Below are 72,089 nucleotides of genomic sequence, written 5' to 3'. Positions count from 1 at the left end.
ATTATTTTAAAAGATAAGGAAGATAGAGCCAAATATGGTAGTATACACCTGTAATCCCAGCTATACAGGAGGTGGAGACAGGAGGATCACAGACTGAGGCTGGCCCCAATAGGGAGAAAAAGCATGAGATATGGAAATAAACTAAAGCAACAAAGGGCAGAGGTGTGACTCAAGCGGTAGAGTGACTGTCTGGCAAACACAAAGCCCTGAGTTCAAACCTCAGTACAACCAAATAAATAAACAAGCAACAAAGATGGGAGAGCTTTTCAAAGCCATGCAATGACTAACCCAAGGCAATCCAAAAATGAGACATTAGTGGGAAGGTAGGAGGTAACTAAGGGATATAGATAATATTGTTGTATTTTAGCAAATTCAAGTCAGAAAAATACATACAACCCTTAAAATCCCAGCCAAAGCACCAAATATTTTATTAGAAATTTAGAGCAACTAAGTTCACCTTGGTCCTTGTCTCTGGCAAGAGAAGAATTCAGACAAATATGAAGACAAAACTTAAATCCAGGGCTGAGAAGTTGGCTCAGTGGTAGAGTGCTTGCCTTGCATGCCTGAGGCCCTGGGTTCAATTCCTCAGCACCACATAAGCAGAAAAAGCCAGAAGTGGTGCTATGGCCCAAGTGGTAGAGTGCTAGCTTTGAGCTGAAGAGCTAAGGGACAGTGTCCAGGCCCAGAGTTCAGGCCCACAACTGGCAAAAAACAAACAAGCAAACAAACAAAAACCCTTAAATCCATCACAGCCATCTTTCACCATCTTTGAGGTTGGTCTTGGGTTAAACAGGGAGAATTGGGTGTGTGGAGGTACGCGTAGTTAAAACATTCTGAGTACTGGAGTGCTTCAGAGGTGGAAGCAGGTAGTCTGACAGCCCACTGTCTCAGGACTGATCAAGTGGGGCCTGGTGACAATTAAAGTCTATGTGGCTTGGCCCTTCTTGATGATTGCAAAGTGACTGTAGGAGAGAATGTCTCAGGAGCATTAATTTCCTCCCCAGGACCCGCCAATGGGGCAGTCACTATGCCAAGGATCACTGGGGTATACTGACTTATACTTGACATCTAGGCCATAGTTTTGCTGGCCTAGGTAGGTAAGTTAAACATCTTTAGTTTTAAAATTTCTTGTTTATCCATTTTAGGCTGGGATGAAGTCTATCATAAATCTTTAAGTGGATGCAGCACTCAAGCAACTGACTTTATGATATCTGATGACCTCTCTGGCCACTTAGGCTGGTATTTTACTCTTATCTTAATGTAACAAGCATGGTATATTACGTTATTCCTGACTTGATCACAAGACTGGTTAGGAAATACAAACTGAAGAGGAAGGAGAATTTGTCTGGGTACAGAGTATTCAGGAACTTTTTGTATAATATTTTTGCCCTGGTTTTAGAAGCCTTGACTTATTTCTAGATAAAAAGCTTTACTAAAGAAAATGAATATGAAGCCTAGAGTGGAAAGAAGAAAGTTGTATGTGTGTGTGGGGTGTGTGCTTAAGAAAGAAAATGCCATACCCTGCAGAACAGCTAGGGGGAAAAGAAAAGGAACAAAAGCAGAGCCACTGGTCTGCTCTTGGAGCTGTCAGCCCCCAGACACAAAGCTCAGCCTGTCCCAGCCATGCTGAAAGATAAGTGAGATAAGACCTGCAGGTCATCTCCCTCCCCTGGGCCCCCCAGCTAGCTGGGTGGGGGCCACACTCCCCACAGTTCAGTCAGACATAAGCCAGAGCAGCTTGTGTTTCTTTTCAGTAGAAAACCACAGCTGGTGTGCCCACCCTGGTATGAGCTGCTCCCTGGGCTGGATGCCCACCACAGTAGGGCACTGCCAGTGTCCCTTCTCACAGAGACCAGGAGGTCACAGCCAAAGCCTCTTGTTCTTTTGAGATCACTAAGGGAATGGAATGAAATAGTCACATCACTCTCGGTGAAAAGAGAAGCTACAAAAACAAGTCGCAGCTCATATTCAGAGATTCTCATCTACTTTAGAGCAGAGTGGACCTTAGAAAGCATGCCCTTTATTGGCATTGGGGCAGTGCCCACAAAGTTACGGTAAGCCTTTGATGCCAGTTTCTTATAAGGCAAAGGATTAATTCCCCAGAGACCACCAAATTCCACGAGTCACCATGAGAGTTTTTCTGACCAAATTGTCCAATTGTCATCAGGAGGCACAGTCTTCCTTCATATCTGTGGTTCCAGCCCAGAATCAAAAAAGTACTTGGAGCTAGGTGCTGCAATCCTAGCTTCTCAGGAACTGCAAAGAAAGCTCAAGCAAGAAAGTCAGAGAGACCCTTAGTTCCAATTAAGCAGCAAAAGGCTGAAAGTGGAGATATGGCTTCAGTGGTAGAGTGCCAGCTCTGAGTGGGAAAAACGTTGAGTGAGACTGAAGACCTTGAGTTCAAGCCCCAGTAGCAGCACACATGCGCACGCATGCGCACACACTCACACCCACCCACACGCACCCCCACACCCCCCCACACCTACACAGAAAGACTTAAATGTGGGCTGGGAAGATGGCTCAGTGGTAGAGCGCTTGCCTTGCATGCCTGAGGCCCTGGGTTCGATTCCTCAGCACCACATAAGCAAAAAGAAAAAAGCCGGAAGTGGCGCTGTGGCTCAAGTGGTAGAGTGCTAGCCTTGAGCTGAAGAACTGAGGGACAGCGCCCAGGCCCAGAGTTCAGGCCCCACGACCGGACCCAAAAAAAAAAAAAAAAAGGAAGACTTAAATGTGGCTTAGTAGTAGAGGACTTGACCAGCATATGTGAAGTCCTGAGTTCCATCCCCAGCTCCATAAACAAGCAAAGAACCACAGGTATAGACTTACAGTATAGGTTATTTAAATAGCATTTACACTGTACTAGCTATAAGTAATCTAGACCCAATATAAAATACAGAGGATAATGGAAGAGTTTACTTGCAAATAGGGCACCATTTTTTATAAGGCGTTTGAGCATCCTCCAATTTTGGCTGGGAGTGGAGGTCCTAGAACCAATCCTTCAGGGACATTGAAAGACAATTATATTACATAGAAATCTGTCCAATCAAGACCTGTGTCAAGTGCCTTTTTAAGCAGTAGCAGGAGTTGGTGATCTCTAAAGACACTGGACAGCCTGCCTTAACTGGCTCAGTAAGATCCAATGCATGGGAGATGCAGCTCTCTTCTCCCACTATAATTTTGAGGAGAGCCCTTCTTATGTGATGTACATACCCCCACCCCCAAACTAATGCACGTGTAGTGTCTCAACTGCTTTGATCATGAAGGCTGAAGCCGAAGAGTTCTTGCTGGACAGGGCCTTGCTGAGCTCCAACGGAAGGCCGCACTGGCACGGAGACGCACTGCCCTCTAGTGATAGTTGCAAGGCACAACTGGCTCTCTAGGACGACTTCCCACCAGGACCACTGGCATGGCTGCCTCCACTCCAGAAGAGATGTGGAGATTAAACTATAATTACTGTTTCTCTGAATTACGACTAGATTTTGGTTTGTAGGCATCTGGTCCATCTGTAATTGGGAAGGAGGGAGAACAAGTGTTCCAGATGTGGAGTTAGAAGCCCCAGAATTTAAAGTTTTGCTAGGGGATTCAGGGGATGTTGCTGACATGGTCTTTGCTCAGTTGCAAAGCAGCAAACCAATGAAAGCCTGTGCTGCATCTATCACAGGGTTATTGTGAAGGCTTCTTGATGATGAATGTGACAGAAGGTTTACTGACTTAGCACAAATGCACACATACGAGGCGGGGGGGGGGGGAGGGCAAGGTCATGGTCAGTCAACTTCAAAGGGATTTTTTTTTCAAAATACTGTCCCTTCTAATGTTCTTCAATACAGCCCAGTGCATCTCAGTATGTTTGGTTGTAAGAAACAGACACTCCCTGGCCCACCCCATTTCCATAAAGCTGGAAACCAGGGATGCCCCCTCCCTCCAGCTCCTAGTCTGGGCCTCACAGGCTCTCCACCAAGTAGCCCTCCAGCCTTTGCTGTGCTGGGCTTCCCACTTGAAGAGCCTGTCCCTTCTCTACATTCACTCACACTGCCACCAAGGGGACTTTCCTTTTCCCATCCTTACATTCTGAAAGAGATCTGATAGGTCCTGCTGATGTTTAAGTAACAGGCCACTGGCCACTAAGAAGCCACACCTGTGACCAGGAAACCAGCACTACTGCATATACCCTATACCTGTGTCCTTCTGCATAATTTACTGTGAGCCAAATAGTGACCCCTGGTTGAAAGCAGGTAGGAAGCACCTACACACCTCTTCGATCCTAACTTTGAAAGGTTTTTCCTTTAAGACACATACTCCTACATTTTCTTGAACACAGAATCCACAAAGATAGCTGGAATTAGCAAAACTTTGTGCCTGTGAAAGGTGTTTCTTGGCGCAGGAAAAGTTCATGAGAGTCATCTATATTTAACCACAGCAGAAGTGGAGGTGTGCCTCAAGTGGTCAAGTGACACCCTTCAGTGGAAAAGCTAAGAGCAACAACCAGATCCTGAGTTCAAGTCTTAGTATTGCCACACACACACACACACACACACACACACACACACACACACACAAGTCCTCGTCTCCAAAATGGAATTACATTCTGAGGTTATTCTGAGAGACACACAATGCAGTCCATGATATTGGGAAAACTTTGCAGGAAAGCTGTTGCAAGAGAAGAGCGTACATTTTGCACATGAAGTGGGCTCCAAGGCCCAAGCTACCTATGGGAGACTTAGTGCAGACTTGCATTGCAGGAGATGGTCTCCAAGCCCAGTATTGCTTATGAGAAAACACTAGCACAACCAGGTCAGCACAGACAGATACCCACTATTTAAGCATCAGAAGGGATTCAGTTGTCAACAGTTTATTAGCGTTATCAATGAAAAGTCCACAAGGACAGATCTTGAGATGCCACAGCCGCTCCAGCTATAGGAACAGAGAAACCAATGGTGGATGAGAGATTGAAATGAACACAATGCCCCCATCTGAGAGTGGCAGGATCTCTGAGAGTTCAATGTCTAGGCAAAACAACAGAGTCCCTGATCTGTGTCAAGTAGCAAAGGAAAGCCATGGGGATGATAGTACTATGTCTAACCTTGAGTGAGAACCCTTGTGTTTAAAGGAAGGGCCAGAGTTCTGTGGAACTTTCCTTTGTGTTGTTTTCCACAAGAGACTTCATAAATAGGGTACAGTATTTAAATAGTAATAATAAAGACTGACATTTGTGGAATGCGAATAAAATGCTTGACACTACCTTAAGCTCTTTGCAGACAAAGAGCCTAAGAGACTGCACTGCTCTTGGGGAAAGTGGTGTTCTCCTTTCTGCTTCCACCAGGGGGCAAGATGCTTAAGCTCTGGACACTCCCAAGTCAACCTTCTGCACGTTGGCAGCAACTTGAAGGAAATGAGGACACATGGCGGGGAGTAAGAGCCAACATTTCCTTGCCTACGGAAGCCAAGGACTATGGCTGTTGGCACACAGAGCAAGCCGATTCTTCTCTGCTTCTTCCAGGAGGTTGGAGATCTGTGGCGATTGTCCTCAATTAACCACCCAACACCCTATTGAACACTTTCAATGATGACACTTCCAAACCATCCTGGCAAATTCTGTCTTGGGTGCCTCCCAACTCATTGCCCATTTTCCCCAGAACTTTGCAAGTTCAGCATCTGTGATTTGAGTCATGATTTGAGCTTACATGAGTATTTGTTCCTGTACATTTGTATTTTTTTCAAAGAAGAAGTTCAATTGTACATTACTTGTCCAAACATATTTGCAGCCTCAATATTTTTTTAAGCTGGGATTTAGATGCTCATTTGAGATTCCCTGATGATTGAGGCAAATTTTACTGCTGAAAGCTGAGTTCCTTCAGACTTTCTGTTATGGACCTTAATCCCACATTTGTGGACAGAGTCCTTGATAAACATTTCACACATTCTCATTCCCAGGACAAAACATCATTCTCTAGGCCTCACTGAAAGAAAATAAATTGCAATGAAAAGAATAGGCCCCATAAAATGTAAACTACAACTAAGCCAGTAGTTCATATTTTAAGTCACTGTCCAACAAGCAAGACGGAATTAAGCAAAATAAAAAGAGAAAAATGTCCAGCCAATAGCTATAGAGTATGATGATTGCTTTAACTAAGTATCAACTCTAAAAAAAAATATACTGGCCCATGCAATTTTAAAGGCAAGTTCATTTAAATCCTCAAAGAATTTAAAACATCTTTGCTATTCAAGCAGTGCTATAAGAGTACGCAATACTAACCAGGTACTGGTGGCTCATGCCTGTAATCCTAGCTACTGTGGAGTCTGAGATCTGAGAATTATGATTTGAAGCCAGTCCAGGCAGTAAAGTTCATGAGACTCTTATTTACAATCAACTACCAAAAAAAGCCAAAAGTAGAGCTGTGGCTCAAGTGATAGAACATTAGCCTTCAGCAAAAAAGCTCAGAGTCAGCACCCAGGCTCTGAGTTTAAGTCTCATGACTGGTTAAAAAAAAAGGAGTATAAAATGCTGTTTGAGTGCTAGTGGTTCATACCTGTAATCCTAACTAATCAAGAGGCTGAGATCTGTGGATCATAGTTAAAAGTTTGTCTGGGAAGGAAAGTCTGTGACTCTTATCTCCAATTAATCCTCAAAAAGCCTGATGTGGAGGAATGGCTCAAATGGTTGAACACTAGCCTTTAGTGAAAAAGCTAAGGGACAGTGCCTAAGTCCCAAGTTCAAACCCCAGTACTGGCACGCGCGCGCGCACACACACACACACACACAAAAGGGTACAGAATGATGAAGTCATGATGTAAGTCTAAATGAGTAGCTGTGTTCTGGAGCTCTAGTGTAGTGTGGTGTTGTGCAGTTGCCTGAAGAAAGGATTCCAAGAAGAGTCAATAGACAGAAACTAAAGCAAGAACCAAGATAGACAGCATAGGAACTATTGCTGAACTTGACAAGCATAGTCTCCAGGTGACTTGAGTGGACTGAGGACACAAGATAAAGTAAGGAAGTGGACAGTAGAAACTCAGATGGGAAAACTGTTTCCAGAACTTCCATGAAAGGGAACTGAGTGGAAGCAATAGCTGCTACACAGACAAGAAATAATTTTTGTGCATATGCCAGTCCTAGGGTTTGAACTCAGGGCCTGGACACTCTCTCAGAGCTGCTTCTGCTCAAGGCTGTCTCTCTACCACTTGAGCCACAGCTCCACTTCTGCTTTTTAGTGGTTAATTGAAAGTAAGAGTCTCATGGACTTTCCTGCCTAGGCTGGCTTTAAACTGTGATCCCCAGATCTCAGCCTCTTGAGTAGCTAGGATTACAGGTGTGCACCCCTGTTACCCAATAAGGAAGCAATTTTTTCAAATGATGCATAAGGTGTGATGAGATTGATCATGAGACTGATGAGAATAATCAAGAAGTGGGAGAGACACTGATGGTGAAGATTAAGGATATGCATGAAGATTTTGTGGTTTGTGGTCAAGACATTTAGTGGAGCATTATTAGAAGAGAGAGAGAGAAAGAGAAAGAGAGAGAGAGAGAGATATCTCAATGCCTAAGAGGAGTATTGTTATAGCTTATGTGAGAACATGTATTGAAGACTTGGTTTCCAGCTGTGCATGGAGGACTGTGCCTTCATACAAATTTTAATATGATGGGTAATTTGCAGCTGGGGCCTGGTTGGAGAAAATGGGCAACTGTGAGCCCTCCTTTGAAGGGTAGTTTGGCATTTTTGTTTCTGGTCATTATGCATGAGCAGCCTCTACCAGAAAGTTCCTGTTGTCATATTAAGCTCAGAGCAATGGAAATAGGTGACTATGGACTTTTGAAGCCATGAGGCAAAATGATTCTTTCTACCTTTATGTTGTTTAGGCCAGATATTTTGCTACTACAACAAAGAGTGAACTCAGGCCAGAATATTATGTTGCCATTAAAAGTGATATCACGTGCCTAATTAAGGACTCATTGCTTACACTAAGGTTGGAAGCAAGGCTAGGATTTCTGCTCTCATTGCTCCTATTTAACACACCAGTAGATTAATCCAGTGTAATAGTAAGACAAAGAAAGGAAATAAAAGGCATGTTGTGTAGAAAAGAAGAAATTGAACTGTCTTTATTTCAGACGCCATGACTGCCCATGTAAAATATCCCAAGAGATCTACCCTCCCCCCGAAAAAAGTTCTCTTAAGATATAGCTTTAGCAAAGTCAGGTCTTCATGAAAAAAACAAGTTGTATTCTATAAATACACAAATGAATAATTGGAAACTAAAATTTAAGAAATAATACTACTTTTATTTCTGGGAAAAGAAAGGAAGGTGGAAGGAAGAAAGAAATTTGGCATAAATATACTAAAACATTCATAAGATCTCTATGATAAAAACTATGAAACTTGGAAGAAATCAAAGAAAATAGAGAGACATGCCATCTACATTGATTGTTAACCTAGTAAAGATGTCAGGTGTCACATCATCTACAAATGTAAAAAGAACTCCTACCAAAATCCTAGTGGTATTTTTTTAGACACATAGACAAACTAAAGCTAAAATTTTGATAGAAAAGTACAATACTTAAATTATAAAACAATTTGAGCACAAATCAAGTTGGAAGAATTGTATCACTTAATTTTAAGACTTGTATAATATGGCTTTGGGAGGGCCATAGCCACATAAATCAATGAAACAGAACAGAAAGCTCAGAAATAGATCTTGACAGCATGGCTTTTTTTTAAAACAAAGATACAATACAACTCACTGGAAAAGAAATCAGTCTTCAACAAATAGTGTTTAAACAATTAGCATGAACTTCAATATATACTTTACATATCAGACAAAATAGCTAATGGTGGATGATAGACCTAAATGTAAAACATAAAGCTATAAAACTTTTAGAGGTAAACATAAAGAGTTTGTGCCCAACAGTTAAGCATGAATTTCATAGATATGACACAAAAGGCACAAATCTAGAAGAAAATATTGACCAGTTGACCTTCAAATTTTTAAATGTTGGCTCTGCAAAAGATTCTGTTAAAAGGATGAGAAGACACGTAACAGATTATATATATATATATATATATATATATATAGTATTTTATTATAATATTATATATATTTAAAAATGCTATAAATGACAAAGAATTTGTGGCATGTGCAGAATGCACAATAAACTTTCTAAATTCTATGCTAAGAGAACAAAACACAAACAAAAGAAACAAATAAAAAAAAACCTTAATAAGGAAATGAGCAAAAGACTTGATTAGGTACATCATCAAAGAAAATACATGGATGAGATAGCTTGGGCAGAAAAATTCATGAGACTCTATCTCCAAAATAAGCATAATAAAACGAGGCTGTACATCGAGCAGCAATCAAACAAGCCAGCAAAGCAAGTGTGAGGCTTTGAGTTCAAACCTTGGCACTTAAAAAAGTAGAAAGAAGAAAAACAGAATTTATAGATGGTAAAAAAAAATAAAGCTCATGAAAGGTTGTTAATAATCATGTTTGTAACCAATTAAAGTAACTCTACACTAAGTCCAGAAAAGACAGTGCAGTTACTCCTTATTTACTGGAATGTTCCCTGTCAAAACCGTGAGTTACCATATAAGAAGATCTCTATACTGCGAAGAAACCCAAGATTTTTGAAGAGGCTGTATTCACAGGCCCAGTGTAGGCCCGTCAGCAGTTCGCCTTGATCATAGGGGGTGTAAACAAAGACATCCGTCATTGATCCTAGTACCCAGCTAATGTCAGCCCCCCAGCTCCCAGCGAAGATACCAAATTTGTAACTTGCAGAGTCCACGAGCCTAATGAAATAATTGCTTTCAGATGCTAAGCGTGAGAATAATTTCTCATCCAGCAATAGTAATGAGAACAAATGGACATGGTACTCTTTGTCCCCTCTGAAAAATATTCTGACCTCTACCACCAAATATAAAGCTAGCTTGCAGCATCCTATTTCCTCCTTCCAATTGAGTTGTGTGCTTATGAAGAGACATGTCTCTCCCAAACCTGTCAGTGTCAATTTCGTTTATTATAATTGCATAATTGATATCTTATATAGAAACCAATGAAGTGTGGGCATACAAAGAAAGAGAAATATTAGTAGAATGAAAACATTGGGCAAGCATCCACAAGAGTAGCTTAGTCTAAACAGGTCAGTTATAAAGCATGTACACTTACTTATTACCGTCCTAGGCTGAGAGTCCTAACAATGTGGTTCTGACATCAATGCGGCATCTGGTAAGGGTCTTCCAGCTACATCATAACATGGAGGGTGCATTGCTAGATAGAACAGTTGTTTCTCGTACAATAGAGCCACTCACGGGATAGCCTACTAATCCATTAATCCATGAACTCGTTTATCCAGTCGTGAAGGAGACGCCTCAGGGCCCAGCCAAATGAGATCTCCTCAAGCTCTCATTTCCAGATACCCTGACTTCAAGGATTAACTTTTCCTACACATCCAAACAGGAGCACAAGAAAATAACTAAAAGCTATTATTTAGAAGCATGAGTGGCCAAGACAACTGTGATTGTCGAGGGTATTTTTGAATATGTAAATGCACTGTGATTTTCTGATGACGTTTAAATGACATTAAATTCTTTTCCACATTGAGGAATTAGAAGCTCCCTACCGTAGTGGGTACATTATATGGGTTTGATTCTGGTTAAGAGGATAAACCACAATTGCAGTCTGTGGACCCAGACTTAAAGGAAGGGACTTGGCCTAACATCAAAAGATTGGCAAAAGAATATACTTTTGTATGTTTTAAGTTAAAATAAAATGTTGAATACACCAACCCTTTGACCCAGTAAATCCAATCCCAAGCATAAACTTAGAAAATGAAAACATATGTTCACAAAACTACTTCAGCTAACATGTCCACAGTAGTAGTCATATTGCCCCATACTGGAAAGCCAAATGTCCACCAACTAGAGAACAGATAATCACATTGTGATATATTCTCATGTGAAATAAACTCAACAATAAAAGGGTACATCTGTAATCTCAGCACTCAGGAGGCTGAGGCAGGTAGATGGAAAGTTTGAAGCTAGTTTAAGCTATAGAGCAAGTTCAAGGTTTGCCTGGGCCACCTAGCAAGACTGTCTCAAAGGGGGCAGAATAAGGGATAGGAATGAACACATCCATGAAAGAGAATGAAGGAAGCCAGACACAAAAGAGCCCACATGGAATTATTTCATCTCTATACAGATCTTGTTCAGGAAACATTGCTCAGAAACTTTCTAGGGTAAAGCAAATGTTTGGCATCTTGACAGAGTCACGGATCACATACCTGTGTCTGTTTGTCAAAACTATACCGTCGAAGAGTTGGGCACTGATGGCTCATGCCTATAATCCTAGCTACTCTGGAGGCTGAAATCTGAGGATCATAGTTTGAAGCCTGCCTGGACAGCAAAGAGCCAGATATGGAGGAATGGCACAAGTAGTAGAGTGCCAACCTTAAGAGGAAAAGCTAGTTAATTAAGAGGAGAGCATGAGGCCCAGTTCAAGGACCATACCAATACGCGTGCGCGCGCGCGCACACACACACACACACACACACACACACACACAGAAACTATACCACTGGGATTTTTATATTTTCATTTCATCTGAAGGAAATGGAATTTTAAAACTCCATTGGGGAAGGGGGAGGCAAAAGAACTATTGATAAACAAAGACGTAAAAGAATGTTTGTCATTGCTGAAACAGTGATTGGAATATGATACTTTTTCTGATGAACTTGTGGACACTCTATTATCATTTTTTCCCATGAAAATGTTTAAGGAATGTGTTCTCTGATTTCCAACTCTAACTAGTCTTTCTGATGTGCTGACTGCCCCTGCACTGCTGCACAGATTCCCATGGACTGTCTATGGAGGGCCTGGGATTGGCTTAAGCATACCTTGAAAAATATTCCTAGGACCAGGGGACTATTGACTTATTTATTTATTTACTTAGTGTGTCTGTGTGTGCACACGTGTGCAAGCACACACACACACACACACACACACACACACACACACACACACACACACACTGGGGCTTGAACTCATGGACTGGGTATTGTCCCTTCGCTTTTTCCACTCCAGGCTAACACTCTACCACTTGAGTTACAGCTCCACTTCCAGCTGAAAAACAAATATGAATTCTGTGATCAGAAAGAGCTGGGGTCAAATCTGAGGTGGCATGTTTAATCTCTCTGAGACAATTCAATCCCCATATCTGTACCAGGAGAGTAAAGACTGTGCGGGAGCTGCTGCTGCCTCCCAAGAGATGCTTTCCTTTTGTTACAGATGCTCTGAGATGTTTGAGGGCTGTGTCAGAATACCTGCCCTTCTTGCAGCCAGGTTTGTCTGCAGAATTAAGTTCTACCAGTGTGACAGCTTCTAGGAATCTCCCTTAAAACACATCTGGCATAAACTGTTTTCTTTTTTTTCATCATTTTCTTTTCCCATCCTAAGACCAGAATGTAGGTGTGATAGCTGGAGACAGACCTGCCTTTTTGGACACTACAGGAACAGAGTAGTAATAAGCTTACAGGGACATGATTTATTAAAAGTTCACAAAATATAGCTGCCATTCCCACATTGGGCTACCTGCCTATGAACTTTTATATGAGAAAAAAAACAAATGTCTTCTCTTTTTAAGATACTGTTAGAGTTTCTATTTCACAATTGTAATTGAACAACTGAGCTTCAACTAAATGCAATACTAATCTCATTGTGTGCAGTGATAAGGGAAAATGTGCATGTCTACAGCACATTTTTAATATAAAAATTAGTAGTAACTAATTTTATCAGTACATCATCGAGTCACTGTTTTTTTTTCTAACCTGCTCTAGGTCTATTAATAGGTAACATGTAGTAAACTTTGACAAATATATATGTGAGTAAATTGAGTATATTTCATTCTAGATTTTAAGGACAAAAGACATATGGCCCAAAGGTACTTTAAAATACAATGCTTAAGGCCAGGTGCAGTAGATCACACCTGTAATCCCAGCCACATGGGAGGATCCTGGTTTGAGATGAGCTAGGGCCAAAAGTTAGCAAAATTCTACCTTAGTCAATAATCTGTCCAGATTGTTGTGTTTCTATCATTCCAGCTACACTGGAGGTTGCAGATAAGAGGACTGCAGTCTGAGACTGACCTTAGACCCAAACACATGACACTTCCTGAAAAATAATTGAAGATAAAAAATACTAGCAGTGTGGTTCAGGTTGTAGAGCTCCTGCCCAGCAAAGGCAAAGCCTCAAATTTAATCCCCAGTTCTACCAAAGGAGTACAATGGTTAATCATTTTAACTAGTCAAGATTTAGTATAGTGCTAAAACCAAGAATGGATGGAGAAAACAATGACAAATGAGATGAGTGCCCTCATTTCAAACTTTATATTAACATGGTTGATATTTGGGCCCAGGTAATTGTCTGTGGAGTGTAACACATAGTAGAGTATTTAAGAGCATTTCTGATTGCTACCTCTGAGAGATGCCAAGCTGTGAGAACCAAAAATTCTACAGACATTGCAAAAGCCTACTGAGTTCAAATGTCTCCCTAAAACAGAGCACAGAAGTTAACCTGGAAGGAAGCAGGGTAAGCTGTCTATCAAATGACCAGTTTCTCATTCTCCATGATCCCAAAGGCTCTACAGACATCAAAGAACCCAGTTGAGAACCACTGTTAAGCACTGTTAGACACTGGTGGCTCACACCTGTAATCCTAGCTACTCAGGAGGCTGAGCTCTGAGGATTGTAGTTCAAAACCAGCCCAGGAAGGAAAGTCTATGAGACTCTTAACTCCAATTAACCACCAGAAAACCAGAAGTGGTGCTATGGTAGAGCGCTAGCCTTGAGCTGAAGAGCTCAGGCACAGTGCCAAGGCCCAGAGTTCAAGCCCCAAGACCAAAAAAAAAAAAACAAAAAAAACCCAAAAAACAAAAAACAAAAAAAAACCCACCTCAAAACAAACACACAGAAAAACCACTGTTAAAGATGGAAGTATACATTTATAGAGCTTTTCTTGAGGCAACTTGGTAATAAGTATAAAGAACTTTAGAAATATTTAGATATTTTCATGTATAACTCCTTATTCTGAGAACATAATCACTAATATAAAGGCAATCTCTCTCCTCCCTCTCTCTGTCTCTTTCTCTCTGTCTGTCTGTCTGTCTGTCTCTCTCTCTCTCTCCCTCTCTTTCTCTCTCTCTTTTGGGGCTTGAATTCAGGGCCTGGGCACTGTCCCTGAGCTTCTTTGATCAAGGTTAGCACTCTACCATTTTGAATTACAGCACTACCTTTGCCTATTATTGGTTAATTGGAGACAAGAGTCTCATAGACTTTACAGCCTAGGCTTACTTCAAACCACCATCCTCAGATTTCAGCCTCTTGAGTAGCTAGGATTACAGCTGAGAGCCACCAGTGTCTGGCCAACAATCTCATTTTTTAAATGTGTGAAGGATCTGAGTATGCATTACATTTCAGTAAGAAAGATACAAAAGTAGCTAAGGAGCAATTTTTTTCAAAAGATGCTTAAAGTCAAAGCCATCAGGGAAACCAAAATCAAAATTAAAATGAAATGCTACTTTATACCACCTAGTATAGCCATAATAAAAAAAATAGATAAATAACAAATGCTGGTTAAAATTGTGGAGAAATTGGAACTGTCAGACCCTAGGAATATAAAATATAAAATAGCAATCTCTCAGAAAGTCAAACATAGAATTAACACATAACCTAACAATTTTACTTCTAGAGATATACCTAAGGAAAATGAAAACACAGGCCTACACAAAAACAAAACATAAATACCCATAGCCACCTTATTTATGACAGCCAAAAAATGAGAACAATCTAATGACCATCAACTAATGAACTAATAAATAAAATTAAAAAGTATATAAGCATACCAGAAAATATTATTCAACAATAAAATAGAATAAAACACAATTGTATGACAAACAGGTGACTTTAGAAAACATGATAATTTAAAGAACCAAAAAACAAAAGGCCACATCTTACATAACTGGAATAATCCTGGTTGTATTACTCTTACAGTTACATTAAAAGCCTAGAATAGGCAAATCTTTAGTGAAATGAAACTCAGTAGTGGTTTCCTGGTAGAAGGCCAGTGGAAAACAGGGATGTGGAATGGAGAATGACTGTTACTGGCCATATAGGGCCACGAAAATGCTCTAAAGTTGTTTGATGATGGTACACAGCTCTGTAAACATACTTAAAACATTGACTTGTATCTTCAAATGGTTGAAACACAGCATTTGAAGTATAAAATGTCAAAACATCAGCAGAGCACCAGTAGTTCATACCTGTTAATTCTCACTTCTCAGAAGGCTGAGATCTGAGGATCATGTTTCCAAGCTAGTCCAGGCAGGAAAAACCGTGAGACTTGTCCCTCCACATATTCACCAAAAATCCAGAAGTGAAGGTGTGGTTCAATGGTAGAGCTCTAGTATTGAGAAAATAATGCTAGGAGAGAGAGCCTAAGTCCTAGATTCAAGCCCTAGGACTGGCATACACACACACACACACACACACATACACGCACACTGGTCAAAACTTCATCAATAAATTATTTCAATCACAAAATAACTAAATGCTCAAAAGAAAGTGGTAGCAAAACAAATTATGTTCTATCATATAAACAAATATAAATACCTACCATAAATCATGTTTTGTTTTATTTTTTGTTTTTTGTCAGTCGTGGGACTTGAACTCTGGTCCTGAGTGCTGTCCCTGAGCTCTTCAGTTCAAGGCTAGCACTCTAACACTTGAGCCACAGCGTCACTTCCGTTTTCTTGTCATTAATTGGAAATCAGAGTTTCATGGACTTTCCTGCCTGGGCTGGCTTTGAATCGTGATCCTCAGAGCTCAGCCTCCTAAGTAGCTAGGATTACAGGCGTGAGCCACCAACACCCGGCCACAAATCAAGTTTTGATTAGTAATTAAGACACAGAAATCTTATGCTGTAATATACATATATTTCTTTTTAGACAAGTTCTTGCTATTTAGCTAAGACTGTTATGATCCTCCTGCCTCCATCTTCTAAGTGCTGACATTATAGGTATGAACTACCGTACGTACCTGACTGCTTATACTGTAATCTTAAGAGAAAAGCAGGAAGATAAAATCTACACTTAGACTTGCATGCACAATACAAACAAAAAATGTTATAAAAGGAAACCTGAAGTCAGTGGAAATGTTTCTTTCCTTCTCTTTTTCTATCATTCCTATATTTTATACACTGCATTCTTATTAGTTATCAAAAAAATTTTAAAATCTGTTTTCAAAACTTATTGAGATTTATACTCTAAGATCTGGTTTGAGAAGGGTAGGACACAAAGTCAAATGTCAATAGCCACATAACACACACATGCATACACACACACACACACACACACACACACACACACACACACACACACACATACACACACACTCAAAAGACTGTTCAAAAATCAAATAAAGGTTCAGCATGGTGGAATATCCCCGAATCCCAGCTACAGGGCAGATAGATATACAAGGGTTGCAGTTTGAAGCCAACCTGGATTAAAAAAAATGTTAGTAAGACACTATCTCAAAAGCAAACCAAGTGTGGTGATTCTTCGCTATAACCCCAGCTATGTGGGGAGCACAGGCAGGAGGAAGGTCCAAGGCCAATATGAACCAAAGATCCTATCCACCCAAAATAACTAAAACAAAAATGGAGATGTGGCTCAAATAGTAGAGTGCTTGACTGTGAGGTCCTGAATACAAAACCTCAGTACCACTGAAAAAAAAAAAAAAAACTGAGGAATTTATTTCACAACTTGGTTTCTGTTCTATAACTTGTAGAGGATTGGAGCTTCTCTCCATACCCCTAGAGCAGTCATCAGCCTGGCCCAACTCACCCAGGGTGAATGAACTACAGTGAGGATAGTCTTTGGCCTCAGAAACAGAGGAGCCTGATTAAAATCATGCTGGCCCCAGCATGACCATCTTTGGCTTTCTCTGGCAAGTGCTGGCTTCAGAAGTTTTTGAAGTGGGACCCTCTGGTTTCTGGGGATCACACCCCAGGGAGCTCTCCCAGTAATAGCTCCTAGTGTTTTTCTGAGCAGCAGTCCATAATCACCTCATTTCCCTGCTCCTTGTGTTGTCCAAAGGACTCTCCAGCCTTTGGCATCCTGAGAGGGAGCACAGATGGAAAGCTGGAAAGATGCAGGCTGAACTGCTGATCACAATGGTAAGCTTCTGATTTTGTTCACCACAATCCCAAGGGCTCTGAAGATAACAGAGTCGGGTGAGAAACAAAAAGCCCAATACTCTTCCACAGAAATAAAGGTCAGCACAATTTGGCAGACCTCCCTGTTCTGAATGATTCCCAGACCGTGACAAATTTGGAAAGTCATTAGTATTGAAATCCAGACATGTGGGCCTGGCTATAAAAGCCTGACCTCTCCTTTTGTCCATGATCTGTCAAAGTAAAGAAGATAGAGTTCATTGTGTTAGTCATCTGTCACCGCGACAAAATACTCGAATCAACTTATAAAGAGGGAAGGTTGATGTTGGCTCACCATTTTAGAGGTAAGGTTGATTGGCCCACTGATTTTAGCCTGTGGTGAACCATCATGGCCAGAGGATTGAGGAAGCTGCTCACCCCATGACCAATGACATGCAAAGACAGAGAGGAGAAGAAGCCAGTTTCCCACAATCCTCTTCAAAGTCATGTCCCCAGTGACCTAACTCCCTCCATTCAAGTACCAATTTATCATGTACCTATTTATCATGTACTAATTCCAAATACTGCCACAGGCTGGAGATTAAACTTTTAGAAGACAAGCTTGGGGGACACTTACCAAACCATAGCAGGAGTACAGTGTTCATTTCTTACCATTACTGTCAATGAAATACCCATAGCTCCAGTAGTGACCTACTCTTATGTTGTAGCCTAAGTACATGTAAAGAAGATAATCCAGATCTAAACCCCAGCATTGCTCACACTGGCCAGGTGAAGCTTCACAAGTTACTAATCTTTCTGTCATTATCCTCTCATCTGTAAAATGAAGGAAGTATAATATACTTCTTCAATTATCATGAGGTTTGGAATAGTCCCTGACTATGACTAATGTTCAACAAATGTTAGCTATTACATGCCAAGGATGATGGGGATAAAGATTTTTAAGTGAAGCCAGGCACTAGTAGCTCACAAAGGTAATCCTAGCTACTCAGGGGGCTGAGATCTGAGGCTTGCAATTCGATGCCAGCACAGGCAGGAAGTCTGTGAGACTCATCTCCAATAAACTATGCAGAAAAAAAAAGCAGCAATGGTGATGTGGCTCAAGTGCTAGAATGCTTGTCTTGAGCAAAAGAACCTCAGGGACAGCGCACAGGCCCAGAGTTCAAGCCCCAAGACCAGCCCAAAAAAAAAAAATTAAGCCAAACCAACACCTTGGGGACCTCCACTAGTGTGTCACACAGCTGTCTATTGTATGACAAATGCTCAAAATCAGTAACTCAAAGGGAGAAAAGGTTTAGTTTGTGTCATGTTTTCAGTGGGTTCAATCCATGGTCAACTGGCAAATTGTTCTTGGGTCTGTGCCAGTGAGGGAAACCTGTAGTGAATCAAAGATAGTAGTCAGGGAGCAAAGTGCGGGGGGTGGGGGGGCAGGAAAGGACTTCTCCCTAATGAAGTACTTCCTCCAACTAAGTCCCACCTCCTAAAGTTTCTCTTAAAGTCTCTCATCTCCAAAAGATTTCCTTCCCTTCCAACCAAATTATCAGCTGAGGACAAAGACTTCATCATATAAGCTTGGAGGGACATTGAAGACCTACACCAGGACTATGAAGAAATTCCTTCATACTTTAGACACTCTCAAGAAGCAAGTTGGACCAGCACTCAAATCAGCTGAGGAATAAAAGACTCCTGTGTCACATAAGTAGAAATCCATTCCAGCTACACATTCTTTTTCTTCTCTAAGCTGTTGAGAGTGGAAGTTCTTTCTCAAAAGCAACTTTATCAGGTTTGTTATGCTCTCCAGCATAACAAAACTCAATTATGCAGAAAGGCCACATAATTCATCATAACTGACATATACTAGGACAACTATTTATACTTAGATTAGTGTAGGATACTGTATATTCCAAAGAGAGCCAGGACAATCTCATTACATATATATATATATATATAATTTTTTTGATTGGTCATGGGGCTTGAACTCTGGGTTTGGGTGCTGTCCCTGAGCTCTTCAACTCAAGGTGAGCACTCTACCACTTGAGCCACAGCAGCACTTCCAGTTTTCTGGTAGTTAATTGGAGATAAAAGTTTCATGGATTTTCCTTCCCGGGCTGGCTTTGAACCATGGTCCTCAGATCTCAGCCTCCTAAGTAGCTAGGATTACAGGTGTGAGCCACCAGTGTCCGGCTCTTATTATATTTTTGATACTCCTTAGCAGTCAGCTTTGCATCTCATTGAGTGTGAGAGGGCTTGGACAAGATGTAATGGGACTCTCAAGGCTGTCATAGTCTCTGATTTTCTTTGCAATGCTTATGCATGGAACCCATCCACCATGCTGTGAGGAAGTCCAAGCAGCCACAGAGAGAGGCAACATTCAGGTGCTCCATCTGGCAGCCACAATGGGTGTCCCAGCCAACAATTCCCTCAAAAGTGGGACATACAACTACCTAGCCTTCAGAAGATTCTAGCCCTAGGACTGGACACACCATCCCATGTGTCCCAACAACCCAAGACTTACAGACTTGCAAAATCTCATTTCTATAGTTATCAACTCTTGCCACAGATTCTTCTATATCTTTACAATCTTACAAAAAACCATAAATATAACAAAAATAGATAAATCTGATGCTACATTTATGGAGATAAAGAGAAGGAGGCACATAGCTGTTGTCTTATGCTTTCCCCTATCCAGTTTCCTGGGTCTCTGAGGAACCCAGTTTGAGACACTGTGTATGCTTTAGAACTACTGAAGCCTCGGCAAACTCACATAGTCATTTCACTTGTGACTTTTACCCACAGGTATAAAAGTAACCGACCACATATGAATATTCTCAATATTCTAAGAATCAGAGGTTTCTTCTCAGCACATTTATTTAACAAGCGTACAACTACAGAAATTCTTCATATGTCAACCATAGATACCCTCTTCCCCTCCTGCACGAAGCCTTTAAAAGCGTTTGCATAGCACCTATTTTTACACAACAGCTTTTCAAAAAAATCTCTAGACGAGTATGGTGGGAAACAATGTGTATTTGAAATGCTGTGTTCATGACACAGGCCTTCTCCAGCTTTGGGCAGATGAAGGTGTAGGCCTGCTCCTCTGGTCCAGGTAGTCACTAGGATCTTGGTAAAGAAGAGGATGGGTTCCAGGCCAGCTGGCGTTGCACTAGCTGCTGCTGGTGTTTTTCTTCAAGTAGTGTGTGTAGTGCGTCAGAAGCATCCTCTGGAAGGTGCCACTATAGAAGGCCCAGGATGGAATCAGGTTCAGGAGGCCCGCCTTCAGCAGACAAAAGCACAAGTGTGGATGAGAAAAGCCTCACAAAGAAACTACAACTGAAACAAATCAGTGTATATTCATTGTTTTTAGGAACTGTCTTTTGTGAAAAATGGATAGAGCTGGAGATAATGTTGAGTGAGAGAAGACAAGTTCAAGAAGCCAAATATCACATTTTCACTCATTTGTGAAATCTAAATCTAAAAGATATATATGATGAAGATAGATAGATAGATAGATAATATATGCATACATACATAGAATGTGATTATAACTTGAGCCTGTGGACAAGGAAGAGGGAAAGAGAATGATGACAAATGATTAAGGCAGAAATACAATGTGCGACGTGTGAATATTGCATAAAGAAACACAGAAAGCTGGTGAATAATAGGGAAAGAGAGAGCAATAAAGGGGGGATGTACGCGTGCATTGCATGGTGCACATGTACTGGTCCTAGGGCTTGAACTTAGGGCCTAGGTGTGCCCTGAGCTTTTTACTTAAGCCTAAAGCCATAGCTCCATTTCCAGCTTTGTGGTGGTTAATTGGAGATAAGGGTCTTAGAGACTTTCTTGCCTCTGCTGGCTTTCAACTGCAATCCTCAGATCTTAGTCTCCTGTCTACCAAGGATTACAGGTATAAGCTAGAGGGATCATTTTATCTGATTAAAACATTATATGTGTAGGTATGAAATACTGTAGTCAAAACTTTGTGCAATTAATATACACTAAAAAATGAATGACAGGAAAGTAAAACAGAATCTGTTTTTGAGGCAGTTACCAGTGGGAAGGTACCAATGCAGAGGGTGAATGAGGATAAATGTGATGAAGCAGGAGACAATTTCTTTCTCCTAGCCTGTTCTTGGTATCTATTTACTTGAAGAGGTCAGAATTTGTTATTAAAAAATCAAAAGAGAAGAAAAATGTCAGCCAGGCATTGGTGGCTCACGCCTGTAATCCTAACTACTCAGGAGGCTGAGATCTGAGGATCACAGTTCAAAGCCAGCCTGGGCAGGAAAGTCCATGAGACTCTTATCTCCAATTAACCACCAGAAAACCGGAAGTGGCACTGTGGCTCAAGTGGTAGAGAGCTCATGTTGAGCTGAAAAGCTCAGCGACAGTGCCTAGGCCCAGAGTCCAAGTCCCATGACTGACAGGGAAAAAAAAAATCAAGAAAGTGCTCAACTTTGGACATATGAAGTTGGATCATGCAGCAAATAATGCAGGAACAGTCTTCCAAGCTACTTCTGTCTCAAGAACACATTTTAGAGATGTGACACATTCCATTTAAAATGTCAGCATCATAGAAGACCACAGTAACAGAACTGTTGGGAAGGTAAAGGGGATGTTACACCTACTGGATAGCTAATCCTGGAGATGGACAGGCTATGACACCAGGTCCATATAAGGAAATCTATGTGTTTTTTGCCCTGGAGATGGTGAGGCCCTGAGTTCAGTAGCACCAATACCATTAGTCAAGTTCATAATAAAGCTATTGCTGTATGGGGGGAAAAAAAGGAAGGAAGGAACAAGAAAAGGAGGGAGGGAGGGAGAGAAAGAAGAAGGAAGGGAGGAAGGAAGGGAGTAAAGAAAAACAAGTTTAAATGGTTCAAGCTGCTTGAGGCTCTGAGTTCAACCCCAATATCCTCCCTCACACACAAAAAACTTCATATATCATATGTTCTTGACCTTATTTCCATATTTAATAGAGTTTAAGAAGTGCTAGATCTATCTGGTTGGTGCTTGCTCACAAAAACTGGCTATAAGCTCCTCTCCAATTTATAGGCAGTGACATCATCTTGGTGGCTAAAATTAAGCTTTCGTGGGTATGTTTGCACCAAGAAACAACTCAAAGTGGTCTTGTTCTTTTTTTCCTATGTGCTATGGTTGAGAGTGGACTGTCTACCCCAAAGCCTCATGGGCTGGAGACTTGGTTCTGGGGTGATTAGATCATGAGGATTAATGAATTCATTGCTGAATGGGCTGCTAGGAGACTGGGTCTAGTTAGAGGAAATGGGTCATGAGGTACATCTTGGAAGGGGTATGTCTTTCCCCAGACCCATCCTCATTCTTGGCTTTCTGGCTACCAGGAGCTAAGCAGCTGTACTCCAAAATATATGTTCCCTGCCATGATGCTCTGCCTCACCTTTGGCCCCAAAACAATGAAGCCAACCCACTATGGACTGAAACCTTTGAAAGATTAAGACAAAATAAATCTTTCTTCCATTAAATTGTTTATCTCAGGTATTTTGTTGCAGCAATAGAAAAACTGACTCACATACCCTGGATGGCCAATACTTAAATGTTTACTAGAAGGAACAGCCAAGCAAGACAGCACCCAGATGTATTGGTCTTTCCTACCCAAGAGATTCTGGGAACCACTTTCTGTTCTAAGGGAGAAGTGAGGCCATCAGGAAGTTTTAGGGTTATCTCCAGGCTGGTACACAGGCCTAATGCTTCCCCTCTAAATTCACTGGGTCTTCCACTCGCAAGAAGAGCCATGCCCTTCAGGGGCTGTCTGCCCATCTCGCAGTCATTCTTTAAGAAAAGAAGAAGTTACTGATTACCAAAATCTCATGCACAAGGCAGCCACAGATTTCATCTCCAATCGTGACATAATTCAGTGATTCTTTAACGAAGTCATCAGCACTCTTGGTTATCATGTTGGTATTGAGATACTTTGTCATTGGGGTTGAAACAGCATATGGAGTCAGCACCTATAATTCAAAATAAAGACTAAAAAGCTGGGCATTGGTGGCTTGCACCGGCTTCTATCTAAGGATATCAATTTGAACCCAGCCTTGTTTTTTAAAAAAAGTTTGTGAGACTCATATCTCCAATTAACTAACAAAATGCCAGAAGTACAGATGTGGCTCAAGTGGTATTGTGCCAGACTTGAGAGAAAAAGCCAACAGATCACGAGGCCCTGATTTCAAGTCCCATTACTGGCACAAAGAAGGGAAAAAATAAATTAAATAAAGACTCCATCCCAAGAAGGCTGAGAATTAACATTTGTTTTCCCAACCATCATCTTCAAACTTCTTGCTTTCTGTAAAAAGCTTTGAGAGCCCAGTTGATACAAGGCACTGAACTGATTTGCTTTCTCAAGACAAGGCCTGAACCATATACCAGGTTGCTCAAATATTCTTCCAAGCACTCCAAAGGACTGAGAGAGTTGGTAAATAAAAATACAAAATGCCAGTTACAATCCAAGTTCAGACAAAAAATTATGCCATAATTATGTCTCAAGTATAACACAGAATGGACTTGTGCTAAAAATATTATCCAGCTGGGTAATAGTGGCACATGCCTGTAATCTTATCACTCAGAAGCAGATACAGGAGGATCATGAGTTCTAGGCTAACCTGCACTACATGACACAACTCTATCTCAAAGACAGAAATTATTTGTATTAATCTAAAAATATAACTTGGCTGGTGCCAGTGGCTCATACCTATAATCCTAGCTACTCAGGAGGATGAGATCTGAGGATCACAGTTCAAAGCTATCTCAGGCAGGAAAGTCTGCGAGTCTCTTATCTCCAATAAACTACTCAGAAAAAAATGGAAGTGGTGCTGTGGCTCAAGTGGTAGAGTGCTAGCCTTGAGCCAAAGAAGCTCAGCAACAGCTCTCAGGTCCAGGGTTCAAGCCCAGGCCTGGCAAATAAAGAAACAAATATATACACACTCATATATGATTAATCTGGCAATCCCATAACTTTGTTTCTAAACCTCATAAACAAAGAATAACTTAAAGCACTCTGGCCTTTCACGTTCATACCCTGTCTGGTGCACATATATCACTTTTCCTGCTCTGAGAAGAAAAATAAACAACTACACACTGTGTTCTGCCAACACTGGCACTGGAATGTGGCTCAAGTGATAGCAGCCTTGCCTAGAGAACATGAGTCCTTCAACTCCCCAGGACCATAGAGAGAAAGAGAGAGAAAGTAACAAAACTGGGAGGTGTAGCTCAGAGGAAGAGCAACTTCCTGGTACGCAAAATTCCTCACAAATAAAATAAAATTTAAATCTAAAATGATATAAACCATAATAACAACAAAATAAAGTAAAACATGATTGGGGGCTACAGGTATAGTTCAAGTGCTATAGAACACCAGCCATGAACAAGAAAGCTAAGTGACTAAGCAAGCAAGCTAAGCAAGTATGAGACCCTGACTTCAAATCCCAGTACTGCCCTTGCCCAAAGAAACAAAAAGAGCAAAACAAAACAAACAACAAAAATAAACCACGTTGCTCCTATTTGTGGCTAACCATACACAATGGTTGAGCCCAAGGACTCTAATGTTCTTTCATTCTGCTTTAACTTGGGTGGCGCTGGGGTCTGAGCTCAGTCCTTTGCTCTTGGCAGGTACTCTACCACTTGAGCCATGCACTGAGCCCCCCTAATGGGATTTTATTAATTTATTCTCAGATACAGAGACTTTAGTATCTTTAGGAAGAAAATTATCTGTGCTAGTTTTCTTACTTTCATTTTTCTCCACATCATATTGGAAATACCACTGTTTTACAGTGAAATCCAATTTTGACTTATGACTCATAAGTCAGTCAATTGATGGAATTGGACTGGTCATTATGGAAACTAATACTATGATTGATTTGCCTAATACTTTCTCCTCCTTGCCCCAAAGCATCTTCAAGTGTTACTCTTGGACAGAATTCTCAACTCAGTTTCAAAGAAGGAAATATAGGACATATTTAGATACCTATCTATGAATTTTAACAAAACATGTTTCTGTATAAAATAAGAGCTCAATAAATATGGTTTAAACTTGTATATTTAGTCATGATGATCTTCATGATCATATGTTCTTCATGATCATCCTAAGATGAAGGGAGGCATAATGAACTCACTTTATGGATGGGGAAACTGAGGCTCAGGGAGTTTAAGCAAGTTGTCATCCAAATCACTAAGGTGGCAAGTGATGGAACTGAGATGAAATTCAAATCCAAGCCTGTGACCTACACATCCTTATTCATCTTTCAGATATTTGTTGATCACTATGCACATGTTTAGAGGAGATAATTAGGTTTTGAAAGGTCAAGGCCATTCTAATTTTCATAGTTATTTGAACCATTCCAAGACCTCTGTACCAGGAAAGGACCCTTTATTCTCTTTCATCCCCACCTCCATCCTGTGGCCTCCTAGTATCCACTGCCTAGGCAGCCACCGTATTTCTTGCCCACCATGATGAAGATGAAGATGGACCAGGGTATCACATAGTCAGGATGTGGTGACTAAGGTAGCCATTCATATTTAAAAATCACCAAGTCATTCTGGTTCTTTCTTTTTCCAGCACATAATAGGATTGCATTTCTCCAAAACCTCTGTGAGGAGTGGGACCATGTGACTAGATCTAGCCAATGAGTTATGAGCAGAACCATGTGTCATTCTTGGCCAGAAATTCATTGGCAAAGTATAATCCTGTCAAACTCCAGCTATTTCTTAAAATCAAATATCTCCACTGACAGTGTTCAAGATGAGGTCTCTAATCACTATAATGAGGTCTTTTTTTCTTTTTTCGTTTTTGTCAGAGACAGGGGCTCCAACTGGGTACCTGATGCTCTCAAACTCAGTACCTGATTTCCTAGCACTCTACTAATGCCTCCAACCCAAGCTCATGTCTTTTGTCAGTTCATCATAAGCATGCAAAATTATATTTTGCTTTTTTTACGCTCCAGAGATTGTTTGTTTTTTGTTCCTTTGCTTTAAAAAAAAACTGTGGCAATCTTAGCATGAGCTGAGTAGCAGTTACAAAAGGGAAGTCCCAATTTCTTCTGGGAGCTGGAGAATAGACAGCCCTCATGGAAGGAGAAAAAGATCTCTGATGGTGAGATGTGTTCAATAGGGTATTAAAAGGGACTGTGGTGAGACAGCTGAGGCAGGAAATAGTGACTCACTGCCAGATGTTGGTGGCTCATACCTGTAATCCTTCCTACTCAGGAGGCTGAAATCTGAGGACCCCCAGATGGAAGCCAGTGTGGGAAAAAACCCTTAAGACTGTATCCTCCAAGTAGCTAGCAAAATGCCAGATTGGAAGTGTGGCTTGAATGATTCAGCATACCAGACATGAATGAAAAAGCCAGACAAGAGTAGAAGGCCAAGCCGGGCGCCAGGTGCTCATGCCTGGTGCAATCCTAGCTACTCAGGAGGCTGAGATCTGAGGATTGTGATTCAAAACCAGCCTGGGCAGGAAAGTCCATGAGACTCCAATCGTCAATAAACCACTCAGCAAATTGGAAGAGGAGCAGTGGCTCAAGTGGTAGAGCACTAGCCTTGAGCTGAAGAGCTGAGGGACAGTGCCCAGGCCCAGAGTTCAAGCCCCATGACTGACAAAAAAAAAAAAAAAAGAGTAGGGGCTGGGAAGGTGGCTCAGCTCAGTGGTAGAGCGCTTGCCTTGCATGCATGAGGCCCTGGGTTCAATTCCTCAGCACCACATAAACAGAAAAAAAAAAGCCGTAAGTGTTGTTGTGGCTCAAGTGGTAGAGCACTAGCCTTGAGCTGAAGAGCTGAGGGACAGTGCCCAGGCCCAGAGTTCAGGCCCCAGGACTGGACCAAAAAAAAAGAAAGCCATCAGACCCGGAGTTCAAACTCTGCTACCAATACCAGAAGAAGGAGGAGAAGGAAGAGAAGAAGGAGAAAAATATAGAGGAGAAAGAAGTTACTCACTAAAACAATGTTTTGGGCCAAATTCCTAACATCAGGTCACATCTTCCTATTTAATGAGCTTTAACCTGTAGCTGATTAGTTTGTAGTAACAGTCATCTAAGATATTCTCACCTGGCTTTTTTTTCATGCTGGTACTGGGGCTTGAACTCAGGCCCTGAGTGCTGTTCCTGAGCTTTTTCATGCATGGCTAGTGCTCTACCACTTGAGCCACAGCCTCCACTTCCAGCTTCTTAATAGTTAACTGGAGATAAAGGTCTCACAGACATTCCTGCCTATGCTGGCTTTGAACCTTGATCCTCAGATCTCAGCCTCTTGAGTAGCTAGAATTAAAGGCATGAACCAGCTCAGCTTCACCTGACATTTTAATTGAAAAGCAATAATGTTTAAGATAAAATTTTGGTGTACTGTCACTTCTAATGTCATAAAACTTCTTTCTAGCCCAAAACAAAATAAAACCACTTCTGTGGGTTTCAGAAATCATTGAAATTTCTGGGCACTGGTGGTTCATGCCTGTAATCCTAACTACTCAAGAGGATTGCAATTCAAAGCCAACCCTGGGCAGGAAGGTCTGTGAGACTCTTATCTCCAATTAACCACCAGAAAACCAGAAGTGGCTCAAGTGGTAGAGTGCTTGCCTTGAGCTGAAGAGCTGAGGGACAGTGTCTAGGCCCAGAGTTCAAGCCCTACAACCGACACACACAAAAAAAGAAAGAAATCACTGAAATCTATTGGTGAACCAAAAGTTTGTAAACCACTGACACTGCAGGCTGTGACACTAGTCAGCCCACAAAAGGCAATTGACTCCATGATGGTTCTTCCCCTTTCCCATCAAACCAAATACTGGACTGAGGGGGGGGGGGTCTACATTAGCCCACAACAGACCAACAGTCCCCTAAGGAAAGCTCTTCCCCTACTTTCCCTTAGTTCCAATATGACACGTTTTCTTTATTTCCTCTCCACAGTTCCTACCATATATGCCCATCTCTTGTACCTAGGTCAGAAAGGAAAAGACAGTTAGACAAGTCCCAAACTTCTGCTGCATTCTATTTGGTCCAAAGCATTTTTTTTTATCAGCCATATCCTTGCCCAACTCTAGTCCCCAGGGTACAGAGAAACTAGAGCAGTAGAAGTGGTACAGATATAGGAAGCCACAGAGTTCTTCCAGCCTACCTCTCCTCCAGCTGTACATGCATGGCCAATCCTGCAGGGGGCAGTGGTTCCCTGTTCCTAGAGGTCCAGAGTTCCCATCCCCAAGGAATCCTAATTGTCCACCTCACCTGGATAATGATTCCCTTTTCTTTATATTCCACCTGCAGAGCCTTGGAAAATGTGCACACAAAAGCCTGCAATGAGAAGCAGACACATCTAAAGTACTAGACTATGCAATCTCCCTTCATTCAAGGGCACTGAGGAGGTGCTGCTACTAGCTGCTTGGAGATGTACTCAAAGAAAACAAAGTTTCAGTTATGTGGGATGAAAATGTTCTGGAGATTTATTGTGCATGCCTTAGTGATTATAGTTATTGATAATATATTGCATACTTTAGAGTTAAGAGAGTAGATCTTAATGTTCTCACCATACCAAAAATAATTTATAAGTCTAAGGATATGATAACTACCTTGATTTAAGCATTCCACAATATATACTATATCAAAATATCATGCTATAAATTGTAAATTATTTCCCATTTTATTTGTTAATCATACCTTAAAACTGAGGACAAACAAAGAGGCAGTAGGGGGTGGAGGGAAATGTAGGTGACATCACTCACCTTGGAAGCTGAGTAGAGAGAGTAGAGAGGCCAAGGGCAAAGGCCTACCCCTGAAGAAATGTTCAAGATGAGACCTTTCTGCCTAAAAAGCAAAGAAGCAAAGTTCCCATTGCTTCATGCTTCACTGCTTGATCCCACCTTGAGTTGAAAGAGACTGAAGGTCGGTATGAATGCTGTCAAATGCCATCCTCTCCAGAATCTATGGCCGCTAACTGTTCTGCTTCCAATAACTGTTAATATAATTTCACTTAAGTTCAGGAGGATACTAGGCAGGGATGTCACTCAACAATTACATGACATTAAGGCTTTGTTACTGGAAACAGAGTCTCTACTATGAAAAAAAATCTCCCTGCCCAAATACAGGGGGCCACATCACTTAGGATTCAAAGATGAAGGGATGCACCCATCTTAAGGGTGACCACATGAGATCCAGGCCCCTTTGGACTCACAAAGATGACCCACAGCAGGAAAGATGTCATGGTGGAATACCATCCTGGGTAAATTTGACAGCCTACCATTTGCTAACTTAGATACCCTTCACAAGTCTCTAAAGGCATTAATTAGCAGCCTTTTTAAAATTCAGTAACTTTAATTCTTCCTAGTTAGTTGCATGAGGGGTTGTGGTAAGGAACTTCAATTAGAACACAACACCAAGTCCCTTCTTACTCCAGGGAACATGAAACTATCAAGCATTTTTTTCTAATATATACCACCTGGGAAAAACCAGTTCCTAAATGAGTGTCATAATAGGGTGATACAAGCATGGAATAATGAGGAAAGTGATAAAGATTGTTTTCAACCAGTAAATTGGAGTATTCATTCTGAAAACAAAAGCTGAAATTTATAATCACAAAGCCATGGGCTTGGACTCAGACCAATTTGCTTCTTTTATGCTCAACATGAGTTTTTTTTTTTTTAATCCAATGTATACTTAAATAACAGATCTCTTCCTCTCTCTATGTTGTGTTATACTTGACCTTCAAATATGCATGCATGTTTGAGGGGCTGGCCTGGCTCAGATGTTAGTTTGTTCCATTCCACCCCACCCCCAATCTCCAAGTCCTTTCATAATAGCTTATATCACTGGTGAAAGCAAGACCTTACCTTGATTCCATGTGTTTCAGAACTATCTGTGTCATCTATGAGAGAAGGGAAACATTAAATCCTGAGTAAGAAACTAAGTAGCAATGAGCAAGGACCTCGGGGGAAGTGGTGACTAGAGAAGCTTAATCTTCTCAGGTGACCTTGAGAATTGCTGGCACCCATTAGCAGTCATTCTGAAAACATGAGAATCTGATAGGATCTCCACAGGAAATAACCTAGACAAATGGCGTACTATTGGGAGGTCTCTGGTTGTTTCCCATAAACATCCTCTTGTGAAATGAGGTTACTTTGAAAATATGGGAATTGATGGATTGATAGCTACAGCATCAATAAATAGCAAGGTACTCTATTCTGGGTGACAGCAAAAGCAGGCCTGCCACCACACACCTCACTCATGAGCTGGAACTGGGGTCAGCAGACCTAATCAGAGTCTATGAGAATTTTGTACACATCTCTCCATTCAGCAGTGTCAGTATGTACAACCTGGTAGTGTGTGACATAGTTCATGGACACAGCATCCATTAGGATTACATGGTAGAGAATCACTTTCTCCATCCCAAGCTACCACCCCTCCCTATAGAAGTTCACCCAGCCAGTTTTGCAGGCCCAAACCTATACTCAAAGGGGTTTTTTGGTTGGGTTTTTTGTTTTTGGTTTGTTTTTTGTCTGTCATGGGGCCTGAACTCTGGGCCTGGGCACTGTCCCTCAGCTCTTCAGCTCAAGGCTAGCGCTCTACCACTTGAGCCATAGCAGCACTTCCGGCTTTTTCTGCTTATGTGGTGCTGAGGAATCAAACCCAGGGCCTCATGTATGCAAGGCAAGCACTCTACCATTGAACCACCTTCCCAGCCTCAAAGAGTTTTTAATTGATTACTAAGGTCACATTTTAAGAATTAAACAATGCATGGACTAAGATGTTCTATAAAGTATAACTGACCAGAGTCAAAGTTGTCCTGGAATCAGGTTTGAGATGGAGAAGATCCAAATCGAGAAGAGGAGCAGAGGAAGCAGAGAGACCAGGACACAGCTCTGTCCACGTCTCCACATTGTCTAGGGTAGTGCAGCAGCTTTTCTATAGAGCCTATTACTGTTCTCAGCAGATCGGCCATGCCCTGGCACCTGTGTCAGGGAGCCTCCAGACAATGTTTCCATTGCTAGGGGTTAGAGGAAGAGGAGTAGCAGAACTCTCTAGAAACTGCCTCTGAAACATCAGCTTTTGAGAGAGGTGAGAGAAGGATGAGATTCACTTCTCACACTTCCCTGGCTCCACCCTTATTAGGAATCTCCTCCAGGTCCTGTGGTCTGTCCTCTGCCATTGGTCCTCAAAGCCTCCCATGCAAACTCACTAGCCCTCTATGATGAATGATCCCAAGTAGAGAGTCAACACTGGATATGGGTGGGCCCTTGTTCAAATTTCTCTACATTTTAATTCCTATCCCACCTTCTCCTGGCTCTCATCTTCCATCTCTGCCCTTGACATGAGAGGATGTGACTATTTCCAGATGGCATCTTTGAAGTAATTAAGCTATATTAGTCATGCTTCCAATCAGCAAGACTAATTAGAACACAGCATATTCAGAAATAAACCTTTAATGTCTTTTCTTTGTTACTTAGGGAATTTAGTGTCCATCAATAAATAAAACTTAAAAAATCAAAGCATTTCTCTGCTGAAGGAATTAGAGTGTTGTCAAATCCATTTGGAGAAACCCATCTGATCAAACAGCCTAAGACTGGAAACTCAATGTGTAAAATAATATGAAAGATTTTTAGTGGTAAGGCTGCAGGCAATAGTTGGACACATAAAACTTAGAACTACATTAGCTGGGAGTTTTAAAAAGCCATTGATTACTCAGCATAAAAAGAATGTGTATACTCAATAATAGCTAAGCAGGATACTATAAAACACCAGTATGCTTACAGAAAAACAACCCAAAGTAAAATAGTTGTCAGCCCAATTTAAGTACATGAAAATAATTTGGGGGGAAGCTGATCAGCTCCTCTCTGTGTCTCCCCCACCACTTATGTTGGAAAATCAGTCATCTACTATGTTTAGTCCCTGAGAGACTGAATGTGCCCCTTCTCTACCACTCCTTGGAGTCCTTATTCGCTGCTGTAGTTAAACTGACTTTCCATAGTGACCACCAGCACAGTGGTGAATTTTGTGAATTCAGTATGGTTCCTAGCTATGGAATAAGCACAGGCTGAAAATCCCGAGCTCAGTCTCTAGTGTTGTACCATGGTAGAGCTAGAGGGCCCTACCAATCAGAGGACATGGAAACATTTTGTTCACACAAAGCATCTAGCTGGGTGCTGGAGGCTCAAGCCTGTAATCCTAGCTACTCAGGAGACTGAGATTTGAGGATTGCAGTTTTGGAGCCAGGCCAGGCCAGGTTAATTGAGATTCTTGTCTCCAATTAACCACCAAAAAACTGGACATGGAGTTGTGGCTCAAATGGTAAAGTGTTAGCCTTAAACATAAAAGCTCAAGGACAGTGCACAGGCCCTGAGTTTAAGACCCAGGACTGGCACATGTGCACACACACACACACACACACACACACACACACACTTTAAAAAAAGTCAACTCATGTGGCATCATGCCATGTCCATTTTCTTAAATTACCTATCCAATGCAAATAAGACAAGATAGCTTTGAGGAAGTCATGCTGTCCATGACTAGGTACCTGAACTGAATCAGAGGACCTGAGAACTTAAGATGCCACTACCAAGTCCAACATTCTTTTAATAATGGGTGCAGAATCAACACCCATTAGTTTAGATAAGTTTATCCTGTGTTGTCCAACTAATTAGTAACTGTGTTGAGATCAGAATTCAGCAATCTCTACTGATCTGTGGCCTCACCACATGCCTAAAACCAAAGACAATCCTAACCACTAAATATACTGGTTGTATTTCTTATATGTACATGCCTATGGTCAAAGTCTAATTTATCAATTAGGTATAGTAAGAGATTAATCATGAACAATAAAGCAATTATAGTAATGTGCTGTAATAAAGTTGATTTGAACATGTTCTCTTTTTGTCTCTGTCTCAGAATATAGAATTCCTTTTTTAAGTTTTCCAGACTTTGGGGCTGGGAAGGTGGCTCAGTGGTAGAGTGCTTGCCTTGCATGCATGAGGCCCTGGGTTCAATTCCTCAGCCACACAAGCAGAAAAAGCGGAAGTGGTGCTGTGGCTCAAGTAGTAGAGCACTAGCCTTGAGCTGAAAAGCTGAGGGACAGTGCCCAGACCCAGAGTCCAGGACCCACAACCAACAAAAAAAAAAATCCAGACGATGGTGGGCCACAGGACTAAAGGAGTAGAAAGAAATAGCACAAATAAAGAGGGAGGAATAAATAAATAACCTTTAACTTCAGCTCAACAAATATTTATTGAAGAGTAAAAGTCCAGAAAGCCCAAGTCATGCCCTCTTGTCATTTTTTCCCTCCCCAGGGAAGTTTCTTCTCTTTACAAAGAGAATTAAAATAAAAGAAAGGTATTAATTAAAAAAATATCCTAGGGATCCCAAATAATTTCAGCATCAGGCCTATTGTGTTCTGACATGTAACAAAACTGAATGTGAAAACTGAATGTGAAACAGGATTTATGTAAAAGCGAGAATGAACACATCCCTGTCTTGGGGAAAACAGAAGCAATATGGCCAGGACATTTCAGTCAGGAATAGTTCAGTGTATATGAAAGAATTCTCTTTCTCCAGCAGAAAAGACTGATGCTTCCCAGAAATTACTACATTTCATGCATTTCACATATATTGAGCACATACCTTGACTACTGAAGTGATGTTACAATGGATGAGATTCTGCAATAAATAACACATGAATCAGCTCAGTCCTCGAGAAATTGTCTTGGGAAGAGGTCAGGGTTGAACCATGAAATGAGAGAAGTTCCATCATTTACCCAGCATGCAAATTAGATTCCCAACTGATGTTCAGCAAGCTTGGGCTAAAACTGGGAAAGATCTGATATTCATTGAATGATCCTATGTGTATGCCATCTTGAATATAAGCCATTTAAGTTTTTTTTTGAAGATTTAGGAAGGAATACAGTCATAATTTTTAAAGGAAGATATAGATGTCCCCAAAGTATGATGATTCAACTTTACAATAGTACAAAAACAATGTGTATACAGTAGAAGTCATACTTCAAGTTCTGAAATTTGAGTCTTTTTCAGTTAGTGACAGGCTGTATAATAGTCTTTTGCAATGCTGGATAGTAAAAACATCTCAGTCAGTCATATCATCCTAAGCGAAACCACCAGTTCTCTATAGTATGCTACAGTGTTCTGGAGCTCATGTGTAGTACACCCATTTCTTTTCCACTTAAGATGAACTTATTGGTAGGAGCCCATCATGTCAAGGAGCATCTGTATTCACTTTCCAGGAAGAGGAAGAAGGGTTAGCTCATGTGTGTGTAGGAAACCACAGCATAAGGAATAGAAGAGGTGGATGGTTGACTAATACAAGATATAGGTCTTGGTTTAGAAACAAGTATGAAGAAATGACTAGAATCATCCAAATAAAGAGAGAGGAAAAGAGGGTCACCCAGAGATAAACACAAACACAGGAATAAAGAGAAACAATAACATCATTTGCTGAAAGAGAGACACAAACTTGCTTCAGAAGCAGGGTAGAAAATAAAGACCACAGGGATAGACATATATTAAAAGAAGAGTCTGGGGAGGTTGTGCAGTAATGTCCCAGCCATCTGGCAGCAGATTCAGGGTTTAAGTAGAACCATAGGAATATATGCAGCATTGAGGATCACCAGCCTGTTTAGATTGGTATAACCATGACTTCAAAAATCAGGACCCTGGGGAGAGTCCATAAATAGTGTCTTCAAGAACTGTAAAATGAATTAAAATGTAATCTATTCTAGCTTACTAGACCTCCAAAACTTCTAACCACAGAATCTGTGTTGTATGTAATTTCAGCATATTCTGCATTCTCAGACTCAATGAACTGTGGACCAAAAATGTTCACAAAGGAGCTAGAAGCATGGCTGAAGTGGTTACAGCACCAGTCTGAGGAAGCAAGCCTCTTGAATATGAGGTTCTGAGTTCAAACCCCAGTATCATAAAAAAATGTTCAAAAATTGTATATTATACTGATTATACACATAGACTTGTTTTTTATGTCATTTTTCCCTAAACTATATAACAGCTATTTATGAGGTCTTTACATTGTGTTAGGAACTGTAGGTCATCTAGAGAGGGTTTTAATTATCCAGGTGCCATGTATAGGATCTATATAAGTATTATGCCATTTGTATAAGGGATTTGAGCATCTGTGGATTTAGGTATCTAAGGAGGTTAGTACCTCTGGAACACTGAGAGATAGCTGTATATCCCTCACACTGAAAGTTAAATAAAATTTATTACATGGGAGCACAGACAAGCAAAAGGGTTGGCTTGCTTCTGTATTCACTGTAGCTATGAATCTGTTTGGGTAGAATTACCCTCTTATAAAGCAGAATGCATTCAGAGTTTCAAAATAGCAGGACAATGAGAAAATTAATGTTGAAGTGCAGAGAAGGGAAAATATGTCTTTTTCCAAGTGATGATCATGAAAAGATGTACCCTTAATTGTGTATCAAGAACTAAGTTGAACAAGTTTACATTGTTGGTGGGAGTGTAAACTTGTTCAACCACTTTGGAAAGTAGTATGGAGGTTCCTCAAAAGACTCCACATAGAACTCCCCTATGACCCAGCAATCCCACTATTGGGCATTTACCCAAATGTTCACAAACAAGACCACACTAAAGCTACCAGCACGACTATGTTTATTGCAGCCTTATATTACCATAGCTAAGATATGGAACCAACCCAGATGCCCCTCAGTAGATGAATGGATCAAGAAGAAAATGTGGTATATATACACAATGGAATTCTATGCCTCCATCAGAAAGAATGACATTGCCCCATTTGTTAGGAAATGGAAAGACTTGGAAAAAAATGATATTAAGTGAAGTAATCCAGACCCAAAGAAACATAGGCCCCATGGTTTCCCTTATTTGCAATAACTAGTATATGTCTGAGTCAGAAGAAAAGTTCAGATAAGTTGATGGTAGGGAAATGAACCCTAAGATATGTATTTTTTCTTTCATGCAATTGTTTCTAACATATTTATAAGATGATTTCTAAGATGATTTCTATGTTGATTTGTGTGTCCCTCCCCCACGGTATAACCCCTGCTTTCACTGTATTTGATGTTGTTATAATTTGTGGAGGGGAAGGGAAAAAACAAATCGTTTAAATAGGGATACAGGTGGACCCATTGCAACAATGAGATGTACAAGTCATTACGTTGAAAACAAACTTTACAACTTTGGTGGCGGGGTGGGGGGGGGGAGGGCGGAGAGGAGAGCTGGGTGGGGGGGCTGGGGAAGGATGGGATGGGAAGGGGAAACAAAGGAGGAGGCTACAATGCTTGATAAGAAATGTACTCATTATCTTGCCCATGTAATTGTAACCCCTCTGTACAGTATTTTCACAATAAAAAAAAATCTTGAAAAAAAAAAAGAACTAAGGTGAAAACCAAGGGAGTTTTCAAGATATAATCAACACACAATGTAGAAATTTGGCCACATGGACTTCCCATTCCTCGTTCCCCAGTCCTGGAGCCCAGTACCTGAGTGAAAGGAAATCAGACCCAAAAGAGCACAGGCCCACCTGGATTTCATCTGAGGTGCTAAGGAAATGGCTTGGGAGAAGGTTTGGAAGCATCCCGACGTTGTTGACTGACAGAAAGAGACAAAAAAAATTTATCAGAATGGCAGGTTGGAAATTTTCCCAAAGAAGCATACACCAAAAGATTTATAAGCAAAGTTGTTCACTGCAACATGGTTTAATTATAGTGAGGAAATTGGATGGAAAAAAATCATGTCCATTGGGGGTGAGGTTTGTTTTGGCTTTTGTTTTTGTTTCTCTTTTTAGGAGGGAAAAGGGGGAGGCACAGAAAGGGAAGGAGGAAGAGTAATCAAATATAGTCATGGCATTCACCATACATTATGGAAGGAGTGACATTGTCCCAAAAAGGAAATGAATTCATTACCTGATTTATGTAATAGTAACCCCTCTGTACAACATCTTAATAACAATAGAATTATATTTTAAAAACATGTCCCATAATCAGAGGTTCATTACACCAATCATAGAATATTGGTGTGACTCTATTTTGAATGATTAAAAATACTGGCTGCTGAAAGACATAGGAAAATACTTGTGATATTAGGTTTTCTAATGTTACAAAATAGTATGCAGATATAATCTACATGTTTTGAAAAACTACTTGTATGTAACTGGAAGAATGTGCTTCAAAATGTTCTCTTAGATTTGGAAGATTTAAGAAGTTTATCTGGTGTTGGGGACTAACACCTGTAATCTTAGCTACTCAGAAAACTGATCTGAGGGTCATAGCTTGAAGCCAGCCTAGGCAGAAAAGCCTATGAGACTTTTATATCTAACCAACAAAAAGCCAGAAGTGAAGTGTGGCTCAAGTAGTAGAGAATCAGCCTTGAATGAAGAAAAAAAAACTAAGGAGGAGGAGGAGGAAGAGGAGGAGGAATTGTTCAGTCCAGTACCAGCGGCTCATGCCTATAATTCTAGCTACTCAGGAGAAGCCAGTCCAGGCAGTAAAGCCCATGGGACTCCATCTCCAATTAATCAGCAAAGCCAGACTGGAGGTGTGGCTCAGGTGGTGGAATACCAGCCATAAGCAAGCAAGCCAAGCAAGTGTGAAGCTCTGAGTTCAAACATTAGTACTGACCAAGAAAGAGAGGAAATTCAGATTTCTTTTATGTGCTAGTATATTCATTCCAATTTTTCTGCAATATGTTTTACATTATTACTTGTAAAAATACTGGCTTTGGGGATTCAGCAGGAAGTATAAGAATCAAATCTTATTTTCTTCTGTATACAATACAAACTCAGGGCTATGCATGTAGTTATAAAATACCTTATAGATTGATTGTTACAGAAAGAGATTATCTTGGTCTCCAATCACCACACTGACTCTATTTATGGATCAATCATAACAGTAGTTTGCTAAACTAATTCCTACATGACAGTGTTTCTGAGATCTCTCTGCCTCCCAAATGTCAACATCAGCTCTGTGAAAGAAATCTCACTTTTGCAAGACTCTTCTATCTGCTGCCTTGAGGAGTCACATCTTGCCCATAAAAACAAACACATTTTCAAGGTGAAAGGCTGGAACAAAATCTACCAAGGAAATATCCCTCATAAACAGGAAGTTTATGGAAGTTGCAATCCTAATATCAGATAAAATAGACTTCAAATTAAAATTAGTGAGAAGAGATAAAGAAGGTCGCTACATACTAATTAAGAGATCTCTCCTTCAGGAGGATATTACAATTCTAAATATCTATTCGCCAAACAATGGAGCACTCAAATTTATCCAAGAAACACTACTTTCCCTCAAATCCCACATAGATCCAAAGACATTAATTGTTGGGGACTTTAACACACCACTTTCCCCACTAGATAGATCAACTCGGCAAAAACTCAACAGAGAAACCACAGAGAAACCACAGATCTAAACAACTGCATAGATCAACTAGATTTCACAGACATCTACCAAATATTTCACCCAGCAGCATCAGAATACACGTTTTTCTCAGCAGCACATGGAACATTTTCCAAAATAGACCACATTTTAGGCTACAAAGCAAACTTGTCCAAATTCAGAAACCTTGAATTTATATCTTGCATTCTCTCAGACCACAATGGAATAAAATTAGAACTCAACACCAAAAGCCACCAAAGAAAATCCTTTAACACATGGAGGCTGAACAATACACTGCTGAATCATGAGTGGTTCATGGAAGAGCTTAGAAAGGAAATTCAAATGTTCATGATATTCAACAAAAATGAACACACAAATTACCAGCTCCTCTGGGACATAGCAAAGGCAGTACTCAGGGGGAAGTTTATTTCTACATCAAAAAATTGGAGAGATCTGAAACCAACAATTTTAATGAGACATCTGAGCCTCCTTGAAAAAGAGCAGCAAGATAAACCCCAATCCAGTAGACTGAAAGAAATAATTAAAGTTAAATCAGAATTACATGAATTAGAATCCAAAAAAACTATAGAAAAAATCAACAAAACAAAGAGTTGCTTCTTCGAAAAAATGAACAAAATTGACAGACCCTTAGCAAATCTTATCAGAAAAAGAAGAGAACACACCCAAATAAATGAACTCAGAGATAAGGATGGAAACATCACCACAGAAACAACCAAGATTCAGAACATTATAAGGGAATACTTCTCAAAACTTTATGCTAATAAGTTTGAGAACTTGGCAGATATGGACCTTTTCCTAGCAAACACTGACGTACAAATACTAAACCAAGATGAGTTAAACCATCTTAACAGGCCCATATCAAGCATTAAATAGAAACAGCAATAAGAGACCTCCCATCTAAGAAAATCCCAGGACCAGATGGCTTTACAGCAGAATTCTACAAGGCCTTCAAAGCAGAGCTCATACCAATACTCCTCCAACTCTTCAATAAATTGAAAGAGAAAGTTCACTACCGAACTCATTCTATGAAGCCATCATAACCCTCATCCCAAAACCAGGCCGGGACTCATCAAAGAAAGAGAACTATAGACCCATTTCTTTTATGAACATTGAAGCAAAATTTCTCAACAAAATTTTGGCCAATTGACTTCAACAATTCATCCAAAAAATCATACACCACGATCAAGCAGGATTCATTTCAGGGATGCAAAGCTGGTTCAATATACGCAAATAAATTAAGATAATTCATCACATCAACAGGAGCAAGGATAAGAACCACATGGCTATCTCAAGAGATGCAGAAAAAGCATTTGACAAGATCCAACACCCCTTTATGATGAAGGTTCTGAAAAAATTAGGAATCCATGGAACATTCCTCAATACAATAAAGGCTGTATATGACAAACCTACAGCCAGCATTATACTAAAGCCAGTTCCTTTTAACTCAGGAGCGAGACAAGGATATCCACTCTCTCCACTTCTCTTCAATCTAGTATTAGAATGCCTAGCTACAGCAATAAGACAAGATGCAGACATAAAGGGGATCCAAGTGGGAAAGATTAAGTAAAAGTCTCCCTCTTTGCAGATGACATGATCTAGCATTTAAAGAATCCCATAAACTCCACTCCCGAATTACTCAAGCTGATTCAAAACTTTGGCAAAGTAGCAGGGTATAAAATTAACCCCCCAAAATCAATGGCTTTTCTGTATGCCAACAATGAGAAAAGTGTGGCTGAAATTAGGAAAGCAACTGCATTTGTAATAGCCCCACAAAAAATAAAATACCTAGGAATTAACCTAGCCAAAGAAGTGATGGACCTCTATGATGAAAACTTTAAAATCTTGAAAAAGGAAATCAAAACAGAACTTAGAAAGTGGCAAAAACTCCAATGCTCCTGGATTGGAAAGATTAACATTGGGAAAATGGCAACACTTCCCAAGATTATTTACAAATTCAATGCAATACCTATCAATATTCCAACCTCATTCTTCAAGGAAATAGAAGAGGCAATCCAAAAATTCATATGGAACAATAAAAGACCCCGAATAGCAAAAACAATCCTCAACAGAAAGAACAGTGCTGGAGGAATATCGATACCAAACTTCAAACTCCACTACAAAGCCGTAGTAATCAAAACAGCTTGGTACAGGCACAAGAACAGATCTCAGGACCAATGAATAGAATTGAAAACCCAGAGATGAACCTACAGACCTATAGCCATCTAATCTTCGATAAGGGAGCTAAAAAAATAGAATGGAAGAAAGACAGCCTCTTCAGTAAATGGTGCTGGCAAAATTGGTCAATCACTTGTAGAAAACTAAACTTAGATCCTTATATATCACCCTGCACTAGAATCAACTTCAAATGGATTAAAGACCTTGGAATCAAAGCAGACACCCTGAAAACATTACAGGATGGAATAAGAGAAACCCTGGGTCTCCTTGGCACAGACCGAAATCTTCTTAAAAGAGACCCAGAAACACAACAAATCAAAGAAAGATTGGACAAATGGGATTGCATGAAATTGCAGAGCTTCTGCATGGCAAAGGACATAGCTAGCAAGCTCAATAGAAATCCCACGTATTGGGAGAAGATCTTCACTAGCCATACAAAAGACAAGGGTCTCATATCTAAAATATACTTGGAACTCAAAAATTAAATCCCCCAACAACAAATCTTCAAAGAAACAACTGCCCAATAAATAAGTGGGCTAAAGACTTAAAGAGAAACTTCTCTGAAGAGGAAAGGAGGATGGCCAATAGACACATGAAGAAATGCTCAACCTCTCTAGCCATAAAAGAAATGCAAATCAAAACAACATTGAGATGTTAGAATGGCTATAATCAAGAACTCTAATAACAACAGATACTGGAGGGGATTTGGACAGAAGGGAACCTTACTGCATTGTTGGTGGGAGTGTAAACTTGTTCAACCACTTTGGAAAGTAGTATGGAGGTTCCTCAAAAGACTCCACATAGAGCTCCCCTATGACCCAGCAATCCCACTATTGGGCATTTACCCAAATGTTCACAAACACGACCACACTAAAGCTACCAGCATGAATATGTTTATTGCAGCCTTATTTGCCATAGCTAGGATATGGAACCAGCCCAGATGCCCCTCAGTAAATGAATGGATCAAGAAAATGTGGTATATATACACAATGGAATTCTATGCCTCCATCAGAAAGAATGACATTGCCCCATTTGTTAGGAAATGGAAAGACTTGGAAAAAAATGATATTAACTGAAGTAATCCAGACCCAAACAAACATAGGCCCCATGGTTTCCCTTATTTGCAATAACTAATATATGTCTGAGTCAGAAGAAAAGGTCAGATAAATTGATGTTAGGGAAATGAACCCTAAGACATGTAGTTTTTCTTTCATGCAATTGTTTCTAACATAATTTATAAAGATGATTTCTATGTTGATTTGTATGTCACTCCCCCACGGTATAACCCCTGCTTTCACTGTATTTGATGTTGTTATAATTTGTGGAGGGGAAGGGAAAAAACAAATTGTTTAAATAGGGATACAGGTGGACCCATTGCAACAATGAGATGTACAAGTCGTTATGTCGAAAATGAACTTTACAACTTTGGTGGTGGGGCGGGGGGTGGGGGGGGGAGGAGTGTTGGGTGAGGGGGCTGGGGAGGATGGGATGGGAAGGGGAAACAAAGGAGCTACAATGCTTGATAAGAAATGTACTCATTATCTTGCCCATGTAATTGTAACTCCTCTATACAGTATTTTCACAAAACAAAACAAAACAAAACAAAAGGAATCTCGCTTTTGTTAGTAGAGGTGTGGCTCAAGTGGTAGAGTGCCAGTCTTGAGCAAAAAAGCCAAGAAAGACCTTTAGGCCTGAGTTCAAGCCCAGTACTGGCACTTACATACAAAGAGACAGACAAAGATTGACAGAGAGACAGAGAGAGAAGTAAATTAAGAAATCATCTCACTTTAATATTAGAAAAAAAGCCAGAAGTGGTGTGGCTCAAGTGGTAGGTCCTTAGGCTTGAGAGAAAAATAAAGCTCAGGGATAGCACCCAGGCCCTGAGTTCAAGCCCTAAAAAAAAATGAAGAAAGAAAGAAAAAGAAAATATACTTTGGAAGGTTGTTTAGCACATACAAAATCATGTATAATTTTTAATATAGTAAAGCCTCTAGAGCTTTAATAATTTAATTTGATGCTATGGATTAAAAATAAGTCATAGAGCCAATGGCTCAAGCCTATAATCCTAGCTCCTCAGGCAGTTAAGATCTGAGGATTGAGGTTCAAAGCCAGCCTGGGAAGGAAAGTCCAAGAGATGCTTATCTCCAACTAATCACCAAAAAACCAAATTGGAGCTGTTCCTCTAGTGGTAAAGTGTTAGACTTGAGCAAAAAAGCTGAAGGAGAGCACCCAGGCCTTGAGTTCAAGCCCAGGGCTGGCACCAAAACCCTCCCCCCAAATCGGGTTAAATCTAAGCTACCATGAGATAGTTAAATGTTGCAAAGATAATCAGATCACTGATACATTACAACAGACTATGCATATTAAAATCTACTTACCTAAAATGCCAATTTCTAAACCTTCAAGTTTTTCTTTAATATACTCATAGATGTCATCTTTGGTAAAGTCTGCTTGTATAAGCTTCACCTTGCTTCCTGTAGTCCACTCTGCATTCAAGACAACATAATACATTTTTTGTTAATAAACAGAGGTACAAAACCCCTGCTGCTACTGCCACCATGAGGTTTCTCAGATGCTTCTCTACTATCTAGACAGAGTATCAAGAAAACCACTGACGCATAAATTAGAAATAAGAAAACACTGGCTTGGAATGTGGCTTAGTGTTAGAGTGCTTGCCTAGCATGCATGAAGCCCTGGGTTCGATTCTTCAGCATGACATACACAGAAAAAGCTGGAAGTGGCACTGTGGCTCATTTGGTAGAGTGCTAGTCTTGAGCATAGAAAGGCTCAAGGACAGTGCCCAGGCCCTGAGTTCAAGATCCAGGATGGCAAAAAAAAAGGAAAGAAATAAGAAAACACCCTAGATAAATGATGGGAGATGCTAAAAGATTCTTGAGAGTTTATTTTTAACAATTTTTTAAAAGTTACTGTAGGTACAAGTACATGCATTGAAATAGACTACTGTCCATACAGCACACATTTGCATCCCTGGGAAACTTGCTAGATATGCAAATTGTTGGGCCAGTTCTACAGATACACCAACCCTTGTTATGTATCTAGCACTAAGCATTTATATATATATATATATATATATATATATATATATACATTTATACATTTATATAATATAAATGCTTATATATAATTCTATTTTATATATAAATGCTTATATATATCTAATTCTATTTTAACCCTCTTCCAATCTTGTACAGTAGCTATCACTATTATTATTATTATTATTACATTGTACCTGGACACTGTCTCTTAGCATTTCTGCTCAAGGCTGATGCTCTACCACTCAAGCCACAACTCCATTTTCAGATTTTTGCTGGTTAATTGGAAATAAGAGTCTCAAAGACTTTTCTACCAGGGCTAGCTTTGAAACACAAAATTCAGATTTCAGCCTCCTGAGTAGCTAGGATTGCAGGCATGGGACATTGGTATCTAGCTGAGTAGATATCAATACTCCCATTTCCAGAGCAGAAAACTAAGACTTGAGAAGCTAGCATGTCCCAGGGCCACCATAGCCCCTTCCCACTCCAAGTTCAGTGTGCTTTCTACAAGGTTCAGCACTATCACGCCTGTGCAGAAGTTTTCAGGCAGACCAAAAAACTACAGGTCCTGTTCATCAATTTCTTAGTGAACTGCTTTAGTATTAGAGTTAGAACTAATATTTCTGGATACAACAACCTGAGATATAGTTTGTGAGTAAGAGTTTTTGTTTTTAATTAAAAAAAGATACTGCTTTCTTCTCAAAAGGATGATAAACAGGGCATTTTAGCATTATGAGCAAGACACTCAAGAATGCCATGGTTCTAATCAAAGTTACTTCTGATATCCAGATTTAGAACAAAAGGTGAATTCATCTTCTCAAGGACCCTGAGCCTCTGAGGGGTGACTCCAGGACCCCCATACCTCTCCGGCTCATCTCCGATCCCAAGTCTGCCCCCAAACAAAGAAGGCTGACTCTGGACAAAGCCAGCATTTTAACAAGCTTTCCTTCAGAATTGAAGACTCATTCTGTTTGAGTTGAAAAGTTTATTTCTTAAATTAGTAATCATTACATTTCAAATATTCCAAAAGAAGTAATATAGTCAGTCTTAACTAAGAGCACTTCCAAGCAAATTATCATAATAACATTATGATATATAGAGTTGTATAGTATGTACCCTTTGCAACCATTTACTGCAGACTTGGATCAGATCTTTCTTTGAAATCTGATGTCCATCAGTAAGCAACGTCTCTCAACCTCCTGCAAGGAAGAGATCATGGGCACAGGCATATGAAGATCCTGCGGCCAGAGGGAATGCTAACTCTAAATGTGAAAGCACTAGATCCAAAAAGAAAATGGGCCTTCTTCATGCCTGTTCCCTCCCCTTCCTGCTTTACCTGGTACAGAATCTAGGGTAGGCTAAAGCCTGTATCTTAATTCTTGCCCTTGTCACTGGACTCCCTTTGGAACAGATGGCAGCCTAGGTTCCAGACAACAGTTTGGAATTTGCAGGCAGACTTAGCTGATGAGCTCCACAAACACTTCTGCTGCTGGGGCGGGGAGGGGTGTCACTCACCAATCTCTCTGGCAATGCTCTGTAGTTTTCCCAGCGTCCGGCTGATAAGCACAAGGTTGAGTCCATGTTTTGCCAGCTAGAGTGGAAGTGGGAAAACCAAACACAGGAAGAGGCTGAGCAGATAAGGAAACCTTGAGAAAAAAAAAAAAAAAAAAAGGCCAAGCAAGATCCCAAGTTCAAGGGTCTCTGGCTCATGCACTTTGCAGCAGGGTGAGGCATTTTCTTTTCCTGGACTTAAATCGGTAGAATAGAGCAAAGTTTCTGATCTATGAGCAAAGCAACCACAGCAGGCCAATCTAAAAGTACTGTAAACATTTTTTTCAGGAGGCTGAGAGCTAAGGATCACGGTTCAAAGCCAGCCCAGGAAGAAAAGTCCATGAGACTCTTATTTCTAATTAACCAGCAAAGATCCAGCAATGTAACTTTGGCTCAAGTGGTAGAGCACCAGCCTTGAGTAAAAGAAGATAAAGGACAGTGTCCAGACCCTGAGTTCAAGTACTGGAATGCATGAGTGTGTGCGTGCGTGTGTGTGTGTGTGTGTGCGCGCGCATGCGTGCGCGCACACACACACACACACACACACACACACACAATTGTTTTTCTTTTTGCTTTCTTTTTGGTACTCAGGTTTGAAATCAGGACCTCGCACTTGCTGTCATTTAAGCATGTTCCTAATCCCTTTCCTTTTAGTTTGTGGTTCCAGGGTCTGGGCTCTAACCATACGATCCTGTCTCTGCCTCCTGAATAGCTGGGATTACAAGTGTGCACTACCACAACTAGCTCAATGCACAAGAGACTAGTTTTTCCTTGTGCAGACCCACAATCTGAAAGCACTTTTTAAATCTAAAGCCCAAGCAAGAGGGCTGTTGTGTCCTAGAACTCAAAATATTGGAGGCAAAGAAGAGAGGAAAAAACATAGATGTGTTGACTTTGTCACTATTCCCTACATGATAGAGATTTATTTAATAGCGTTACACCATATTAGGTATTATAACTAACCAAGACATGTTTTGAAATGTACCAGAGGATGTAAGCAGATCATGGGCAGAAAGCACTATATGCCATTTTGTACCAAGGACTTAGGCATCCAAAGAAATTTGGAGGGATGCCCCTCCCTCATCCCAAGAAACAGCTCTAGTAAGCATCAGTGTCTATTGTATGTGCTTTCAAGAAAAGAGTATGCTATGATTATCTATCTATCTATCTATCTATCTATCTATCTATCTATCTATCTATCTATCTATCTATCTATCTATCTATCTATCTATCTACCTACCTACCTATCTATCTACCTATCTATCTAATACTGGAGCTTGAACTCAAGGTCCAGGCATTTTCCTTTAGCAAGCCAAAAGGGCTAGGGGCAGAGCATCTATGTAGCAAGTTCAAGTCCCAGTTTTCAAATCCCAGTTCTACCACAAAGAAAAAAAAACAATACCAAGAGAAAAAAATGTCCCCATAGTCCTGTCTCCTCAACCAGCTACATTCACTTCCTCTGTGTGTTAGTGATCCTTCCCTAATTTCCTCTCTGCATCTGTGGGCATACATGGTACAGAGAGAAATGTTTCTTTTGTAGAGTTTGTTTCTTTTTGTCACATATAATTGTGACTTTAAGTATTGCCTTACAACATTCTTTTTAATTTAGTGATGTCTTATCTCTAAGAATTGTCTGTCTTCTCCAGCACAGGATAGAGAACCACTTGGCTTTTTAAAAAATTGCTGATAGTGTTCTGTAGCTCACCTATAGATTTTTAAAAAATATTTTCCCATCAGCCTTCTAAATAAGTCTTTGGATAGAAGAATACATGACTTCTACTTGTTTGTTTGTTATTTTGCAGTACACCAAATGAATATTTTGTTGTTGGTGGTGGTGGTGGTCATGAGTCTTGAACTCTGGGCCTGACCGCTGTCCCTCAGCTCTTCAGCTCAAGGTGAGCACTCTACCACTTGATCTACAACACCACTTCCGGTTTTCTGGCAGTTTATTGGAGATAAGAGTTTCACGGACTTTCCTGATCAGGCTGGCTTTGAACTGCAATCCTCAGATCTCAGCCTCCTGAGTAGCTAGGATTACAGGCGTGAGCCACCGGTGCCCAGCTCAAACGAATATTTTCTAGTTCAATTCCATTTGAACACTAACATAGGGTGTGTCAAGGGTCAAGGGGTGGTAGGAGCATCTTTTGTTTTCATATCTGGTCTTAGTCCCTAATCCCTGACACAAGAGTTTCTAACATCCTTGGAATCTTCTGACCCTAGGGAGCTTCAGGATGAGGCCAAGCAGGTGATGAGAGAGTAGAAACTTCCAGCCCCATCCTCTAAAGGGGAGAGGGAGTGTGTAGAACCACAGATGGACACAGAGTGAGAGTCAGTCACCAGACTCAGAGACTGAGGCATCCTTAGGATACAAGAGTTGTATGGCCCACTCTTTCTCCTCCTTCTCACTCTCTACTATCCTCCTGGAGGGTTAACACACCACTATTAGTCACCACACAAGAAGAAATGCTAGGCAAGGAAAGACAAAATACCACAGTATGTAGTTGGACACACACACACACACACACACACACACACACACACACACACACTGCCTCTACTGCAGGTCCTAGCTAGGAGAGGAAGAAGATATATCTTTCATCAGTGTTCAGCAATTTGATGATTACAACTGATTGGACAAAAGGCACCATGGAAAGGAAACTATATTTATACCTTAGAAGTGACCATAAGACCTTGTTTCCACCTAAGAGGTGTCCATGACTTGACAAAACCCAAGGTGAAAAAGGGGTAGCCAGAATGATTGATTATGCCTCAGGAGCAGGTGAGTTCTGCTACTTTATGATGTTGGTTATGACACTGGTTATATGTTACAACTTTGCTTCTGAAAGACATGACAATCTCCCACAGTGAGGATAATTTGCCAATCACCTGTATTTTGATTAGCTCCTGCTTTCAGTCTTCTAACATTATATGGAATTGGCTCAATACTATTAGTCTGAATTGTATCAACATGAATATTGATTATTTGTTATATAGGATTATTTTTATCTGGCATTAATATTGCTTCTACTTTTTTTTGTTGCTTGTGTTTTCTGAGTATATGAGTTTTTTCACTCTGTATCTCTGTCTCCCTGTTTCTGTCTTTCTGTCTCTGTCTTCTTGTCTGTGTGTGTGTGTGTGTGTGTATGTGTGTGTGTTTGTGTGTGTGTGTGTGTGTGTGTGTGTGTGTGTGACTTTTCACTGCTAGCGATCAAATCTAGTGCCTGGTACCCACCTTGCATTCAGAACAACCTCCTCCATACAGTGACCAAGGATCTAGGTTATTTTCCCAGAGCCAGAAATAGGATGAGACAAGTGAAGAATCCAGGTAGATAATTTAAGGAGAGACGCATTTTGGATTTCATGAACCCGCTGCCTGCCTCACCTTACTCCTACCCCTTTTTTGTCCATCTAGTAGCTCTACCCTTTGACATAAAGATCTCATAGTTTTATCTTATATTATGTAATTGAGCACTGAATTTGATTATAGTATAATGAAAGCAAATTCATGTCATTTTTTAATGAAATACATTACAAGAATGGTTAAATTTTCATCCAAAGAGAGAAAGACAAGTACTACATTGGACTTAGTAAATGTCCAAGTTATTTATTCACAAGGAGAAAAAGTACACAAAATAACAAATGTTTCTTAGGAATAGATACAGACTGAAAGATACTTCAAGCTTGAGAGGAAAGAGCCTGAAAAGGGGGTGAATATGAAATAAACCAACATGAGGCAGTGGATAGGTAGTAATGACTGATTCTGATTAACAATTAAGATGAAAGAGGAAGAGAAGAATGGAATGAAGCATGGAAGAAAATAGAAAAACTTAGAATATAAACTGTCTGGGTAGGCCTCCATGTACATTTAGATGGAGTGGGTATGAGCTATGTGTCCCTCCCTGACATCTGCTATGTACACATGTACGTGTACATGTTTGTCTGTACATATTGTACTAGGTTTGAATGTAGGGCCTTGTGCTTGCCAGGCAAGTGCTCTATTGCTGAGTTATGGTACCAACCTCTACTTTCTGTTTAAGCTAATTTAAATCAGTTCTAAGCTTTTGCAAGACTCTGGCTACTAAATCTAGTTTTCTTGTCTATAAAATTTTTTAGCTGCCTTTAGCCATTTTATTTTGTATTTATGTGTTAATTATGATACTTGGATTTGAACTCTGGGTCTCACACTTGCTTAGCTTACCTGCTTGCCTGGTGCTCTACCACTTAAGTTGTGCCTCCATGACTGGTTATTTTAGAGATAAACTCTTGAGGACTTTTCCACTTGGGCTAGCTTTGAACCTTCATCTTATGCATCTCAGCTTCCTGAGTAGCTACAGCCATGAGCTACCAGCACTTGGCATTTCAGTTTACATTTTAATTAAGGCTACCTCTAACCTTAGCAAACATCCTGAGAGAGAGTTTTATATTTTGATGTCAAATGGTTAAATACCATTTCAAGCTTAGAAACAAATAAAAGGATGATTATTCTTTTAAAAAATTAATATCATCCTAGAATATTTCCTAATGTCTGCTTGATGTTATCTGATGTCCTTGGGCAGTAAGCTTTGTTCTAATAGAGAAGTTCTCAGCTGATGAAGGTGCAGATAGCTCAGAACCCACAAGGTTAGAAACACAAGGAGCTGATTTCATAATGTCATGGAGAATCCATCCAGAGGTGCAAGGTCATCACTCTGCAGAAAGGTGGCTAGGATTGAAGGCGGTGCTAGTGTTTTGCTCTTGCCTCCCGATGACAAGTTCTTGCTTAGATGTTTTTCAATGGCCCCTTGTGTCTACTTGGGTTTTTTCACTACTAGGTTGAGTAAAACACATATTTGTGTTTTAAAACTATGTTTTTACAACATTGAAGGAAAAATACTAGACTATCCTTTGAGCTATCTGGCTAAATAGCCACAATTCCAATCTCATCCAAAATCCTATAAATTTTCAGAACCGAATATGTAACTATGCCCTATTCAAAAACATCGAAGAAACTAGTTGTAGAGACTCACACCTCTAACCCTAGCTATTAAGGAAGCTGAGATCTAAGTATCACAGTTTAAAGTCAATTTGAATAGAGAAGTCCATGACACTCTTAGCTCCAATTAACCACCAAAAAGGCAAAACTGGAGGTATGGCTCAAGTGCCATCCTTGAGCAAAAAAGCCAATCAAGAGCATGAGATCATGAACTTTACAACTTGCAGTGGGGGGGGGGGGCAGGGAGGAGTTGGGGAGGTGGGGAAGGAAGGGATGGATGGTAGGGGAAAAACAAAGGAGGAGGTAACAATCCTCAATAGGAAATGTATGTACTCATTACCTTACTCATGTAAATGTAACCCCTCTGTAATGTATTTTTACAATAAAAACATATTTTTAAAAAAGATCATGAGATCTTGAGGTCAAGTCCCAGTACCAGTGCCCCCAAATAAAAATAAATAGAAGAAGTAAAAGAACCACTTCAATACAACTTTATAGTATTTGAAAAACCTATATCTATAAACAGAAGGCTGGGGAATAGGGGTACAGTTCAATGAGCAGCACCTCTCCTGAAAGTGTGACCCCCGGGTTCCATCCCAGCATCATAAAAATAAAATAAAATGCCACAGTAAAACTGATTTTAAAGAAGCTGTCTCTCCCACCCCCACTCCCACCACACGGATGTTTTCACATGTCTTTTCAACAGTTGGCAGCTGAACCTAACTGTCCAAAAAAAAAAAATTCAATAATGTATTTAATCTAATGGACATATTCAAACAATGAGTAACATCATGTTCTTTGGAAGTTGGCTCTGAAGTGTCTGATAAGACTGAAATCTCAGCCAGGTACCATTGCCTTACCCCAGCATTCCCATCTACTTGAGAGGCTGAGAATGGGAGGATACCAGTTCCAGGCAAGTCTGCGCAGGAAAGTTGTAGAAACCCTATCTGACCCAACAAAAACTGAGTATGGACACTAGGTACCAGTGACTCACACCTGCAATCCTAACACTCAGAAAGGCTGAGAGCTGAGAATTGCAGCTAGCCCTGCCAGGAAAGCATTGAGAGTCTTATCTCTTAATTAACCACCCAAAAGGCAGAAGTGGAGCTGTGGTTCAAATGGTAGAGCACTAACCTTGAGCAAAAAAGCCAAAGGACAGCACCCAGGACTTGAGTTCAAGCCTTAGTACTTATAAAAAAAGAAAAATTAAAGCTGAGCATGGTGCAAACCTACTATCCCAAGCTACATTGGTGGGGGAAATTAAAAAGATCATGGTGCCAGGTTACCTGGGCAGCAAAGTCTTCTGTGGAAGCTCCATCTCTACAAAAGGAAATTGGATGAAGTGGTACCCTCCTGTGGTCCCAGGGAATCATTTAGGCTTTAGGAAGCCTGAAATAGGATCAAGAACACACCATAAAAGTAACCAGTGAAGCCAAGCATCGGTGGCTCACGCCTGTAATCCTAGCTATTCAGGAGGCTGAGATCTGAGGAACACGGTTCAAACCCAGCCTGGGCAGAACAGGCCATGAGACTCTTTATCTCCAATAAACCACCAGAAAACCGGAAGTGGTGCTGTTGTTCAAATGGTAGAGTGCTAGCCTTGAACTGAAGAGCTGAAGGACAGCGCCCAGGCTCAGCGTTCAAGCCCCATGACCAAAAAAAAAAAAAAAGTAACCAGTAAAAAACAGACCTAGAGGTGTGCCTAAAGTACAGGCCCAACCTAGCATGTGCAAGTCACTGAGTTCAAACCTCAGTCAAAAAAAAAATTTAAAAAAATTTAAAAAATGGACAGATCTCCAGCAATATGGTAGAGAGAGGAGGCCCACATGAGCAATCAACAATGCCAAGAGTGAGAAGACCTGATAATTCAGTAGAGGTCAGCCAGAATCTAAACTACCAGAAAAGGGCAGAATGAACACGCATTGTTGCTTTGCCACCCCTCGGAATTTCTGTAAAACCATTGGGAAGTGATTTTTTTCTGGGAAAATGTAAATCCACAGAAAAGAAGACATGAAGACAGGAGTGCATTCTTCTTTGCTAGAAAATAGAAGCAAGGTCTAAATCCTAAGCCAGGAGCAGTATTAGTGAGACATTAACATTAAAAATCTTTTTTACTGCACATATATTTTTAAATTTTATCATTAAGTAGTTGTACAAAGAGGTTTTAAATTGTGTGTGTGTGTGGGGGGGGGGGTGTGCGTGCCTGTGTGCAGTTCCTGGAGCTTGAACTCAGGGCCTGGGGACTGTCCCTGAGCTTCTTTTGCTCGAAGGTCTTGAGTCACAACTGTACTTCTGCCCTTTTCTAAGTAGTTTATTGGAGATACATGTCAAATAGACTTTCCTGCCCAGAATGGCTTCAAATCACGATCCTCACATCTCAGCCTCCTGAGTAGCTAGGATTACAAGCATAAGCCACCAGCATCTGGCTAAGAGGTTCCAATTCTATGTCAGGTTCTAAATACAATTCATCTTGGCCTTCAATCTCCCTTATTTTTCCCCTTCCCATTCTTACCCTCAAGTTACACAATTCAATTTTTACATAAATATAATGACTGCTTTTGCTCACTTTTCCTCCCCCCATTTGTGTGCCAGTACTCAGGGCCTGGGCACTGCACCTTAGCCTTTTCCCTCAAAAGTTGGTGCTTTACCACTTGAATCACAGTTCCACTTCAGAGATTTGGGTGGTTAATTGGAGATAAAAGTCTCATGGGTTTTTCTGGCCAGGCTGGCTTCTAACTACAATCCTTAGTCTTCTGAGGAGCTAGGATTACAGACATGAGCTACCAGCACCTGGCTTTTTTTTTATTGGACTCATAGCAATTATGTGGTGTACATTTGTGCAGTGTAAGACAATTTGTCATCTCAGACATATATCATTTCCTTGCCTTGGGAAAAGGCAAAATCCCCTACTGGTTTTTTGAGATTTTCAATCATTACTGAAGTATATCACCAAAGTTTCTTTAAAATCTCAGGCCATACCAGATGGAATAAAGGAGAAGCCAGAAGATGAGGGCTGGTGGAGCTACTTGAGAAGCAATGAGCAAGTGCTGTCTCTGAGCATGAGATCCACCCATAGATGGGAGCTGAACTCAGAACCCAAAACCACAAGCAACCCACTTTCCTCCCTCAGGCAGGAGAATGACTTAACATGACCTAACAATACCTGCAGGGGTCTCTCTACCAACATTCCCCCCTATGGCCCAGGTACCTCTTCATCCCCCAACTAGCTGGATAGAACCAAGCAGATGCTAGAAAAAGCAACTTAGATAGAAAATATTGGCAAAAGCATCATTTTTCTGAAATATATAAAATTTCTAACTCAGCCAAGAAAAAAGTTTGAAACTCAACTAGTTCTATCATCATGAAAAACTAGTACAAATAGCAATTTTTAAAAAGGTGATATATATATATATATATATATATATATATATATATATATATATGTAGTTTAAATTGTGCCCCAAAGAAAACTCCAGGCATAGATTATCTTAGGGGGTCAGAAAAATCCCCAAGACTCTATCTCCAAAATAACCAGCAAAAAACAAGGCTGAAGGTGTGGTTAAAGTGATACAGCACCAGTTGTGAGCAAGCCAGCTAGGCTAAAGCACAAAGTCTGAATTTAAACTTTAGTACCAGCAAGAAGGATAAAAAGGAGGAGGAAAAGGAAGAACAAGGAGAGTAGGAGGAAGAGGAAGAAAAGGAAAAGAAAGTAGGGCTGGGGATGTAGTTCAAAGGTAAATACAGGAGGCCCTGAGTTTGAAACCCAATACCACACCCAAAAACAAAAACAATCAAGGAAATCATTAATATAATGTTCATGATGGTGTTTATCTTTGAGGGGTGAGAGAAGGGAAACAAAAAGGATGACATACAAGCAACTTCAAGGACACAATGATGTTCTGTTACTTTGAGTGATCAGGGATACAAGTTTTTATTATTTTTTAATAACTATGTTTTATATCCATTCTTGTTTGTTCTTTCTGCATCTCTCTCTCTCTCTCTCATACACACACACACACACACACACACACACACACATTATACACTATCATGCACCTGAGAAATTCAAAGCTGGGATCAGGTTGAATTAAACACCATAGGAAAAACGCAATGAGTCCAAAGAAATAGAAATTACTGCTTTCAGTCAAGGCCAGTGAGAGGAACACACGGAGAGGTTGGGGGAGGGGGAGGGGAGGATTAGAGATTAGGAAGAAGAGTGTCCTTGTTGCCCAAAGATGGGTCCACACACTACAAAGGAAGGAGATGGTAACATCCAAGGACAGTACTTCTTTCCCCTTGGGCTGGTCTGATACAGGAAAGCCAAGTGACTTTAAACCAGGGCCAACTCTGGGCCATGACCTGTAACTGCCAGAGACATCACCTCAAGAATTGTGACTGCCTTTGCCTACAACACTGGATATGGGGAGCTCTCACAGTTGTTGAGGAATGGCACAAAAACTGCCCAAATATGGAGGAAGACTGACAGCCCTTCATCGAGTATTTGGCTCTAATATTCTTTGAGCTTAACAGCCAAGAAGATGTGTTTTTATACATAACAGAAAGTAAAATGCATAAAATTTCATGACAATGTAAAGAAAAGACCTTTAATCCTCTCATACCTGTTCTCATACCTGTTAAGCTAGCAATCTTACTGGTAAGGATGTGTTTTCAAATGTATGAACAAGGTCATGCCTTACAACATTATTCATGAAGCAAAAGAAGAAAAGAAAAAAATCAACTTTCCTGTCTGTGGAAGAGGTCTTCATTTAAGAGAATATGACAGAGAAATACCAAAGTTCAGGAAAAATACTGGTGAGCCAAGAACAAGAAAAGGCCAGGTAGAATGAGGAAGCCACTTGAGCCTGAGAAACAGGGCAGAGGAAATGTAGACACCAAAACCAAATGGAGGCTGGGAAAGTGGCTCAGTGGTAGAGTGCTTGCTTTGTATGCATGAGGCCCTGGGTTCAATTCCTCAGCACCACATAAGCAGAAAAAGCAGGAAGTGGCACTGTGGCTCACGTGGTCCTTCAACCAAAGGGCTCAGGTAGATCACTAGCCTTCAACTGAAGAACTTAGGGACAATATCCACTCCCAGAGTTCAGACCCCACAACCGAAAAAAAAAAAAGTCAAAAGCTGTTCCTTGTGCACACAATTTGAATCATGATCTGCAAAAGTAACAGCCAATCAATGGGGTCCACAAAAAGAGAGAATAGCCAATCAACAAAAACCCAGTTGCCCCATAAAAACCTTTCCCCAGCTCCGTATCTGGGTAGCAGGAGCACGAGCACCTCCACCACACTCTTCTGCCTAGCTGCCCATCTGCCTGTCCTGTACTAGCACCCTAATAGAGCCTATTTGCCTGGCTCTGTAAATTCTTTTACCAATCCACATTCCTGGCTCTGACTATCCATGAATGTCCATCTCTAAATGAAGCTGATTCAAAAAGATTTGGCACATCCCTGGTCTGGAACATCTGGGCAAGATTTACAAAGAATAATACCCTCGTTGTACCTTTGATGTGGCCAGGTTTTCTGTGATGTTATTAAATAATGTGAGGAAGAGTCTATACTTACCCAAATATATCTCTTTGGCCTATTTCGAGTTGACTACTCAGAGAAAGTGCAGACTAATGCAGACAAAAATGACTTGAAAATTGTCCTTTCATTAATAATAGCAACAATAATAATATATTCATCTACATTAATAAATGTAGCAGATATGTTTTTCACCTTCTCTTTCACGATCTTAAGAAGCTACAAGCTTTTCTTTTAATAGCTAATACTGAAATCTGAAGTTAGGATTTCACACTTTTTTACAGCTGACATTCCTACTACTTAAACCTCCAGCCCTTCTTTTTGCTGGTTATTTTGGAGATGGAAACTCTCAGATTTTTCTGCCTGGATTGACCTTGAACTGTGATCTTCCAGGTCTCAGCCTCCTGAGTAGTTTAGAATTACAGATATGAGCAACTGGCATGCAGCAAAAACCCACAAACTATATGAATGAGTATATATGATAGCAAATTGGAGGGCATGGCTACAAATGGAATTCCTTTAACTCACCTATTGTCTCTGTGTTTTGGGTAGGCCTAGGTCATACTTCTACATTTAAGAATAACAACAAGATCCATAATAGCCTTATTTGGGGTAAAAGACCCACTCAAAATCCCTTGTCTCCAGTGTTTAGGGGTTACTATATGACTTAAGCATATATATTCTCCCAGGTCAGAAAGTATAAAGACCCCAGATAAGAATCACCATTTTGCGGGGTGCCCATTGCTCACGCCTGTAATACTAGCTACTCAGAAGGCAGAGATCTGAGGATTGCTGTGCAAAGCCAGCCCAAGCAGGAAAGTCCATGAGGCTCTTATCTCCAATAAACCACTAGAAAACTGGAAGTGGTGCAGTGGCTCAAGTGGTAGAGCGTTATCCTTGAGCTGAAGAGCTGAGGGACAATGTTCAGGCCCAGAGTTCAAGCCCCATGACTGACAAAAAAAAAAAAAGAATCACCATTTTGAGTCTTCAATCCTATTTCCTATGGGGGAAGCAGGAAATGTTTATCTCAGCTTTCCTAGTTTTTCTACTTTATCCTGTTTTACTAAAAATAAACCCTTGTTAAATTTCTACTCTGTGAGATTGTCCTTTTTGTGAGATTCCTCAAAATGTTTTTTTCACTGTGGATCTCAAGTTTCTGTGAATTGAACAGAGACTGGGAGGCTGAGGACCCCTGTTCTTTCCATTCTCCCACACAGAGCTGTACATCAGGAAAACACTCAATTTCTATGGCGGGTCTGGATATTATAGGGTCTTCTGGTCTTCCTTTCACTCTTCACCATCTCATCAACAGATGAGTATGGATTTTCTTTAATTTTTCTGAAAAATACTATTTTTCCTTCTCATTTCCTTAAGGAAACTCAGGAGACTTTTAACCCTGGTTACTTTTACAGAAAGAAGTCAGGTAGGAGCTGAGTTGATAAAGAAGATTTTATTTCCTCTTTTTGTGCATTTCTGTGTGTTTGGATTTTCGGATGTTGTGCCTGCATTGCTCTTACTGTTGTATGGGAATTCAGACATGAGAAAACAAGAGAAGCCACGTTTTGGGAGGCTGAATTGAAAGCCTTTATTAGAAAGCCAGTGGCTTCCAGGGGACTACTGTCTCAGAGACCCACAGCTGCCTTGAATACACTTAACACTGTTGGACAACTGAGCCATGAAAGTAGGAGAGGAAAGAAAGCAGAAAAACAAGGCCAACAAACCAGATCAACTCCAATGGAAAGGTGAAGTGGGACACTATGGTGACCAGAGGAGAGACATGACGCATGGCATAGGGCCAGGGTCAGGGAGCAGGGTCACAGGAAACTCTACCTAGAGTCTCACGAGTTCAAGGCACAGGACTAACAGGTCCAGTAACCTATCATCCAAGTCCCTGCCCCTGCCTCTAGGAATTCAGGACCACCTATGGGGGGGAGGGGAGCTTACCTGCCTCTACAATGAAGACAAGATGGCACCAGTTAAACTCAATTCCCTATCATCTACCACATGGCCAAGATGGCAACAGTTAGACCTAGTATTCTTATTTCATTACCTTTAACAGGATTTACCTGGACAAAGAGATGGTAACTTTTTGTTTTCTTATTGTTGTTGCTATTTTCCTTTATATACCTCTTCTTTTTGGGGGGAGAGGGTCCGGACTCTGGGCCTGGGCACTGTCCCTCAGCTCTTCAGCTCAAGGCTAGCGCTCTACCACTTGAGCCACAGCACCACTTCTAGCTTTTTTCTTTTTGCTTATGTGGTGCTGAGGAATAGTACCCAGGGTCTCATGCATGCAAGGCAAGTGCTCTACCACTGAGCCATCTTCCCAGCCCTTTTTATACATCTTTGAATTAAAAAATATATACATAAACATCATTAACCATTCAGGAAATACAAATTAAAGCCACAATGAGCTATCACCACACAACTTGATAACGTCTTTTAAAAAGTAAAATAATAATTTAAAAATCTTAAATCAATGGCGGTCCCATATCAAGCCCCCCTCTCCTTCACTGGTGGCATCCCCAAGTCTGTCTATCCCTCTCCTTCTCCCTCTCCTTCTCCCTCTCCATCTCTCTCTCTCTCTGTCTCTCTCTCTCTCTCTCTCTCTCTCTCTGTCTGTCTCTGTCTGTCTCTCTCTCTCTCTCTCAGGAAAATTCACACCCCTCCCCTTCCAACTTTGAATCCTGGAATCCATCAAAAGGATGGCTAAAGAATTAAGCACCTTTGTCTCTCACAATCCACTTAACCAGCCTCCTAAAGGGGAGATTGTCCATTAAATAGAAAACAATTTGCATTTTCAGCACAAAGGATGCTCTCTGCCTGGTGGGCTTCAAGCCTCTCCTTAATTGTGCCATTTGTCTCAAGAGCCCCAGAGCATTTAAAGGTTCCCAGTGAAGTGGTCTGGACCTGGAGGGGGCAGGGAGAACAGTTGATTGTCTGGCTCGCATTGTTCCTTTTGTCTGCTTGAGCAGGACTCAATCTCATTTCCAGAAGGTTCAGGCTGACAGGCCCCATACACGGTCTCGCCCCTTTCAGAGCTTTAAGCTGAAGCCCACAGACTTTCCCAGAACCCACCGCGGCCACATTGGGGCAGAATGGCTGCCACTCTGGTGAATGGGCCTTGTTTTCCTTTGACTTGATGTGAGGCCTGGGTCAGGGGAAGGTGCTTGGAGCTGCTAATCTACACCGGACGGTGGGAAAGCAAGGAAAGATAGGGCTTCCTCTGTGTGGCAGAGAATAAAAGAAAGAGCTTGAATTCAGGTGCTGAGGGAGTAGAAATGGTTGTCATTAGTTATGTGAGCAGGGCAGGAGCACACCCTGGCCCTTCCTCTCCCAGGTCCATTCTTTTGCACAACCTTTTCCCATCTCCCTCTTGAAATTCCTTTAACAGAGGGCAGAGCCTCTCTTGCCACTTAAAGCATAAATATAGAATAGGTTAAAATGCAATGTAGAATAGGTCTCCACATGGATAGAGGGTTAGTACCTCTCTCTATTCCCACAATTAAGAGCACATTTTTAAAAAAGTAGATATTAAGATGGTTGGGGGGCTAGCACCTAAGGAACTGCACAGTGGTGATTTCTGGGGCTTTCCTTTTGTTTCATATATTTCAGGTTTATTTAAACTGGAGTAGCTAGCAAATCAGAAATGCCACCAGGGGAAGATACAGAAAATTCCAAGAAAAAGCTTTCTCCTAACTAAAGGACCAGGCCAGGGGAAGCTTAGCATCAGAAAATATTTACACTAACTGCTATATTCTAAGCAAATGCCTTAAGGGGAAAAAATGTCCCTTCTCTACTGCTTCAGCAATGACTAAGCAAGAAAAGAAGACTCTGATGCTGGCTGATATAATGAGGTATCTCCTACCCACATTTCTGATTGGGACTAGGGAAGGTGAAGGAGCAATCTGTGACTGTTAGCATGTCACTGTAAGAAACAACTTAAAAGCTGTTTTTGTTAGGCCTATGAATTAACTAAAAGCAAGATAAAAACTGGGCAACCAGATCACTCACTTTGCATCTGTGTCCTTTGTTCTGAGGTGAATGCAGTCTCTGGATTTGCCTATAAGCATCTGTGGCAGAAGGCCAACTGGCCCTCAGATAGGAAATACCTTTTTACCTGTTGAACAGGTAAAACTTCTCAAAAGAGAGAGCAACCAAACACTCAAAAGATTACCCACAAGGCAGTAGACTTTCTGGTCCCTTCAAATGGTTTGTGATTTTTTTTTAAAAAAATCATTGTGAGACAAAAAACAGAACTAAAATCCAACCAGGCCACACCACTGACTGGGCACATTTAATCAGTAGGCATACCTGCCAACCAATCTTCCCTATTTAACCTAAGTCAAATGTTTGTATTTTCTAAGATGGCTGAAAATGTAAATAGGTGCTGCTTCCTGTAACTGGCATGTAATAAAACTCTTTCTCCAAAAACTCAAGGTTCTATTGTCATTGCCACCATCTAAAGTCAGTGAAGACTATTACACCCGATTACAGTTGACGTGATTTGTCCCACAAAACTTCATGTGCTGGAAGGCTGGTCCTCAGTGTAATGGTAGTGATAAGTGGTGGGTCCTAAGAGGTGGAGCCTAGAGAAAGGTCGTTAGGTTATTGGGGGGATTCTATTGGGAAAGATTGAGGTCGTTTTGTGAGTCATTTTCTAAAAAGAGAATGAGCTGTTATAAAAGGAATAGCCATGGCTCCTCTAATCCCCCTCTGCCCTCTGGTTTCCTGTATCACCATGGGAGCACTCTTTCAGATGCCTCACCATTCTGATATCCTTCACTATTAGGCCTTTATTCTCCACTATGAAGCCAAAAGGAAAACTAATCTTGGATTTTACATCTCCAAAAGAGGTTAGCCAACACAACTTCTTTTTTTAAAACATACAGCCTCAAGTATTATGTTTGGGCAATGAAGAATGGAGTAGGAAATGCCGTAAACTCAGTAGTTTCAAAGCCCCCCTCTGTCCTTCTCCTGGGATGGTAACAGAGGATACTTCATACAGAGGACTTTTACTGCCACCTAACAGTCACAAGTTTAGTTTTATGGGGACTAGCAAAGAAGGCATCCTGCTTCTTTTTGAGTCAGTGTCCAGAACCAGTAGAGGCCTCCTAGGACCCAGGACCCCCACAATCCCTCCCTAGACAACCTAGCATGTAGGATTCCCTTAATGGAGGCTGGGTAGAGAACTCTTACCTCCACCAACTGATAGAAACAAGTAGAAGAATGCCAGTACTACAGAAGCAATGCCAGTACTGACAAATACAAACAGACTAGTAAGAGCTCAGAGGCCCTAACATGAACCCAGAAATATTCAACAATGACCCAATCATGCAGGGAACCAGGTAAACCATGCTTTAAATGGGGGAACATAATCATTTCATGACAAGATTGTGATGATACAGATTTTAGGACTGCCCGACAAGATTTTAAAGTATAAAACTGCTTCAACAAGCCATTCTGAATACATAAAGAACACAGGAGGTTTCGGGAAAAATTTTAACTGAATCATAGAATAACTATAATTGGAAACTGAATGGATAGGCTCAATACTAGAATTGAAGGGACAAAAGAAATTCCATGAACTTGAAAAACAACAGAAACTACCCAATCTAAGCAGCAGAGAAAAAATCACCAGAAACATAAACAGACTCTCAGAGGTCATTAAAAAAGTCTAACATTCCTGTAATTGAGGGACAAAGAAGAGAAAAGAGAGCAGATATATGACAGAATCTGGATATGATGATAGCTGCCTGTAATCTCAACACTTCAGAATCAGAGGCAGGAGGATCACGAATTCAAAGTTAGCCTAGACCACATAGCAAGATGCTGTCTAAAACAACAAGAAAATATCCTCATTCCAACAAGGCATGGTGGTATATGCCTGTAGACTCAAAAGGCTGAGGTAGGAAGATATTTTGAGTCCATGAAAAATAAAATAATTTTATATTTTAAAAAAAGCAATGGAAAAAAACTTTTCAAATGTGTAACAAGGCAAATCTACAAATTCAAGAGTCTGAGTGAAAAACAGGATAAAGCTAAAGAAATCTGTTCCAAAACATATCAGAACTAATTGGCAACTATAAAAAAGGAAAGGAAAGGAAAGGAAAGGAAGCTGGGTGCCAGTGGCTCACGCCTGTAATCCTAGCTTCTCAGGAGGCTGAGATCTGAGGATCACAGTTTGAAGCCAGCCCGGGCAGGAATGTCTGTGAGACTCTTATCTCCAATAAACCACTAGAAAACCGGAAGTGACATTGTGGCTCAAGTGGTAGAGCGCTGGCCTTGAGCTGAAGAGCTGAGGAACAGCACCCAGGCCTAGAGTTCAGGCCCCATGACCGGACCCCCCCCAAAAAAAAAGTAAGGGAGGGAGGGAGGGAGCTACTCAGAAGGCTGAGATCTGAGAATCAAAGTTCAAAGCCAGCCCAAGCAGAAATGTCTCTTATCTCAAGCAAAAAACCAGAAGTGGAGGTGTGGCTCAATGACAGAGTGCCAGTCTTGAGTGAAAAAGCCAAGTCCAAGTGAGAAGCTCTCTCTCTTTCTCTCTCAATTCTGCTCCCCTTTCTTTTAACTGTTACAAAAGCACAAGTGGGGTTGTCATTCATCCACTAAGCATCAGAGGCAGTTTGAACATGTGTACTCTTGGGCTCATAACCTTCCCAGACCCTGAACTCCATTCACTGCAGCTGCAGTAAGCAGAGGGAGGACAGCAAGCTATCTGGAAGGGATGAAAGCTAAATGAAGGAGAGATTGGCAGCCCAGAATATCATCTAGTCTCAGAAAAACAACAAAAAGAGTTCTGAAAGAATTAGTCAAGGACAAAACAAAATTTTACAACTTGAAGGGTCTTGGGAAGTATCTATTGTGCTAGTAGGGATCCAGATCCCAGAAAATATGTGTAACGTCCAAAATCTCCAGTTAGTGCCGGAGTGGAAACTGGACTCCATAGTTCTGACACCAATTCCTTGCTTTGTGAAACAGTGAAAAAACTAATGGCTAGGAAGAGCTTCACCTGGGCACTCTTCTAAGTGGAAAGAAAAGTCCCTGACTATTGAGATATCAAGGAAGTCACATGTAGGTCAGGTCAGCACAAATTTGAGGAAAGACTCTAGAAAATGAGAAAGAAATTGAAAAATTAGAATTGTTCAGCAATCCAGACAACTAACATAGACCTTTTGGTGGAACTGTTAAGACTTTCTAAAAACCTCATCTAAACCGTGAAATCATTACATAAAAAGTGATATATAGTATGTGAGTCAGCTTTGTGTCACTGTGACAATATGCCTGAGAGAAACAACTGAATAAAAGGGAAAGGTTTGCTTTGGTTCATGGTTGCTTAGTGGATGGGTTTGGGTCTGTAGTGACAGAATTTATCCTGTTGAGGAAGCATGGCTGAGGAAGCTGCTCAGCTTATGGCAGCTTGAAATTTAAAAATAACTAAATAACTAAATAAAAGGTTCAAGTGAAGTTGTGCTGTGGCTCAAAGTGGTAGAGCATTAGCCTTGAGCTAAAGAGCAGGGACAGTGCCCAGGCCCTGAGTTCAAACCCCACAACCAACCAAAAAAGAAACAACCAAAGAGATAATGATTTTAAAAACCAGATTCAAGTGGTAGAGTACCAGCTTTGATTAAAAAAAGTGTTTAGGGTCAGCACCTAGGCCTTAAATTCAAGCTCCAAGACTAATAGAAAGAGAAGGGGGGAAGGAAAGAAGGGAGAGAAAAAGATTACAGATGTTTTAGTCTGCTTTGCTCTAACAGACATTTTTCTTCTTGAATGAGTATGTCTGGCTTGTATATTCAGAAATGTAGTGTTTGGGGTGTCATGTCTGAGTTGTGTTCAGTACCAAAAAAAAATCTCCAAGATAACTTTGGAGTTAGACGTGGTGGTGCACATTTGTAATCCCAGCTATTCAAGAAGTTGGGTCAGGAAGATCTCTTGAGGTCAGCCTAAGCAAAAAGAATTGAAGACTGACTTACCTCAAATGAATATGCTTTCCCAATGCCATCACCTGCTCCAGTGATCACTGTAGAGAGAGGATGGGTTGTAATCAATAAGACACAGCTCTAAACTCTTCATTGGTGCCTATATTTCCTCATATACCAACTATCTAAATGACATTGCTTTACTTGAGACGTCTTAGCCCTTGATGACCTTTCTCTGAACATTCAAAATTAAAGTTTTTATGGGCTTTTCTGTTTGTGCCAATACTGGGGCTTTAACTCAGAGCCTGGCACTTTTGCTTAGCTTTTTCACTCAAGATTGCCTTTCTATCATTTGGGCCACACTTCTACTTCCAGCTTTTTGGTAGACATACGAGTGTCTAATGCCTGTCCTGGATGGCTTTGAACCAAAATTCTTAGATCTCAGCCTCTTTAGTAGCTAGGATTACAGTTGTGAGTCACTGATACCTAGAAAGATTTTATGTTTTGCTTTGAGGAGGGCTGTTTTTGTTGTTGGTGGTGGTCATGAGCTTGAACTCTGAGCCTGGGTGCTGTCCCTCAGCTCTTCAGTTCAAGGCTAGTGCACTTGAGCTACAGTGCCACTTCCAGTTTTCTAGTGGTTCATTGGAGATAAGAGTCTCACACAGACTTTCCTGCCCAAGCTGGCTTTGAACCATGATCCTCAGATCTCTGCCTCCTGAGTAGCTAGGATTACAGGTGTGAGCCACTGGTGCTGGGCTGAGGTGAGCTTTTTAAAAATTATGTTTTTAAAGTACTTATATAAAGGGATCTTAATCCCACATGACAATTCATAAGTATAGTTGATCAATGTTATCCCTCAATCTATCCTCAATTGGTAAGACTGTGGAAAACACTTTGAAATTCAACGAAGAACTAAGCCAAGAAACATTTTATCCAGGCTCCTAAAGATTTAGACAGTACAAGCCTTAACTCCTCAAGGGCAAGCTCTGTACCCTGCTATCTCTCTACCCTCATGCTCAATGGTTGCTCCAAGAACATTTCAAGGCTCCCTCTGAAATCAATTTCAGCCTCCTTCCACACCCACTCAGCAGGAAAGCAGCCTTCCAAGACTTGTGGGACAGGAGAACGAAGACCAAAATACAATAGGAACAAAGGGAATACAGCAACCCAAAGGAAGCTGAAATTTGTACTAGATACAGACTAGACAGTACACACAATCTAATAACTACTGTCACTTGTTTAGTGATGGGGCTCTAGGCAAGACCTTGTTTGAATGAACGTCATGAATTCAAATATCATAATTTGGTAGTATATTCCTGCAGCTTCCCTTAGCTTCCACAAGTTAAAGGGCATGCTTTAAAATGAATAATGGGAACAAAAGATACACTCCATTTACTTGAGAGTAGGTGGAGGCCACGACATACAAGCATCAAAGGAGGGTATGGCAGAAGTGTCCTAATTTGAACAATTTTGCTATGATTTTATCTGTTCCTAGGAGCTCCTGAGTGGATGCATGCATGCCCCTGCTCCTGCTAAGTTCAACAGACTTTGCATCTTACCTTCTACACAGGGAAGCACCTTCAAAAGCACCCAGCCTAGGAATACAGCCAAGATACTCATGTACCAGCACACACTGGTAACTATCAAATGCTTACTTTCCACTCTTCCAAGTGACATCACTTGGTTTATGTTCATATGGTGCAGGTACCATCCCTAACTTCTGTGTGTTCAAGAAGAGAAGCCCAGGGAGAGAACGTTCTTGATCAAGGTCTCAGTGCTAAAAATGATAACATCAATATTCAAGCCTAAACTGTCAGACTTTGGATCCTCAACTCTAGAAAGTTATGCCAGTGAAATAACTTATAAAGCAAGCACAGAGCTTAGAGTGCTCTATCCGGAGAAATTTAAGGCTCTCAATAACTCTACTATCTGGAGTTTCTTCTCATCCCCAGTTGGAAATATATTTGTCTAATGTCTTCCTGTGCCCTCTTCTAACAATAGGTATGTTTAATTTGGATTCAAAGCATAAATATTCTAAGTTTCATGTGAACTTTCTTTTGGAATGTGTGTTCTCAGAGAGTCTATTCCCTGTATTTTAGCAGGCAGAGGCTAGGCAAAGATCTAGGTCTCCTTAGCTCATAGTTGTTTGAATGGGTGAGGAACAGAGTATTTGAATCCAAAATATTCAAACTCCAAGCAACTCAGCAAGCTCACTTGAGAGAGCACGTTATACACACACACAGACACAGACACAGACACAATATAAGAAGTGTTGATTATAAATCCATATGCTATTCTAAACAATTTCTTTCCCAGATGGTATGGTTTTTTTTAATTAATAATTTCTACTGTGAAGTGTTTAAGTTTGCACAGTTTGGCAAGTAAGGACCCAGAATGCCCAGCTAGTGTGAATTTCCAGTAACTAGCAAACAATTGTTTAGTAAGTAAAACCCATGCAATATTTAGGTTGTAACATACTAAAAAATGTATTTCTATTTTGTCTGAAATACCAACTTAACTGAGTATTCTATGTTTTATTTGGTAGCTCCATAAATTTGTTAACAATCCTGGCTGTTTAACCCTGGTTGATATATCTAAAATTACTTAAATTCTTTTATTTTGCTTAAGCCAGTGAATACTTATTTTTTATATATTTATTTTTAGTGTCCAACTTTGGAAAGAAACTTTAAAAGACCCTAGCATTTCCTCCAAGGAATTGCTAAAACTTTTACCTTCACCCCAATGAGAAACTGAAATTCTGCAGGATGCTTCTTCCCACACACTAGAGCCTGAGGCTCCCATATCTAACTCCCATATCTAACTACCTAGAAAATGTGGCTCCAGAGAGATTTTTGTTGCCTTGATTTTGCAACACACTCACTTTTCCAGGGCACTAAGAAAGTAACAAAAATATATAATAAAAATAACATGACAACATTCAGATTTCACAACTTTGGAAACAACTTTTAGCCGAATGAAAGCATCATGTACTCATTATCTTGTCCATGTAATTGTAACCCCTCTATATAGTATTTTCACAATTAAAAAAAAAGAAATCTGGATACAAGGCTGCAGAAATCAAAAAGAAGATAATCCAGCAGGTGAAGCTGAGCAGACAGTCACACAGGTAAGAGTTGGGGAGCATACTTTTCTCATGATTCTAGCGTGCCCATGACACGCTAATCTCACTCATACTGTTTAAATCCCACACATTTAATAATATTAAGTTCCAAAAGGAATTGCATCTTTGCTCTCAAAGAGAAAAGACACAGCATATCTTTGAGACATCAGTAAGACTCAGCAATAGCACACATTTAACAAGAGATGAAAAACTCCCCTTACCTGCCCACTGGCCCATTGACTTCAAGAATGACCTTGACTGTACTTTCCAGAAGCTCAGGAAAATGCATCGGGAGAATTTCATGCACTTGACCAGGCAAATCAGGCACACCAGCAGCCCTACAAAAATGAAGAACTGTCCCAGAGCCTCCTCCATGTCTACACAACTGATGTTGCTGAAGACCTGGCGGGTCCCTTGGGTGTCTCCTAGGCCAGAGCTGCCTGGGGGCCTGCCAAATCTCCTCTGGGCGGCACTGGGTGCATTCCATTGACTTCAGGGCATGTAGATTACAGTAACCTCTTTAAACAACCCTCTGATTCACAGGCTTTTGAATAAAGTATTCTTTCTAATATCTTTATAGCACTGCTAGGATTTTGTTACTATAAAGGGGCTGGTAAAGAAATAGGAAGTGGGCATGCATAGAACAAAACAAAGTCTAGACAGAAAAAAAAAATGGCAGCCCAGGGGTCTTTTTTCTAGATTTAGAGATTGCAATGGTCTAGTCTCTCATTGAAGGGGATGGAACCTTAAAAAGGCAGCCCAAGTGGGAGGTCCTGCAGTCAGGGGGATGGGGAGTGCACCTGGAGAGGGTTCTTTTCAAGGGCTATTGCCTGACCCAGACCCTGACTTCCTGTTTTGAAATGTAATCCCTGCTTCCCACCAGTTCTCCCAACACCACACTCCTTCGTAAGGGGCCCTCTTCAGAGCCTATACCATACTTGCTGGACTTTCAGCCTCAAAAACTGTGGCTCAAATAAGTCTCTGTTCTTCCTAAAGTTAGTCCACCTCAGGCATTTTGTTATAGAAATGGAGAGTTGACTAATATAGAAACTAAAAGAATACTAAATCCAAATCAGTCAGTCATTCATTCAACAAATGTTTATTGACCAGGTGGCAGTCACTGTTCAAAATCCTAGGGATACAATATTAAAGAAGCAGACTATCTATCTCAGAGCTTAGATTCTATTATGGGAGACTAACAAAAAGTTTAAAATACGATGATAATGACAGAAGTAAGCACAGGGGGAACATATTAGAGCAACTCCTTAGCAGATGCTTAGAGAATTTCTGGAAGGAGTTCCATGATGAGATGGCCTTTGGGTTGAAATTTGATCAATAAGGAGACAGCCCCCAAAGATGGGGGGGGGGCACCTCCAGACTGATGTGTTTGAGGAACAAATGGGACAGTATAGTGAACTAGGGAGTTCAGGTCTGGCTGGAGCCATCTTGACCAAATGGATGGTAGGGTCTGGCATCTTGTCTTCATGGTAGGGGCAGGTGAAGCCCTTGTCTTCCAGGTGATGGGCATGCTTGGATCCTGGAGACAGGGGTGGGGATTTGGATAATAAGTTACTAAAACTGTCAGTCCAGTGCCTCTGACTGGGAGTTTCCTGTGACCCTGCCCTCTGACCTGACCCTATTTAGGCACAGACCAGCTCAGGTACCATTATGCCATGCCATGTGTCTCCATGTCTTGTCCTGTCTCCTACCTCCTGGCTCTTCTCCAGTGACCATGGCATCTCACTTCAACTCTCCATTGCAGCTGAATTTGTTTGTTGGTATTGTTTTTGTTCTTTCTTTCCTCTCTGGGCCTTCATGGCTCAGTTTCCTGACAATGTTAAGTGTATTTGCTGGCTTCTGGTCTTTGAGACAGGAATCCACCATGCAGTTGCCAGCCTTTTAATAAAGACTCCAAGATTTGACCTCTCAAAATATGGCTTCTCCGTTTTCTCACCTTACAACAATAGTAGAGGGACTTAGTTGTAGATAGCAAGGGAGAGAAAAGAAGGCCAGAGATGGGGGGAACAGACAATTCTTGGTGGAAAGTTTGAAATTTAATCAAAAAGCAACAAAAAGCCTTGCATGGTTCAAGCCAGCCTGGGCAGGAAAAGCCATGAGACTCTTATCTCCAATAAACCACTAGAAGACTGGAAGTGGCACTGTGGCTCAAGCGGTAGAGCACTCGCCTTGAGCTGAAGAGCACAGGGATAGCGCCTAAGCCCAACGTTCAAGCCCCACAACCAATGAGAGAGAGAGAGAGAGACAGAGACAGAGACAGAGACAGGGAGAAAAGAAAGAAAAAGAAAAGAAAGGAAGGAAGGAAGGAAGGAAAAAAGGAAAGAAAGAAAGTTTCTACATCCCTAAATAAATATTGTCAAAGTGTCCTTCATTCTTCAGTCTTGCCAATAACTTATGAGAGTGTTTTTCTATTGCTGTGATAATAGAACATATTGACAAGCTTTGGGATTCTTCTTATGGGTGAGAAATAGTATACATGTTGTTTTAATTTAAAATTACCTTTAGAAGCCAGGAACCGGTGGCTCACATCTGTAATCCTAGCTACTCAGGAGACTGAGATCTGAGGATCACGGTTCAAAGCCAGCAGGAAAGTCTGTGAGATACTGATCTCCAATTAACCACCAGAAAACCAGAAGTGGTGCTGTGGCTCAAAGTGGTAGAGCCTAGCCTTGAGCTGAAGAGCTCAGGGATAGTGCCCAGGCCCAGAGTTCAAGCCCCATGACCAAAAAAAAAAAATTACCGTTAGAGGTGATGTTGAAGATATTTTCCTAAGTCAGTCAAAGGGCTGCTTGTACTTTTTTCTAGGTATTTTCTGGCCTGTTGTTTTGCTTGCTCTTTTGTTTTTATTTGGTTTGTTTGAAACAAGTCTGCCCATACAGCCCTGTCACTGGAAGAGTTATGAAGAATTCCTTCAACTTCAATGCTTCCGTGGAAGGTTGTCGGAACTTGAGAATTTTAAGGGATCTCACAAAAAAAAAAGGTTGTCTCAGCAGATGAAAGCTTTAGCAAGGATTTATTTTAGTGTAACAGAAAAAAGTAGGGAGGAATAGAGGGGAGCAGTCTGTATGCTTTCCATACAGAAATTGGGAGTCTGACACAGTGGCTAAATCTATACTCCTAGCTACATCACCTAGGTGCTAATTGTTGTTCAAGGCCAGTCTTGGCAAAAAAAATTGACAAGACTCTATCTGACCAATGTTTGGGAGTTGTGGTTCATATGCGTTAATCCAGTGACTCAGGAGGATGGAAGTCTAGGCTGATTCAGGCACAAAGTGAGACCCTATCTCACCCTATCTACTCAAGGAGTAGAAAGATAGCCTAGCAAGTACAAGGCCGTGAGTTCAAATCTTAGTACTGAAAGCAAAAAGACTCCAATTCTTTTTTTTTTTTTTAATTTTATTTTATTTTATTTGAGAACATACTGTACAGAGGGGTTACAATTACATGGGCAGGATAATGCATACATTTCTTACCAAGCATTGCAGCCTCCTCCTTTGTTTACCCTTCACCTCCCTTCCCACCCTCCCCCCTCCCCCCACCCAATCAAACCCCCCCTCCCCCTCCCCCCACTCCGACATTGTAAAGCTGGTTTTGACATGACATTTTGTACTTCTCATTGTTGCAACAGGTCCACCTGAACCCTTAAACGACTTGTTTGTCCCCATCTCCTCCACATGTTATACTGACATCAAATATAGTGAAAGCAGGGGTTACACTGTGGGGGAGGGACATACAAAGCAACAAAGAAATAATCTTATAAATGCGTTAGAAACACATGCATGAAAGAAACAAAAACATTAAAATACATATTTGAGGGTTCGTTTTCCTAACATCACATTATCTGACTTTTTCCGCTTGACTCATACCTATACTAGATATTGCAAATAAGGGAAACCATGGGACCTATGTTTCTTTGGGCTTGGCTTACTTCACTTAATATAATTTTTTCCAAGCCTTTCCATTTCCTAACAAATGGGGCAATGTCATTCTTTCTGATGGAGGCATAGAATTCCATTGTGTATATATACCACATTTTCTTGATCCATTCATCTACTGAGGGGCATCTGGGTTGGTTCCATATCTTAGCTATGGTAAATAATGCTGCAATAAACATAGTTGTGCTGGTAGCTTTAGTGTGGTCTTTTTTGTAAACATTAGGGTAAATGCCCAAAAGTGGGATTGCTGGGTCATAGGGGAGTTCTATGTGAAGTCTTTTGAGGAACCTCCATACTGCTTTCCAAAGTGGTTGAACAAGTTTACATTCCCACCAACAATGAAGTAAGGTTCCTTTCTGTCCACATCCCCTCCAGCATCTGTTGTTAGAGTTCTTGACTTTTGCTGTTCTAACTGGAGTGAGGTGATATCTCAATGTTGTTTTGATTTGCATTTCTTTTATGGCTAGGGATGTTGAACATTTCTTCATGTGTCTATTGGCCATCCTTCTTTCTTCTTCAGAGAAGCTTCTCTTTAAGTCTTTCGCCCACTTACTTATTGGGCAGTTGTTTCTTTGAGGATTTGTTGTTGGGTGGTTTAATTTTTTGAGTTCCAAGTATATTTTAGATATGAGACCCTTGTCTGTTGTATGGCTAGTAAAGATCTTCTCCCAATCCGTGGGCTTTCTATTGATCTTGCTAGCTATGTCATTTGCCCTGCAGAAGCTCTGCAACCTTATGCAATCCCATTTGTCCAACCTTTCTTTGATTTGTTGTGTTTCCGGGTCTCTATTCAGAAAATTTCGGCCTGAGCCAAGGAGACCCAGGGTTTCTCCTATTCCATCCTGTAATGTTTTCAGAGTAAGACTCCAATTCTTATCTTCACTTTTCATATTCCCTGAGCTATGGGAATTCATGAGGTTATGTTCTCTAGCAACTTTTAATCATTACATATTGGTTCTGGGTGGTTAAAGTGAGTGTTGTTTATTATTTTAAAACATAGCAATGTGATTCAGGCCTCCCCCAAACACAAGGGCAATAGTCAAGTTTACAGACGTTCATCTGCCAAACTTGTCCTCCAATTTCTGTTTCTTAGAATTCTCAGACTCTTACCCATTCATGAAGAGTTTGCAACTCAAACTCTTCTCAAAGGAGAAGGCAAATGCACACCCATAGGCAAATGCAGACAGCCCCAGTATGTCTCCCTGTTCT

At 40.8% G+C, this 72,089-nt stretch overlaps 1 protein-coding gene across 1 annotated transcript; it reads right to left on the bottom strand.

Moving 5' to 3' along the window:
* Positions 1 to 20,104: 20,104 nt before the first annotated feature.
* On the bottom strand, positions 20,105 to 67,302 carry Hsd17b3 (hydroxysteroid 17-beta dehydrogenase 3). Its single transcript, XM_042686982.1, has 11 exons — positions 67,149 to 67,302; positions 63,861 to 63,907; positions 45,345 to 45,420; positions 43,155 to 43,262; positions 36,729 to 36,796; positions 33,824 to 33,859; positions 30,040 to 30,074; positions 28,936 to 29,017; positions 28,442 to 28,507; positions 23,042 to 23,191; positions 20,105 to 20,481 (listed from the first exon to the last, which is right to left on the bottom strand). The coding sequence occupies exons 1-11, from the start codon at positions 67,300 to 67,302 to the stop codon at positions 20,371 to 20,373; spliced, it is 933 nt and encodes a 310-aa protein (XP_042542916.1). The 3' UTR covers positions 20,105 to 20,370.
* Positions 67,303 to 72,089: the final 4,787 nt, after the last annotated feature.

The sequence above is a fragment of the Dipodomys spectabilis genome, unplaced genomic scaffold, assembly GCF_019054845.1.
Source record: "Dipodomys spectabilis isolate Male_0828 unplaced genomic scaffold, ASM1905484v1 ptg000098l, whole genome shotgun sequence".
In the NCBI taxonomy this organism is placed as follows: domain Eukaryota; kingdom Metazoa; phylum Chordata; class Mammalia; order Rodentia; family Heteromyidae; genus Dipodomys; species Dipodomys spectabilis.
The sequence above is the reverse complement of the archived record's forward strand: the minus strand, read 5'-3'. Positions and strand labels throughout refer to the sequence as shown.

Excerpts from the sequence above, each read along its gene's own strand:
- Hsd17b3 (XM_042686982.1), bottom strand. The coding sequence starts at position 67,302 with ATGGAGGAGGCTCTGGGACAGTTCTTCATTTTTGTAGGGCTGCTGGTG. Across the intron at positions 36,797-43,154 it reads TTTAGAAATTGGCATTTTAG|TCAACAACGTCGGGATGCTT; the intron begins GTAAGTAGATTT and ends TCTTTCTGTCAG. Across the intron at positions 28,508-28,935 it reads CTCTCTACTCAGCTTCCAAG|GCTTTTGTGTGCACATTTTC; the intron begins GTGAGTGATGTC and ends TTCTCATTGCAG.